We start from the raw sequence: 63,724 nt of genomic DNA on the forward strand, positions 1-63,724 counted from the left end.
AATATTTAATATCATACAAAAGTGATAGCAAAGCTTATTTTGAAAGAGAAACATAACAAAAGTATACTTTAAAATTGAATCAGATGTAATGCATCTTGATAATATCATCAAGATGTTTGAGTAATTTACTTTAAAAGATTATAAACATTTTTCTGTTAACCACACAATGTAAATAATGATACAAGAAAAATATGTATAAGTATTTGATTAAATATTTGTTTTCATGTTGACGCAATCAAATTCAAAGTTTCATTTGTTAATTAAATGTTCCACAATTTATAAATTTGTCTTTTTTAACTCAAACACCGTCGACAAAGATATAACGTTATGACGTCGATAAGGATATGATGATATAACGAATGTTACTGTGAAGAAATATTCATCACAAGAAAAATTCCACAGATAAAAACAACAATTTCGATGCATTATTGATAGATGTTACTTGAGAATGAAATTGTTTTTTTCAAGTTTCAATAAATTTAAATAGAAACAGTTGAAATATATTGGTTTGGATAAGAGAGGGAATAATGATGTGTTAATGCGATCGATAATAAACATTGTATGTAATGTTATATTGTATACTTCGAGGAAGAAACTAATTACTTGCTAATGCGGTCGACAAACAGTATTATATGCAATTTTGTATGTTCATACTTGGAATGCTTTATCGATAACGTACAGTACTTAGTAATCATATCTCGACACGTGTTCACGTATTTATGTATGCACATGCTCATAAATGCATGTAAAAACAAATGATTCTTCCGTGCCTCTTATACAGGGTGTCTGACAATTCAAGGTAACATGTTTGTGTGTGGATAGACTGTATAGGAACTGGAATAATCGGACTGTATAGGAAAGTCTTATACCACTTTATAAATTTTGCAATAGTTATTGAGGAATTAATTAATAATATTAACGAATAAGTGAGCGGAAAACGGTGGGAAGAGCTCTGTGAGCAAAATTTCATCGAAAGTGTCTCGGATCTGCTGACTATCTGATAACGATAAATTGCAATGCATGATACTGAACAATGGCGACGTGCTGTCTATATTATAATTAACATAAGTGTAACACATTAAAAGTATAACACTTGTATATACAATGTGTTGCAAAAATGTATTGCAAAAATCCCGGAACGATCAAATATCTTCAGAATAAGGCATTTGAGAAAAAAATATTATTTACAAAAGTTATAGGGTTTTAACAAATGCATTAAACGACGATATTCATTTGACCTTGAGTGCATATGTGAGAAGATCTGAAAGTTAACTTCAAAATTTTTAATAGAAATCTTAATTTTTCATGCGATATATTTGTAGCTGACATCGAAATCTTTTCATAATGTAACAATAAAGTTTCTTTTTGTTAAGTATATACACACCCGCATGCATACACACACACGCACACAAACTGGTTGTCATACTTTTTACATATTGATTAAAAAAAAAAGTATGCAATATTTCATAATATTATATACAGTCGGTTACAGGAGGCTTGCAGCATTTTTTTCTTATATATTTCGGAACACATAAAAAATACGATGAATTGAACCTATGATTCACGAACATGCGCGATAGATGATTAGACAGCTGTCGAGATATATGTATGTCAAAATTACATGTGTATATGTGTATATGATCGAATTTAACTTCTCTTCGATTTATAATAACAATTCTTGGAGAGAGAATGAATTCTTTATTTGAGTACGTGACGAAGCTTTCCTAAAATTTGTGATGAATATATTTAAATACTGTTATATCAAGAAAAAATATTCCGTGTTGAAGATATAATTTAAAAGAAGAAAAATAAATAGAGTAATCGCTTTTCATAGCAATAGAATGATATTTTACTCTGTATATATTCAATTATTTGAATAATCTCGGAAGGTTCGAATACCTAAGTAGTCGTAAATAACAGCATTAGTGCTAATTGATCAATGCTCGTCTGCTCAAAGCGCATTTGAAATACGAACGAATAAAAAACTGACTGCTTGCTTTTATTTTCATGCCGTTGTTTTATGCATCGCCACGTTTATCGATGAATGGCTGTTTTTTTAATTTTGCATTCATATACTCTTGTAACGAACCTTGTTCTTTACAATTGTAATATGCAACGTTCTTTTCTTCAAGACTGAATTTTTATCCATCTTAATCATTAATTTTAATCCGCGTGTCTCCTTAGATTGCTGTAAAAAGGGGGGGGGGGGGGGGGGAAAGAAGAAGAGAAAAGGGAAAAAATGTTTTATCAAGTCAGATAATTCATTTTCATAATTCAATAATTCATGATTACAAAATAATGTTCAGTCACCGAATCATCTATATTAACGGATTGATATTAACCGTCTATTCGATTGTGAACTACACGATCGACCTATGTTTTATTATATAACAATGCAAGTTTATTTCGGTGACGATAGTGCGATAAAAGTAACGCGAACAACTGTGCAAAAGTACTAATAGTATCAGCGATGAGAGATTCGCTATTATCAAATGACTGATCATCCATATTTCGAAAGCGTTTTAAGCAAACGTGCGTTGATCAAATCGTATTAATGCTGTGAATTTCGACTACTTGGATATTCGAGCTTTCCAAGATTATTCAAATAATTGAATATATATAGAGAGAAAACGTCATTCTATTGCTAAGAAAAGTGATTACTCAATTTACTTCTCTTCTTTTAAACAATTATCCTTAATAAAGAATATTTTTTTCTTGACAGTTTTAAAATACATTCATCATAAATTTTAGAAAAGGTTTATCATGTACTCAAAGGAAGAACTTATTCTCGTCTTAAGAATTGCTATTATAAACTTAATTGAATAAAAGCTAAATTCAATCAATTTGAATAAACAAAGCGAAGTTTATTTTAATTCAATTTTCTTGATTAAAGTACTAAACTTATTAGTATTCAGAATTTTGAATAAATTCGATGTTTGTGATGGATTTATATGATATATATGCGGGTATGTAAACTTATGAAATATTTAAAACATGTAACATTTATTTGATTGTAGTATATATTTTTCCATGTATATGGTTAATTTTAGACGTTACAAATTATTGACGTAAATTTTTCTAACGATGGCAAATAACGAACTAGTATATACTTGTAATTATTTACTCGTTATTATTCTCCGGTTGATAGGGTAATATCCATGATTATGGGTCCGTATACTTGTATAAATCCTGAAAGTAATAAAGGATAATCCTGATAGACACGGGTATTCAAATTCAAATGATTAAAATACCTTAATTATATTGACAGAACTGATCCGTACGCGTACGAAGAGACGCATAAATATATAATGGCGACATGTCTAGAAATATTTGAGTCCGATATCTATGCTGTCACATTCTAAAGTTTTATCTACGTTATTTTGTGACGATAAGCGATAATGTTTATCAGCATTTCTACGGCAATGCCGTAGACTTGTCGTTTATGTAAGCCATGAATATTCACGATGTCGATGGTGCTTAACACGTTCATTGCCAATCACGCGATATCGAATGATGCTAGTTCTCACCAAACGGCCGATCACGCGTTATCGCGAAATAGGTATTTAGAGTACATAAATCCTATGTACATAATAATAAAAGCATATAAATAACATATTAACTTATTTTGAGCACAATAAAAACTAAATAAAAAAATTAAAAAAATACGAAATTCCAATTTTCAGCTTGGCAATGAACGTGTTAAGTCTTATTGTAATTCTTCAGGTCATTTTGTATTGCAGATTGGTACGATTTACCAGAAGAAAAGGATAAATTAATATAAAATCGATCGATCGCTATGTCACTCTTCACGCATACAAGTACAGTCCAGTAAGCACTATAAAGAGCGTATGATAGATCTATTTAAATCGATTTTAGGCTATCGTGTAAACTTATTGTTTTCGACTAAAGTAGGTTCGAATTGTTCCAAGATTACGGATTAGAGATTGTGGAATTCGACGATTCAATTCATTCTGATCTCGGCTCGCTTTGTACCGATTAGTAAAGTTCCAATCTCCAATCAACAATCTTTTATCTCAGATATCTTTGAAAGAGGCTTAAGAACCGTTACTGGATTTTAAATACGATAGATTCCCTGTTAATCGGTCCTTGTCGGCCGGGATCTCAAGCCAGATAAAGGAATAGTCGATTGATTCAAAAACATATGCAAAATATCGTTCACAAGATCGTAGATTATACACACGGAGTGACAACTTTCTGAAGAGTACAGATAGAGAAAGAATACAGACGGTAAAGGTTAACTGAAATGAAAGAAATTATAAGATTGTTATAGTGTGTTGTACTCTCTAAATTTCTTGGAGTGAAATCTAACTCAAAATGAATGGAAAATTATGTGTTATATATTGTTCATCGAAGCGATAGTGAAAATACCGCCATTCGAAATCGTAAGAGTGAGTATTTCACTCAAGCTTAGAATAGATTCCGACTCGATACGAATGAATACTTCAACCGATTAGAGTGAACTTTTTTTCTGTGAGACGGTGGAATGCACCAAATTCATTCTTCAGTGAAAATATTTATTCGATTATAATTCGGGTTAAAAAATTCGTTTTATATGAAAAATCACTTGACTTTGATCGTCACTATATTTTGTGAGAAATTTTACTTCAAGAAATTTAAAATACTCGTTCGAGAATCTTTTGACCTCTTCAGGAATGAATTTATCAAAGTCAGAAAAAATTGATTAAATTTTAAAGCGACGTAAATTAATTAACGCATGTCGCCTTCTCACCCCGATATCTGTGTCTGGTTTTTATTTGCCTCTTGTTTTTGCTTATTGAAATTAAATTTTAAAGTGATATTTATTAAATTTTAAAATGATAAATGCACCCAATCATATGACGTGTTTTTTTCTCCTTGCTGTGGAATTTTGTTCTATCGTTGTTAAACATTTTTTCACGATATTATTCACACATCATATATCTTCCTCGACAATTTTCGAATTGAGCAAAATGTTTTTTTTTTTTGAAGTTAGGTCCATGATTCCGGAAATCTGATTCGCAGGAAAATCTCGGCGAAATTTTAAAGCGGGGACCGGCTATGTGGGAGTCTATTGTAATTGAATCCACGCGATTATTTTTGGCATACCTGAAAACCTTCGAACTCTTCGAGCTCACAAGCTTTCTGTGAGCTCTATAGCTTATAATGCCACTAATAGCTCAAGAAGCGATTCAAAACTTCTTCGTTCGGAAACACTACAAAAGCGCTCTACCAGAACGTTCTTCGAATTTCTGGTGGACCACCCTGTATATACGCAACGCGCAACAAAGTAGCACGCAGTACCGATGCACGTGCACGCGGCGTATGAAACTCATAGTTCCAGAAAAGGAAACAAGAATTGCAGCCCGACCCGTGAGCGCACGATAGACCGGCTGATTGTGCAAAGAGAATGTTACCATTTTATGCTAATTTTTGCCCTAATCATAATTCGATAGATCGGCTGATTGTGCAACGAGAATGGTACCATTTTATGCCAATTTTTTCCCTAATTATGAAAATAACCTAATATTAGGCCGACGTACCTTCACTCCGTGTCGAAATCGAAATGGTACTGCCGTTAAATGAGAATAATTGTTAAAAATTTGAGATAACGTAGATAGAAATCGATATTATTACATTCGTGTCGCCAGTTACTGTCTGTTCCATTGAATTCTATCAGATTTATCGATGGATCCTGCCATATCAGCTTTCCCAGTTCCATTTGATACTTATTTGGCCCCGTTGAATGTTTATTCTACTCAACGTCGGTTTGCTTGTACCTTTAGCGTGGTTTTCTCTTTTCCACCTCAACGATCTTGCATATTTCGAACATTATCTCGAAATAATTTAGAATATTTTGCAATTTAATTTACCAATCATTCAGCGAGTAAATTTAATTCTCCTATCTTGCGACGCCTTTATCGTGACTTTATTGGCCTCACGCATGACATTGATTTTTACATGAACACATCTTATTAACACTCCAAAGTGCTTAAAAGCAAAACTGGTAGGTGTTAATGTATCAGCGTATAGCAATGTGTATGTAATTTAATGTATACATAATGAATCAATATGCAAAAGAAAACTTTTTTCCTCGTACGAAGAATCGTTGTGATTTATGAAACAGAAAAAAATAGCGAAAGAGAAAGAAGGAGAAGAAGAGAGAGAAAGAGGGAAAGAGAGAAAAGGAAATGAGATTTTACGTCGCGGAAAACGATCGCCTCGAGCATACTTTCCGCTTTACGGATTTCATATTTCGTCGTATTCAACGGCCAGTATATTACTCTCACTTTCGAAGAAAGTAGTCGTAAGCAGAGGAAGACGGTGTATATGTTTGTGGATAGCGTGTGCGCACGTGTTGAACGAAAGGCGAAGTTTCAATAGACGTAAATGATGTTTTTCATCTTGATATCGTTTTTCCTCTTATTAACTTTTTAAATGAATAATGAGCGATAAAAACCACGTGATATTTAATGCTTTCTCTCTCTCTCTCTCTCTCTCTCTCTCTCTCTGCATATTTACTTATATGACTATATATATTTCCTTTTCTATATTTCTTTAAACTATAAATATTTGCGATAATTAACACTTTATTATTATTGTATATTGTTATGACATTTTACTATATAAATATTAATCATATATTTTAATGACAAGTAAATATACTATATACGTTATAAACTTTACGAAACAAAACATATTATATCAATTTATGTTATAAATTATAATAACAATAATAATTTGTATTATTATTGTGCTACAACATTTTACTGTTATTGTATTTATCTTTATTTTATTTTTTAGGAGATTGTCTTAAAACGTTTAATCAACCAGTAATTCAATAAATAAATTAATCAAGTTTTCTCCTCCTTCCCTTTATTTCTCTATATTTCTTTTTAAAGCAATTTATATGATTCCTAATTATTTATCAGAACAATTGCTCGTACACAGACAAGTCTTCTTGGATTAACAACAATCGCACGAGCGCAATTGAAGCACCTTCACATTATTTGCGCACTTTGCAAATGAGTCATTATCGCGTGCGCCAAACGTTACAGATACCACATGATGAAAACAAAGCGGCGATAAGGAGTTATCACGTCGCACACGATCTTTTCTGTCGCTAAAGAACGAGATTAGTTCAGACTATTCGGAATAATACGGAATAAAACGATTTTTCCCAATGTAGTATTTTCCCAATGATGTATTGCGTCAAAGTGCATCTCTTAATTCGTAAGTGCAATGCAGAATAGCAATGTCACGAGAACAATTCGAGAGAAAATTGAATTATTGAAAGGAAATAAAATCAGTTAAATTATTAGAAGAGGAATTAAATAATCGCGACATCAAAGGTAATATAATCATTAATATCATCTTGAATATCTTCGAAAAATAAAAATACTTTATTAACGACTAAATGAAGATGTGAAAAGTTCGCAGACGAGAGGTTTTATCGTAAAACGTCAAAAATTTAGCTTAACTGGAAGATTGGTTCACTTTTAATTCTTTCTCCTTCTTTTGTAAAGAGAAGATTTACAATTAAAATGACGATAAGTCAGCTGTTCAACTACAGACATTTGTCCGAAATTTATCTTCTCAGATAGCTTTCTCTGTTTCTCACTGTTAATTTTTTCAAAAATATATATTTATAAGAGATAAATTTGGGAAAACAAAAAAAATATATATATATATATATATATATATATATATATATAACTCTTCGTTATTTATTTAACTATGTAATGAATATAAGAGCAGTAAAACCCGAGGTTGAAATTTAAGCGCTATATTTAAGTTACTTAAATTATTTAAATTAAATAATTATATTTTCATGAGATGATAATAATGATTCTCATGTAAATGTGTGATATCTGTTGAAGCTAAAAGCAGACTTGAAACCTTGCTGTACTCGCTGAAAGATCAAACCGACCCTCTTTTCCCGATTTCTTTATTAATTCATCAATATTAATATTATATTCTTCTTCACTCACCATTAATTAGCAAATTCCAGCGTTGTGAAAAAATCGTGTAGATTCAATTATTGCGTTTAATCTTCTCAGAGACTTCGACACACGTGTATACGTTTAGTGATCTTTCATTTTAGTCAGTAAAATATAACGAACATTACTGTAAATAAACATTCACGGCGAAATTCCACAAGGAAATGAGAAATCTCATCTGGTCGACACATGTCATATATGCTTGTATCATTTTAATATTAAATAATTGTTTCCTGATTTTAATAATTTCATCTCTAAAAAGTTAAATTTCACCAATCGGTGCGAGGCAAACCGAGATAAAAATTTCTCTAATCCGCGATTCTCTGTTGCCAACACCTAGCCTGAAGATTTATAGCAGGATTTTCCAAGCCTCGCATTCGTCACACATACGGCTGGCAAAATAGTTTCCTCAATTGCAAATCGTCCGCAGAATAGAGCTCGAGTGAAACGTGTCCAGAACGCGTTCGTCAAACGTATCAGGCAGGGTAATATCTTGCAGCGACCTTTGAATATCTCTGTGAACATTGAACGTTGCACGCGACATCAATTTTTTGTATTATCGACAACGCTTACTTACACGTTTCGACTTTTCGCGCCGTCATCCGTGCTCGCATATCACTTCTTGACGGCATATCGTACCGCGGCAATTCTTGTTACATTCCCACCTGAAGATGAAGAACTGTGATAACGACTGTGGCAAGTTTATACGCTGGTTTTATGCAATGTCATATGCAAGCGTACCGCATTATCTCTGTTCTCGGAGTTGTTAATCAATAATTAGCATATTGCATGCGATCACTTAAAAAAAAAAAAAAAAAAAAAAANAGTAATTAGGATATATATGTTTATTACAATCCTGCTATTGCGACTTCAGCGCTCAGCTAAGATTATAAGGCATCGGAGCATATTGTTTAATAATCTTCCATAAATTGTGTTACGATATAATATTTTCTTCAGGCGACGTTATCATTTTTAACGAAGACCTTCGATTAATTTCCGCTTGAATAACAACTGTACGACATTCTTTGTAATTCAATTATTCAATTAGAAGAACTTAAATAAAAAGTTCCTCGTAAAATAATAATTTAATATAATTTAAAATATATCTGTATAATTGTAACTGTAATTGTTTAAAATTATAATTTACACAATGATATTATGATGAATTATATTATTACTTTATTAAGTAATGTTATAATTCATAATAAGTAATATTTATAGTTACATATGTAATATAATTATAATTATATATAATAAATATAATAAGAGTGATAGTTCATAATAAGTAATACATATATAGATAATATATGTACGAAAAGCGGGACCTTAATATATATATATATATATATATTGTTTAATAATCTCCCATAAATTGTGTTATGACATAATATTTTCTTCAGGCGACGTTATTATTTCTAACGAAGACCTTCGGTTATATATATATATATATATATTCAATGATAAATCACAAAGACAAATGATTATAATATTACTTTACACATTTTTATATATTTTATAAAATTAATTATTATATTATATGATAAATTATAACATTACTTTATATACATTCTATTATTATACAAAAATTGTCTCTCTCTCTCTCTCTCTTTCTCTATAAGATATTTATAATTAATTTCTCTTATGTTACATATCACTCATCGAATAGAAAAGTATACACAATTATGGTCTTTAATAGCTGCTGCGGGTTAATAACCGAAAGGAGCCGCAAGTGGGAGACCTGGAGGCGCGAGATCGAAGACGTCGGGGAAAGCGGACTCCTTTTAGACCATCATCCACGACGACGAGGCGACGCGACTTCGTCGTGCAGAAGCGAGAAAGTAAGAGTTCGCGCCGGCTGATTTCTTCTCCTCTCTCGCGTCACTTTCGTTCTCGGCGAGACGCAGCGGCGAGTGTCGCTCGCACGTGACGACGAATTCAACACGGCTCCATGCGTACACGCATTCACGATATCGTTTCGTTCACTTTCCGTGCATTTTTGCTCCGTTCTCTCTTTGCTTGCTGTCACCGCGAATTCCTCTCGTACTTTCGTTATTTGGTCTTTGTTCGCGGCCGATTCAGCCGCGTTATCGGGAAGAAAGAATAGCGCGTTTATCGTTACCGGCAGTCTTTATGCGCGAGAGATCATCTAATTAGAAAATTATCTACTTTTACTTACGTGTGAGCGTTCGAGATCTCCAGCAGTGAGGCGAGGCACGGACGATCGATCAATTGCGCGACATTTTGTCGTCGATTGACAGCGACGTACGACTGGAGTTATATAGCTTTAAAATTTATCTAATTGGAATCCTTAGTCCGATTTCTTCATAAAGTCATGGACTCTCGTTCGAAAATCTATGCAGATTCAGGTTCTGGAATGTAACGTTTTAATCATGCGATTTGGTCGTTTGAAGGTTGCTTTGCGAAAATCTACGCAGATTCAGGTTCTGGGATGTAATGTTTTAATCATGCGATTTGGTCGTTTGAAGTTTGCTTTGCGAAAAGAGCCCCGCTTCTTCGATCGCTTGTAGTTTGGAAACTATTGATGCCTCGATGTTTTCTCTCAGCAAAATTTAATTCTAAATTGCTTGGACAAACTTTCAATACAATTAAAGTCGCTAAGCGTGGAAGATGTGGGACACACATATACACTCTGTGTATATATAATATAATTTATACATAGAAAAAAGTTCTTGGAGACGGCGAATGACATATATTTTTAAATGAGGCATACTTTTTGTTGTTACATATGTATGATGCTAAGAATTTAACCATCGCTCTGTGATTCAAATCGACTTTTCAATTTATTTTTATTGTTTTTATATTTATATTGTTATTTCTAGTTTGAGCATACGAGCGTGTGTATATATTCGTACGTCACGCGGGGATTGAAGTTTAACTCAATACGAAGCATAACAATTCATTACGAAACTGAACTTTCGTAAAGTACGATATGTCGATCCACTTAGCAATCGAATGTTCTACTTATATAACTTATATCACTTTGGTTTATAGTACCTTATTTCGAGTATTAGCATTGCAAATGTCACAAATGTTGACATGAGCGGCACAACCATCTCTTCGGGATGAAACGTCTCTCGGAGAACTAAGGTGACAGGAGTAAAAAGAATGTAATGCCAAATTAACATGATTGCGTCATTTTAACGTTTCAATGTTATTCCAGTTATTTTGTTTATTTTACGCAGCTTTTATTTGGAAAAAGTGAAGAGTCTGGGAAAAGTATCAAAAAATATCTTAAAGGTCGACAAATCAATCGCGATGGATGTTCGCGATGTATCGTCGCGCAATATAATTTGTAATAAAACCATAATGTTATCCGGGTAAACCGACAAATTTCGAATTAAAGTATCTGTAATCTAAGATTCATTCTAGAATATCCATAACTTGCCATAAAACTACAATTCGATGACTAATTCAGAATTCTTTATAAACACGATTTTATAATTAAGATTTCTAATCACGCGAAATATTAAAAGCCAATGAAAGTCCCACCACAGGTAGATATTGCGAGTAAATAATTAACTGACTCAGGGAGAATAAAAATTTGTTCGACCGAGTGACGCACATATAGAGGAATTTATTAGACTACTTGAAGTACATTAATTAAGTAACCGACCTTGTAGCGTCGTGTCGACTTTGTATCCTGATTGTCTTCTAAGAGTTCCGCATTCGAAATTTTCAAAGGCACGGCGCAAATATAAATCTGAGTGAGCGGAATGTTACGTGGCGTGGACGTCTTACGTTCCTCTTCTCGCTATTCTTCCGTTGTCGCATTTATTTTGTATCTAGTTCTCTTTTTATTTCTCTCTAACATCATTGGGAATTTCTATTGTAACATTCGTAGGAAATCTGGAGGAAACCGATTACAAATGTAAGGTGTTATTGTGAAATTGTGAATAATAATTCAGTGGAAAACATGAAAAAAGCAATATGGACAACTTTTTGCCATAAATGCTATACAGATGACAATCTATAACGTATGTATTTTGCCCCGAAGGAATAAATAGCTAGGTATAAATGACGCCACACAGAAGTATTGGGAAACGTTGCTAATTTCAAACACGACCCTTCTCTTATATCACAAGTTCAAGAAGTCATCAATCTATTTACATCGAACTTTCTTCGGAGACTTTATTAGAAAGACGCTTTGGTAGTTTCGAAACAATAATGAACGTTTTAATACGCCGTTTTGGCATTATATTGCGAAGCGAAATTGTACTACGCTATGAAGCAAAAAACTATCGAAACTGCAGCCTACTTAACATCTTGTGTTTTCAATAAAGGGTTTACATCAATATTAAAACTGATGAAAATATGATAAACGTAGCGATCGGGCCAGTAGCAAAGAGTTTCGTTGTAGCCCGCGATAACTTACGCCTGCAAACAGCGGAACTCTGGCACAAGGAAGCATCCATCGAAGTGGACTTTACAATGATCGAACGATCGAATATTTTCGAGCGACTCGAAGAAATTCGAAGCAAGACGTGGGACAATGACGCCTTCTTTTATGTGGCATTGAACTCTCGCTCTCGGAACCTTTTTCGTCTGCGTCGCAAATTGCTCTCCGAGCGAAAGTGCCGCGATTTCTTATACGGCCTGTACGATCTTCGTATTTTAATATAGTCGCCTATGTACGGCTATAATGAGATACAAAAATCGCCGATGTTAAATGCAAATTACGTGGGAAAAAATCCGGTTGCGCGGTTAATTCCATTCATCGCGCGTCGATTGTGAAACTTTGATAAAACCGAAGGCTATTGACGCTTTTATGTCCTAAATTTTATAAAATCCCAGACGGAATTCTATATATAATAATTGATTCTCCGTCGAATTTCTGCAATTGTTGTCTGCTGTTACAAAAAGCTTTCGTTTCAAAAAGGAAGAAGCTACAGCTCGCATATTTTATAATATGGCGTTTATCTGATCTTCATTTCTTCACTAAGTTTTTATGTTGTCGACTATTTATTTTGTAGCTGAAATTCCATTGTCAGTTTGCAGATTTTTTCAATAATGCTCCTCTATTTATATTCAAGACTTAAAAATGAATATTTCAGATTAAGAGTTCTATTCAATTCAAGTTGTTTTGACGAATCTTTCTTTATAGTACACACTGTCGATAAACTTTATTATACGCTCGGTATCCAATAGGAACCTAGACGGCACAATGTCCAAAATCGAGACACAAGACGTTTTTTAGACGTCTTAAAAACATCTTAAAGACGTCTTATATCACGACATCTTAAACACGACTTCAAGACGTCTAAAAGATGTCTCACGTTCCGATTTTGGACATCTATGCTGTCTAGGAAGGTATATCCTGTGGGAATTATTGAAAAACCAACTCTTCCATTGGACACGGATGCGTTGCGAAAGTTGTTGAAAAAAAAGGAGAAAGAAAAAAGAAAAGGCGTTGCAGCCATTCCGCCATTAGCTGTGTGCATTAGCTAGTGTAATTGCGATTCTCCGAATGCTTTGCACGTGTCGCGTTCAAATTACAAAATATTATTATCATATGGTCGAGAGACCGTAATCTTCTTGATAACGAGAAAAGAAACGAGAAAAAATGAGAGTAGCCGCGATACAAGCGCGAGATCGATCGCGCACCATCGATTTCTCTGCGCTCGGCGTCATCCCTGTTGAAAATTTCCAGGTAAGGTTCTTTTAGGACGGTATGAGAATTCATCGAAATCTATATAGGAAATTCGAAATTCATGTAGGAAATTCCAAATTCATACAGGAATTCACATGGATTGTTATATACAAAGTTGTCCATATTGCTTTTTTCATGTTTTCCACTGAATTATTATTCACAATTTCACAATAACACCTTACATTTGTAATCGGTTTCCTCCAGATTTCCTACGAATGTTACAATAGAAATTCCCAATGATGTTAGAGAGAAATAAAAAGAGAACTAGATACAAAATAAATGCGACAACGGAAGAATAGCGAGAAGAGGAACGTAAGACGTCCACGCCACGTAACATTCCGCTCACTCAGATTTATATTTGCGCCGTGCCTTTGAAAATTTCGAATGCGGAACTCTTAGAAGACAATCAGGATACAAAGTCGACACGACGCTACAAGGTCGGTTACTTAATTAATGTACTTCAAGTAGTCTAATAAATTCCTCTATATGTGCGTCACTCGGTCGAACAAATTTTTGGAACCTGGATTTCCGACCCAAATCTCCAGGAGCAACTATGAGATTTCATATGCATTTTTTATGTCGATTCACACTTGACAATGTTGTACCATTCCCTAGACGAAAAAGTACACGATTTTCAGCCTTGTGCACAAGTAATATGGTTGAAAATCGTATGAGTGATTCTAATTATAACGATAGAGTTGTAATGGCTCTAATTATTACCATATATATATTTGCCTTCGGCCTTCTGATTAATACGAAAGAGATTGGAAGAGATCGATATAATAAATATATGTAGTTTATAGTTTATAATTGACAGTACCACTTCTTAGTCACTCTACATTTATCTTGGCCACTCATTGTATGTTAAGTGATTTTCTCGTGGAAATAAATAAATCAATAAATGTCTGAGAATAAACAGAACATTTATTTTGGACATTCTCACTGTATATTAATCGTTTTTTGACCTACACATGTGTAAGGCTGAAAATTGTATGATTTTCGATCTAGGGAATGGTACAGCATACATAACGCCGACTGTACATACCGTATTCCGTTACGTAAATCACCCGGTGGCGCGTCCCTCCTCACCTCTTTCTTTCGACTTCCGCCGAAAAGAAAGAAATCGGTTCTCCGTTCGCGGGAGCGCCGTTCACGTGCACGGTCATCGTTCGGTTTTCCTTACTCGCGAAAGTGCGCCGAGTGGAGCGTGGATCTTCGTTCGGATGATCGTTACGCGGCAGTAATTATCGCGCGCGTAAGTGACGCAAGTGTTGGCAAAAATCGCCGGGACGCTTCGGACCGTTTTTCCGCGCGATGTAGTATTTATCGGCACAACAAGTCATTACCGAGAACTAGTTAATCCGAGAGACTCTATTAGCGGTCTGGGACGTCCGCGACAATGACGAGCGCGTGTATTTGCGCATGGAAACCGTATAATGATCTCAACGTATTTTATTGCAGGTTATTAGGAATTTTCCATCGTATCGATAATATGTTGTATCACTGTTGTGCGAAAGGCGTCATAATGTTATATCAGTAGACGCGTCTCGTTAATTTACATACTCCAAGAGCAACTATGGGATTTTTATGGATTTCATATATAGATTCTCATCCGGCTTTTTCTCAACAGAGATCCAATTGGGAATGTATGGTCTCATATAAAGCACAAACCAAGAGGGAAATCTATCTTTACTCTTACGCAATTGTCAAGCTATAATTTACAACGGAGGCGACCGGACCCATTATTAAGTAATTGTGCAATATCTTTTTGTATCTACTTTAACATACTACAGTCCTCTTTTTTAGGTTGTGCATTCCCGACATGTTACCGTATACTTTCTTGTAAAACAGAGACAGTAATTAATGGAAATCAGCGTGTACAATCAACGCGCGTTAATTTATTATTTATCAGGTCTGTTCTTGTTAGCTGCACCAGAACCTTTTTTCCTCCAACGCTCAGTTATACATTTGTTTCACTCTGAACAGAAAAAGTAGATTTATTAATTATTGAAAGAAGCATGAACGACATATTAAATTAATAATTTAACATTGCTTTTAGTTACATGTTTCTCATGACTGTTGATTAATCGAGCAGCAGGGACATATTTAACCCTTAGCTGACACACGGGGTTAAAAGTACCCCAGAGTGTTTTTGAACGCAAATTTTTCATAGCTGCGCGCCAAATTTGGTTCTGTGGCGTCACCTAGTATTAGTCGAGGCTTGACCCAATATTGATAAATAAAACAATTATACACATTTTTTCTCGCTGGGATCCAAAATACCCCCTATAGCACGTATGTTATTATTTTGACGTGTGTCAGCTAAGGGTTAAAACAGAAGTGTCATTTCCACGTCTTCGCGTTTTGCAAGCGTAGTATGAAGAATGTTATCCGTCCACGTGCAGTACGCAATCAGCAGAAATGTTAATGAATTATTTATAATAATTTTATATATTAATATCTAACCTTAATATTCGTGCCTTTCATCTGTCAATTGCACGTTACAAGTGATAAATGTCTCCTTTACTGCGTACGAAATGTCTACCAAAATGTCACTTCGAACATATTCCCTTTCTCTCAATTAATCAACAGCCGTGACAAACGTATAGTTAGAGATAAATATGGCTGTTAGAGAATTTTTATCGACTATCGATCTGTTGGAAAGTAAGATATCCGTGATTAAATGTAGGATTAGAGAACATTAACGTACTCATTGTGCCACGTGTTAAGGCTATTACGTTTTCTTCATCTTCTTGTTACTGGTTATTTACGTTAGCAAAATGCTAAAGGCTATATATTACATATATATTATGCCGATATAAAGGAAGATAATTCCGCGTATTTATAAATCGATAGTCATTATAATGACTTCGATTGAAATAATGTGCTCGATTCGCAGCTCGATAGCGGATATGCTTAATGGCAAAAGATTGGTAAACACGATGTATCTTACATAATACGTATAGAGATATATATTTACAACAGATATACATATATATATATATATATATTTATATATTTACATGATCTTTGTACACATAGCGGCTTAAGAATAACGCTCGTGTCGATTTTGGTCCTTCAGGCTACCTCTCGATAAGGATAAAAAATGTTCGACCGGAGAAATCGGGAAAGACAAACCGACACAATGGCGCCTCGCATCTTACAATGGGCCGGATCGTAACTACGTGATATATCAACAGCGGTATTCAGCGAATCGAGTCGGCCGATGCGAACAATTCGTGGAATCGCCGAGCTGTTAACGTTTAACAGCTTTCCTTCCCGTAGTTTCCCTCGATATCTAGTTTTTACGATCCGACCGGCGCACGATAAATTTCGGACGCTCTACTCGGCAGAATAGAGCATACGCTATACCGGGTAGCGCGCGCGAAGAAGCAAATCTCTAATTTATCTTCAGCCATTAAGTAATGTGACAAGAATTGGAAGAGATCAATATAAGCAATGTTCATAATTTATAATTTACAATATCATTCCTTGGTTATACTTATCTCAAACATTCATTGTATTAAAGAATTTTGTATGTTAAAGGTATAAATAAATAAATAAATAAGTGTGATAAATAGAATATATTTTGAATATTTAATGTATATTAATGTTTTTTGATGAAAGTAGGTATATAGAATATAGAAGACAAATAAATAAATTAAGGATATATAAAAATTTAATCTTGAATTTAGGATTAAGGATATAAAAGAGTTTAACGTTGAAAAATAAATAAGAAGTTTATTAGAAAAATAAATAAGATTAATAAATAAAAAGTTATGATTTTTTCCCCAGAGATAAGTGAAGCATGATAATTTTTATCTTGTAGAAAAAAAAAATAACGATAAAAATACTGCATGATTTTTGATAACTTGTTTCAATATTATTATCAATATTATCTTAATTCGGTTCTTAACACTTTGCTGGCGGAAAAGTTTAACTTAAGGTTACACGCTCAGGGCGAGATATATTTGTAACATGTATAACATTGAGAGCGGGGACCTTCTTTGGGAAAAAGATTATGAAATATTATTACGTCTGTTTCTAAATCAAAAAATAATAAACGATACGATACATTTAATTAAAAAAAATTCTTATCTATATATTAAAATGTTTGTTACATAAACTGAAATACAACTCATAAAGAAATAAAATCTTAGAATAGAAAAATTGATACAACAAATTTATATAATTTAGTAAAATAAAGTTTATTTTCTTTGAATTACACGTGGGTTTCAATCAATCTTTGCGAACCTGATAGCCCACACGTCAGATAGTAAGATATAACAATATAGTGACAAGTTTCATCATATCCTAAGCATGTTTGACAAAAATTAACAAATATACAACTTCAGGTGCTGTAAAAATATTTAGAAAGTATTACTTAATTTTTACTTGTCAAGCTTTATATATAGAAAAATTGATTTCCCTTGTTTTTTTTATTATTCTAGTTTTTATTTAAGAAACATGTACTACTACATCAACCGCTCTCAGCTTTTGCTTTTGAGAAGACGTGGTACTACGTCATCCGACAGTAAAGTGTTAATTTGTAACAGTAAAAATATTAATTTAAACATTTGATTCTCTCTTTCTTTTCATACTTTTCATACTATTAAAATACGTTATTTCAAGCGGCGAATGTAACATATTGAGACACGATTGCTTCATCATACGCCACTCAGTACGCGCACGTTCCGTATACTCGCTTGAAATTGTTCCGCAGTTTCCTTTCCGAACTCTCACTTTTAGGCCCGTTAAGTGAGGCAGATCAGATCAGGTACGTGAAAAAAGGCCACCTCGTAAAATTTGTACGCGCGTCATTTCGGCGATATAAAAATATTGCTATCGAACAGAAACTCGACTAGCTAGCGCTCGTAAAAATTATATTTCTCGATTCGAGAAATCTTTTAAGCGTCAAAAGATGTCCATTCCAGGATACGAGAATGTAAAACGAAAACGAGAAGCAATGTTTCTCGGAATATTCACGCGCATCGTCGAGTTCTACAGTTAAAAAGGAGATCATGATATATATATATATATTCAGAGCGAGAACATGACGTCTCGTAATTTGCACTTTTCAATTTTTCACTTGACGTTGAAACGACAGTTTTTGCTACAGACATCGGCGCCTTGACTCCTGCTTCTCCACACTGTATAGAAATCACTCATTAGAAGAGCTACATAAGAACTAGAGATAGAGGATAAGAAGCTACATAAAAACAATCCGAAGTTCAAGAGGCGAACGTACGGATGGACTGTTACGCAAACAAGTAGAGGCTTTATTTAGTAAATCTTTGGAAGGTATTGAGTCTATACATAATTTCGTAGTGAAATTCTGACAGATGTCGTTCGCAGTTGTTTTTCAGCTCGCACATGTATCACTTATGAAATGTCGTACCTTTTGTAAAAACTGAAATTTATGCCGACGTTTAAGAAAAAATGTATTCTTCGAGATCCGTGTCGTGCGCGAATTTTAATTATATTTTGAATATGGAAGGAAATAATGATAACGAAATTGTAACTCTCGTAGAATTGATCTTAAACATTTAAAATATATCTTGACGTTTTCGATTTTTTTTCCCAAAAACTTCATGCCCTCTCCTTAAAATTTATACAGTACATATTTATTTGTTCGCATATTATATACCTCGTACACAGCTTCTCTGTTGGTCTCTTCAACACAGCCAGGGTCTCGGATCTTCGACGAAGTTACCGGCTTACTCGTCAGTAAGTCGGCGAAATAGGATGCCCGATATGGAACGGATGATGACGGTTACTATAGTCGTCGTTGTCGTGTATTAATCTCGACGGCAGTCCTCGCTCAGATATTCTGTTGAGAGTATTCAGAATATACAAATTAGATAAACTTACTTAAAGCTTATAAAAGAATCTAAGTTAAGTTAGATTTATAACCAATTTTCCAATTCACACGATTACAATATCTCTGTCCGTTACTGGCATTTAAAAATGAGGTGACAAATCAAAACTGAGGTTACGTTATTCCATAAAAATAAAAAAAAAAAACAAATGATCATATTTAACATTTATACAAATTAATTATGATTTTCCATCTCGTAACTGCAATTTGTTTTTTTAACCGTCAACTAATTTATTCCAGTTATTAGAAGTGAGCATTACATTACTAACTGCCCAGCAAGCAAGAAACGTTAAATCAATCTTGTGAAACATTGATTTTATGTGGATTTCATAAACATTTTCACATAATATTTTATCAATGTTTTTGAATCGTCACCTGATTACATTATATTCTTAAATATTAAAATCATAATGTAGAAACATTATTTTTAACGTTTCGACCGAAATATTGTTAACAATGACGTTGTATGCAAGATTAAGAACTACATATTTAAAAACGTTATATATTATAAAATATCATTGTGATAGCATTGTGTTAATGATTTCTTCTTTACCGGATAGCAACGATGTTAGGCATAAATTTATTACATCGCGGCTGGACAACCATGAGATTCAGTTCCTAGTGGGGTTTCTGCCAATAAAGATTTAGGCAGACATACCCCTTCAAGGTTGTTTCTCCAACGGAGGACTTGAAGGGCGCGTTGCCTTGCGGATACGAGGGCAAGGCCTCCAGGATGCGAGGCGGAGGCTTCTTCACGGTGCCGACGAAGGAGTTGTAGGTCCGGTTGGGCAGCTGCTCGTCGACCCAGCCACCCCGTATGGCGGACCGTCGTTGGTTCGGGCTGTAACTACCGCTGCTGATCTCGCCGAGCACTGGCGCGCTGCTTTGCAGGTTCAAAGCATTTAGTTGCAAGTAGCCGCCTGCAATGGGCGCCGCGTCCTCCGAACCGCCGGACCTGCTCAGCCGGCTACCTAGTTCTGATAATACAATATCGTCGCATTAACGGGAGATTGCGCAAGGTTCGCGAGGTTCTTTCAAAAGGTCACTCGGGCATAACGCGGAAGTTCGGACGCTGACCGCTTTTAGCGTTCAACCTTGGACAAGTTGACTAGAAAGAACCGTTTACCGTGAGATCTGGTTTCTGTGCGTCTCTGCTAACTCAGTTACTGCGAAGTTAATTGCCCATGACTGCTTTCTCGGACAGCGCATAATCAACGGGTAAAACATTCGGACGTGATACTGCCAATGTAAGAAAGCCCCGTTATGTCGAATTAAGTAAAAGTTCCGGGGTAATTAAGGTAAGAGTATACGTGTCCGAATGCTTTTGCCGGTTTAGCTGTTAAGAGAATGTTGATGATGAATGTCGAGAAGCGATTCTTAATATGTTATGTTACGTAAACTCTGACGCATTAGCGCTAATTTTCTTGTATTTCGCATACCTCAGTCATAAAACAGTCGTAAAACCGTTTGTTTCGATGAACATAACGTATCCGATAAAAAAATGTATCTCTTGAGAATGATTTCAAACATTAATTTCCTCATTTGACGCGTAATATATTCTGGAAAGCTTGTAGGCAAAAGTGTTGCAACCGTCGTCTCACTGATTATACGAGGGTTGCTACTTATATTTCTGGCCTAATAATGAAAAAACAAATATTTATGATCGAAATTGGTTTTATTGTTTTTCAAAATATTCTCCATGATGATCAATACACTTTTGCATGCGTTTGAACCAATTTTCGAAGCACTTTTTCCACTCCGATTTAGGTAACTGCAAAACATGCGTTTTGAATGCATCAACCGCTTCTTCGGGTGTCGAAAATCGTTGACCACGTAATTTATTTTTGATGTGCAGGAACAAAGAAAAGTCATTGGGTGCCAAATCAGGGCTGTACGACGGATGACCCATCAATTCGATGTTTTGGCCGGTCAAAAATTCCTTTGTTTGACCCGATGTGTGAGAGCTCGCATTGTCACGATGAAGAATGATTCGCCTCTTCTTCTGCTTTTCTCGAATTTCTCCGATGACTTCTGGCGAACAAATGGTCGTGTACCATTCAGAATTGACCGTCCTACGGTGCTCTAACGCCACTGTCGCCACGTGATCGGTAATGCCGAAGAAACAGACAAACATTTGCTTCGATGTGCTTCTTCCACAAACAACTTTTGTTGGATTTGACTCGTCTTGGAAGACCCATACAGTCGATTGCTGTTTTGTTTCGGGCTTATATGCATAGGTCCATGATTCGTCACCTGTGTGGATGTTATACACAGCCTTTGATGCACCTTGAACGTATTTTTTCAACATTTCCTTGCACCAATCAATACGAGTCTCCTTTTGAGCGTTTGTAAGATTATGCGGGATCCAACGCGAACAAATTTTTTTTACGGACAAATGTTCATGCAATATCTTATTGATGCTTGTCATACTAATGCCCAAAGATGTCTCAATCTCATGGTATGTCACATGACGATTTGCTTTATCAGTTCACGCACAGCATCGATATTTTCTGGCACAACAACCGATTTTGGACGACCTTCACGTCCTGGAGCGAACGTCGGCCACGATTGAATTCGTTACACCAGTTTTTTACAGTGCTGTAGGATGGTATGATTTCTCGCTGTATAAAGAATTAAGTTCATCGATGCACTCTTGTCTTGATAATCCACGTCGAAAGTTATGAAAAATAATCGCACGAAAATGTTCACGAGTTAATTCCATTTTTTGCCCGACATGAATTTTTCCATTCACTGTAAACAACACAACCGTAAACAACACAACCGCGCTCAAATGACAATGTGTTCTTATGTTCTTACGTTCAACAATGTCAAGTTTCCAACATGACAACGTCAGATGGCGCCTGGCAACACTTACTGCTACCAAGGCCGGAAATATAAATAGCTACCTACGTACATCTCGCACAAATAGAATTGCGATATGAATGTGAATGCGATGAATGTGTACTACCCTGTTTCATCATGTCTAATATATATTTAATGGAAAATCTAACTATAATATATATAAAAAAATTTTTCCACAAACTTTCGTATCTTTCTGAGACCTTCAAATTGACTTGAGAAAGTATGAAAATGTTCTTTGATATATTCCCGATTGGAGCATCGATACATTCGATATGTATGTATAAAATGCAAAATCTCTGTATCGGACGAATATTTACGCTGGCAGTGAAACATGTCAATTTTGAAATTTATTCCCGCCATGTATTGAGCAATACTTCAATTCTGTAATATGTACATCATGTATACTTCACCCTGTAGTATATACAGGGTGTTGCATCAATATATTGAGCAGTATGCCAGGTTGCCGCTGCAAAGGCACACATGAGAGAGCACACGTGCAACCGGCCCGAGTTCGCGCATACATATCTGCAAATCATTAAACATTTTCCGTTTTATCCTGTTTTATAATATGTAAGATTACAGGTAGGATTCCGAAGTGTTGGCACAGCTATTAGTAATTTAAACATAATTCGTTACCGTTCACTGTTAACTATTAACTTTGAAAAATAACTTCTTATAGTTATAAAAAAAAAAAAAATAAAAAAGATAGAGGAAAAAGAGAGAGAAATAACCAAGTTACCAAATCGTAGATAAGAAAAATAATTCGTAACAGTAAAGATGTTACGAGCAACGCGTTCTTCCCCGACCCTGGAATTGTGCAGCGAATTTCGACGTGTATTAAATCGCGGAAAGTTTAACATCTCGAAATGTGAAATGCATCGACGAAGATCGCGGGATATCCCGGGAACTCGGACTCACCGAAATTCTTATTCTTCACCTCTCTGGCATGCGCCAGAAGTGTATCCACCCTCTTCCTGCGGAAGTAGATGTCCGCGATGTCGAACTTCTTCCTGCCGCCGCTCTTACCGCCGTCCTCGTCGTTTTCCTCGGCAATCTCGTCGTCATTGCTGCTGTTGCCGTTGTTACTGTTGTTGTTCAGGTCCGCCTTGGTCGGTGTGATCCCGCCTGGATGAAGAGTGTCCCTCTGCGACGACACGGGGGCCGGCGGCAGGGGGATGTGCGGCGATACATCCGGCAAGCGCCATCGGCCGAGTTCGTCGCACCACGTCGCCGCCGCTCTCACTGCGGCGATATCGCGGAACGGACAACCCGGACGGAGCTGGGGCACCATCAGGTCACACAGCTGCGACGTGAGCAGTTCCCTGCGCAGCAGGTCGCGACGTTCGGCGTCCCACGACGCCTGAAGATCCACCGCTTCCGACTCCAGCTGTTTCACCCTCTTCGCCATCCTTTTCAGCGCGTCCTCTGTAGACCTGCTCGCAAGTGTATTTCGTCAGACGTGTTTCGCAAGATGTTACTTTCGAAAATCAGATTATACAGAGCACGAACCTCAGTTGGCCGTAGACCTGGAAGACACTACTGTTGGCGTCGTTAGCCTCGAGCGCTCCTACGAGAGCCTCCAGCCTCTTTCTCCTCTTCTCCCTGCGTTTCTTCACCTCCGTATTGCCGACCGCCTCGCCGCCGATCGTCAGCTTCTCCAGCTTCTTCAGAACATCTTGCATCGCCGCCTCCCTCTTCTTCCTGCGCTTCTCCGCTCGTTCCTGGCCCAACTCGTTCAGGACCTCGCTCTCCTTGGCGCCAACGATCTCACCGGCATCGTTTAATTCCCATTCGTGGCGAGACTTCAGAGCCTCCAGCTCTTCCTTCAGCTTCTGCGCCGACAGGTTCGAGTTCTCGCACTCTTTCCTCAGCCTCTCCACCTCTTCGAGGTATTGCTTCTCCCTCAAACTGTCCGCCTCCTCATCCGCTTCCCGTTGGAAGTCCTGTCCCACGATCGATTGGTCGCTCGAGTTCAGCATCTCTCGCAGACGCTGAAGTTCCAACTGGTATTGCCGCAACAGCGCATCCTTCGGGTCCTCATTCACCACCGGCTTGTTTTTGATGCAACGCGCACGGGCCGCGTAGCGCAGGGTGCTCAGAGTCTCTTCAGCGTCGACGTCGCTCGGGCTCACGCACGCGATCATCAGAGTTCGCGCGTTGCCGCCCAGACTGTCGCGCAGCAGCCTCGTCAGCTTGCTATCCCTGAAGAATAAAAATCATTACTTGCACAATTGATTACATCTTACACAAAAATCTTTTAATAAATTTATCTACTTTTCTAAGGATTCTAATGGAAATTCTGTAATGACGCGCTTTCTTTGCTAATTTTATAACTAAATAATAATCTATCATCTTTTGCAATTTTTCTTTTTAATAACAACTAGAATTTCGACTATTAAACGTTCACAGTGGGCTACCTAACGTTAAAAATCGTTAAAAAATCGAAAACGATCAAAGTTAAGCAGGATGCCGCGAGAAACTTTACAGATAGGGGGCCAACTTCATATTTGGAATTCTCATTTTTCACAATAAAAATTACAATTTTAATTATCAGCAGACGGAAGGATATTCGTACCTGTATGGGACATGGCGTCCGTTGCCGGCAGCCAAGGCGCTAATGACATTTCCTAACGCGGACAAGCTGAGATTGATGCTGGCTGCTTCCTTCAACCGATCGCCGGTTGCACCGGTTCTGGCCTGTCTTTCCGAACCGGCGAGGTCGACCAAGTGCAGCCGACCCCTTTTGATGGCGTTGCCGTGCCTGTCGTCGTCGTTGATAGCGATAGCCTCCAGCGACAACGTCAGCACCGCGTGACTACGCGAGCTCGCCGCGTTCATCTTCGTTGCGGCCGCGGCTCTCCTCTGGTCACCTTGATGCACCAGCGCGGTGCACTCGGCGGCATCCTTCACCGTGACCTCGCGTAGGCCACCTGCAACGTAGGTGCCTCGCGTCGGATCTTCCTTCAGTGTCAGACTCTCACCGGTGTCGTCTTGCAGCAGGTCGCGCAGCCGCTCGTTGTAGATCTCGAGGTAGCTCAGCAATGCTAAGTACCTGAAAATAGAAATCGGGAAGTTTATTGCGAGCTCTACTCTCAAAGTATGTTTATGACGCTGACTTGAATTTTCTTAATTAAGAACACCGGTGCAAATGATTTGCAATTCAGCTACGAATTGCTTGATATTACCTCGGGAAGTTTCCAATACTGATTTTAATGTCTTTTTATGTTATTAAAATATATAACTGTTTTTCTCTGTACATTGTGCACAGATGCATTAAATTCTTATGATTTCAATGACGATATGTTAATAATAATATGTTTGATATATTTGATACAGCAATTTTACAGCAATTGCAAATAAATTCCAGTTTCAGGATAGTTCTCTGTGAATTCTCTACTTTTCTATTTTCCTACTCTCATATTTCTGTTCTCTTTCTAGTAATTTTCTTTATATAAAATTATCAAAACTAAATTTTCCAAAAGTAAATTCTAATACTAAAATTTCCATCATGATTCTATAAATTCTATAATCTCTAATAATCATTTTCTATTATTTTATACGATTAAAATAGCGTCAGTTGCTGCGCATTTTACTAATACAAGAAGATGAGAACGTGATACCTCGTTTCGGAACTGGCGGTCGAAGTTGCCTCGAACAGATGCTCCAGCGCCCGTTCGATGAAGCTCCGCATCGTGAACGATTTCCCACAGCCGGTCTGCCCGTAAGCGAACACGGTGCCATTGTAACCCTCCAAAACAGCCTCGACGATCACCGAGCCGACGTTTTCGTACACCGATTCTGTGGTAGCGGACGTGCCAAAGGCGGCGTCGAATTGGTATACCTTCCCGCTTCCGGCGGCGGCGGAACTTTCCAATGTGCAGGATTTCGTCAGTGGATCGATCGTCACTACATTCTGCGACAAATATGACGCACGGAGTGGGTAAGAAAAAAAAAAATAAGCGCGTACAGGTGACGGGAATAGATGGAGAACAGTGCAATCAATATTTTTATCTGTCGCATTAAAGTTAATTCTATAAGCTGTAGAGAGCATTTCTATTTTTATCACTATCATTGTCTGACATGAAAGTGAATTGCGATCGTGAAAACGATTATTCGTTGGAATTCTTTGAAAGAATTTTAATTAGAAATATGGCTCTTACATTTTTGTTATTTTTATCCATTCTATTAGCACTAATTATATTGTTAGTTATATAAAATGGAGAGATAAATCCTATTTTTATAACTACTATAGTAGATTTTTTTATAACAACATGAATTATGATCGGCAAAATGATTTGTTGTAGTTAGAATTTTTATTTCTTTTATGGAATTTTAATTAAAGACGTGACTTGCACGTTTTCGATATTTTCATTTTAACGCTAATTTGCTCGCGTATTGTGTCAGTTAAAGAAGGAATCCAATTTGTCTTTATAACTATAATTGACATCAGAGATTGAAATTTCTGATGTTTATAGAAATTAAATTTGCTCATAAACATATGTGCATGTGATTGTACATTAGAATTGCTACTTTCATGGAATAATTGTAATTAGAGAACCGGTTCTCACATTTCGACACTTTCGACTCGTCGAATCGGAATATGCGACTGCCGTTGAAGTTTCACGGCAAATGCAACAGACACGGGAAAAACAAATGCGAATAGACGATTAAAATCGCGATGGCGAACGGTGTAATCAATACTTCTCATCTTCGCGCTCCAAGAATGACCTGAATACGATAATCTTATCACGGTGTAAGATCGATGCGAAAATTGTTGTACTTCATGCGGTAAAAAATGTGCTCGAAAACGGAAGGATATTGGAAACTACGTGGGTGACTCACTAATGAGACGAGTTCCGCGGAAAGACGAGTTCCACGAATATAAAATTCAGCCGTGTGGGAATGCATAATGCAGTCCGCCTACGAAACTCAAACGGGACGAAATTATATCCCGGCTTATGATCAATTATATGATTACAAAATTGCGATAAAGGGTTCGTTAAACAGTCACTCTCGTGCACGGAAGTCGAAGTTGTTATGTGCATCTAATTGCATCTAAATAGCTTATAGCTAAAGAGAGAGAGAGAGAGAGAGAGAGAGAGAGAAGCGTCTTTGACTTGACTCCTCGCATATGGACTGTCCCACGGTTGTAAAGGAATGAACAATTTAAACATTTAATCTGACCTAGTTTCAAATCATCCTTATTTTCATATCGGAATCTTTTACTACGTATTCCTTTCTCCCCACCTTCGTTAGATTTCACTTTAACACGTAATTGCGCTCCTTTCTCTCTCAATATTATCATATTAAATGACTTCAATTAAAATTTAACAGAGAAATTGAAGTAATTTAACAGTTGTGTTAAATTTTCAGAATTAATCGTTTTAAATTTAACAGTTCATCGCTATTGTTATTGGCATATACTCGAAATCAGTCGTTGAGATAACACTGGAAATAGAAATTGAAATAATTTAAATTAAATTGAATGAAAAATTGGAACGCGATAAAGTTTAAATTTAAATGATAATTTTATAACAAAGTTGTTAAAAGCGAGAGAAAGAAAGAATACATTCAATTTCTACGAGAAATTATTTCAACAACCTAACTTGAATCATCAGCGACAACGAGGATGAGTCATTTGAGATAAATTCCGCTGAGTGGAATCTAAAAATTAAGACAGCGACGGTTGAGAAGGCGCGACGGCGCTCGTTGAAACGTTCATCGGGGAAAAAGTGCAGTCGCGGATCGCAGTTCCATCGACCCCCCGTCGAATCTCGATTCGCGTGGTGCATTTAGCGCGTTAAATGCGCTCGTGCAATTCTCGTGGCGTGGGACAGCATTGATCCACCGTTAAACGAACGCCGATCGGACGAGTACGGTCGGCGTGTTTAGCGCTAAATGTGGAACACGATATAGCATTCTCGGCCGCTGATAAGAGCGTTAGATATCCGACCTGGGCGCGCATTGACACACTGCCTTTCTTCTCGTCGGGCTGCGCCGCATCGCCTCGTCGATGGCAACCTCGTCGTAGGCAAACGTCGTAGGTGGATCGCGGCGATGCATCGGATTGACATTACGTACATGGCGAGGCATAAACTATTTAACGATCCGCGAGGACACCGTCGCACGGCTAACCACTGTCTACCTTTTTACGTTCGCGGCGGTACCTGCGACGTCGCCTGGACGAGTCTCGACTGCCTTTGCTTCAAAGAGTACGTTCGAAATTCGAAAGGTCGTAGAACGAAGCGAGTTCGATGAGAATTCAATGAAACACACGCATTATGGTATCGTTGAAATATTATCTCGCTGTCCGGGCGATTAGAAAAGAAGACGTTAACGTGAAACGATGACTACAAGAAAATGCAAGAAGAACCAACGGACGTCGCGTCGGGAGTGGTTTCGCTTTCTCGACGCGGGAAAAACGAAATTGGAAATTTCAAGCGGATGAACGGCGAAGAATCGCGAAAGTACGCTCTCGTTGCGGGCGCGCCGATGCACGTAACATAGATGAAAGTGCTCGGCGCGTCGCCTACAACATTTACGCGCGTTTATCGATGGCGCGGCGAATATGTGCCAAATCGATACCGGCCAAGTCACTCTTTACCATCTTTCCTGTAAATGACGACACACGTGCTGCACGTACACGTTATCGTCCACCCGCCCGCCCACGCTTGACTGCTTGTGTGCAAATGTGTGTTTGCACATGCCTATTACTCCTATACTTTTCCCCCGTTTTTAATGGCACGACGGCTCACGCGAGCGGCTCTTCGCGTGGATCCTTCAACTTTTGAAGAGATATCCAGCAGTTTTTGCAGCCGAATGGTGAATATTATCTCTAGTTGGCATTTTTGGCTCTGTATTAAATTCTCGAATTCTACAACGCGGTAGGAGATAAAATAGCGAAATAAGTCCCTCTATTTAATAGGTTCCAATTTACATTCCGACGATATAATTTATCCCTACTTTGATCCTGATAATGTCTTAAGTTTTCGCTGTTTTAGCGCCAAAATAGGTTGTCCGAGGTAATATTAAATCTGTAGAATTATTAGCTCGAGAGAGAAGTTAAGTGTCAATATCGGCCAAGTAGGCTTTCATTAGTTTATAAGTCACTTAAGTAGCCGCAAAGCATCCTTAAAAGTATCAAAGTAGCATCCAAATTTCGACTCGGAATCGAACGACACTTCTCACGAGCGGTATAATTGGAGATATAATTAACAGCGATGCATGGAGCTTGTTTCGCAGAATTTTTGTTTTTGACTCGTTTTTTAACTTAACGGATCCTAAGAGAAAAAAGGAGATGGAGTCGTGCGACTTCCAGTAAGGCACTCTGAGTTTAATTGGATCTAGATTGAAGACCGACACGTGGAAAGCGCGAAGAGACACGCCGCCGACGCAAAAAGTGCAACGAGAAGTGCAACATCCGCCGCGCGTGGACAAGCGCGCGTGTTTTGATGTGGTCGCTAGGCTACAACGCGCTCGATATGACAATGACGTTTTTCGCGCCGAAGACCGCAGACCGGAGATAAACCGAGCGAAAGAAAAATAATTGATGAATCCATCTTATACAACGTCCATATGTATGTTGCGGAGAGTCGAGTGCACACGCAGGTGCGAGGGAATTAATCCGATACCTTCGCTTTATTGCGCGTTACAAGACACTGAGAAGAGAAGAATTGTTTAACCCACTGAAAATATATAAGAAGTCCAGACAGCAAAAGACGTGCTATGTCTCGATTTTGGATATTGCGTTGTCCGAATAATTACTTTCGGCGTCAACGAAATTTTGTCCTTGATCTGATAAAAATTATAGTAAGAATATTCACATATTCAGGTAACAGAAACTTCCAAAAAACGTATTCAGGAAGTCTTAAGGTGTGTAAAAGACTTTTTCGAATGTCCTTCAGGTGTCTTTTAAGAGTTTCTCAGAAGTCGCCTGAGCATGTACATATTTTTACTGTGATTTTTATTAAGATAACAAAAAATATTGTTAATGTTGTTGTTTTGTTTATTATATAGAATATAGAAGAACAAAAAAATATTGTTTAGTAAAAATATCGTTACTGCTACCTGGATAAGATTATTATCATTATCATTAGATCCATGTAGCACAAAGATCCCTAAGGAACTTCCTACGTGAGAACGTCCTAAAGACGTTCGCAGGATGTCCTTCGGATAAAGTTTGCTGTGTATTGAAGCACTTACAAAAAAATGCCTACTATAATTATATCACTTGCCGTTATAGCGACAAATATCAAATATCTTTCCTATAGTATAGAGTTTCTACATTCTCTTTATCGCTGATATGTAAATTATTAAAAGTTTTTATCGCGCCTTTTTGTTCAGAAATAAAGACACGTGGAGGCGATCATGTTAATTTATTACTCACTCGGCATCCTTGCTGCAGCTCTTTGTTGGACATAGGCCGACATCTCACCGCTACTTTTACGGACTCGGACATCTGAAAACGAGACAGAATATCAGCGCGTGTACAACGTGTGAGTGTGATTGTATCACGAATCTGTCGGGGATCTTATAAAGAGGAGGAGAAAGAGGAGGGAAATTTTAAAGCGCGATGAGAATAGGTGCTGCATGAACTGCAAAATATACGACTGTTACTAACTTGTACTATTATATCGCTCGATAGTGTCGCATACACACACCACGAAAGCGAAAGTAAACGTCGTGCGCGCGCGCGTGTGTATGTGTGTGTGTGTACGCAACATGACCGACAGATGAACGATAATTATTGAATTGCGATTATCGCGGTAATTCCACGTGTAACGAGGCAACGGTTCTAAAAATAGTACGATATAAATGTAATTTGGTTATGTAACTTTATGTAGTGTAACTTGCACAATACGAAGAAACTGATAACGGGTGGCATATCGTTTAAGTGCAATTAAAGCCGCGTAATTAGTCGTGTAATTAAAAATTTAAGAAGCACGCGAGAGAATGACGAGATAGAGCCGATTTTAGTCGCCGGTTGAACAAACACGTATTTGGAGTGACTCGTTTCCAGGAATAAGAGCGCGCTTCATTGATTTTTCTCCGCGATTCCCATCAAATTTGCATTATCGTGCTCCAATCGTATCCGTGAAATCAAGCACATCGGTACTCCGTGCGCTTTTCTTTTCTCTATCACAATACGTCCGTTCGCTTTGGCATCTTTTCCGGCGAATTCTCGTCAAGAAGTTACGGGAGAAAATCGTCACGATTATACAGAACGTCGACGAGACGTTTTTTATTCGATTCAAAAGTCTTTTTCCAAACACCGAACGAGCGTTAATATAAGAAAACAATCTCGATGAAGCGAACTGAAACGTTCACGAAACGTTGGATACAAATTCACAAAAAAATGCGACTTTAAACGATACAAATAATTTTTCTACGAAGTTTTATCCCCAAGTTTCAAAAATATTTATTTTTTGCCGATGAAATATTTATAATTACTTATATATATATATATATATATATATATATATATATATATANTGGGGATGCGGCATAAAAACGGGCAACCGGTCTTCGGTAGCCGAATAATGAATGATAACAGATGACATAAATAATCGTAAACTGACATTACTTGTCTTATCAATAAAACGTGGCATTTATCGTCGTCGAATGCCTACTAGTTGGCAGGCCACCTCTCTAGCCGCGGCTCCGAAACACCCTCTCTTGTTAGACAGCGGTTTCTGCTACGTCAATCGACCTTCGGCCGGCTGACCGTGAACCTGAGATCCCTACCTCGTCAACGCACACCTTCCGACGCGTTCTTATCGTAGCGTACGCGCGGCAACAGTGCTGTAAGATCCACCGCTCGAACGTCCATTGATGTTCGCATCGTAGCGAGACGGGACGGGAAGGGTGAACTACGGTTTCACGCGTCACCTTGTATGTGACGAAGACGAGATAACGATCAGCAAGTGGTGGCGGTTAACACAATAATTCCCGAAAATGTGCGAGCTGCCGTTTCTCGCCATTGATTCTCGCACGATACGATACCCGGTGGAATTTATCGTCATCTTATCTATCCATCGGATTGCTAAACTATCTATTTTATCGGCTAGTTAGGATCCCGAGCAATCTTCTCGGCGATCTCGCGAGGCGTCTGCCGACGTCGCTTACGCGAAACTGAAATTTATGTACATAGTCGGTCACAGAAAGGTTGTAATATTTATTATAGGAAAAGATCCTTTTTCAGTGATTCTCAATAGATCGATGTTTCAATTAGATGTTGGATGAATAAGGCTGAAAATCAGATCATTTCCCGTCCAAGAGATGGTATAGAATAGGTGACGCCAACTGTACAACAGCATTTTTCTCTGTGTACGACTGAAGTTCATCGAGGTAAAAGCGTTGTCGCCTTACTTTGTCGACTGTGTGTACATTTATGTGACAAGACGCGCGATCAAATCGAAACAATGAAACGTGAACGACCGGGCGCAAAATATGCCGCAGCGATTTCCTTTCTTCCTCCGAGAAACTTCCGACCCCTTTTGTTCGCGATATTGTTCTACACGTTGCCGCCACCGCATTTCTCCACTTTGAGCGGCGATTACGCGCACGTGCGTGCTGAGAAAGCCGACTGTCTTACTTCACCGCCACGTAATGCGGCTGATACAAAGTCGCACAAAGGCGAATTCGCGATCGCGAAGGGTAGATACGCGCTGACCGCTTGACCGAGTGAGGCCTAAAGTTTGACCCAGTCGCGTGTAATGGCTATAACAACGCGCTATAACCGCCATCCGTTCGTCAAGTCGTTGGAAACAACAGAAAGAATAAGATTATGTGGAAAGAAAGAAGGAATTAAAAAAGCTCAACACGCTCCGTGCGCCGGATCAATTTTACGTGACTCGTCATTCACGCCGCGCGTTGGGCCGGTGGTCACTGGTGATCCATGTTGACGTGAGTTATGAAACATATTTTATTTGTTAACCCACTTGCAGCAGAAGCGGGGATACCTACTTATTTCGTCCGCAAAAATCACGTGTCTTTATCTGGTTTATTATTTTTTCAGTTTTTTTTCTTTTCAGTTTTATTTTATCTGTTTTATTTGATAAAGTCTAACAGAAAGAAAGGAACGAAAAACCGAGGGGAGAAGGGTCCTCCTAAAAGAAAAAAAAATCGATGTTATGACTTTTCTTTTAGGAGGACATATTTGTCAATATGTGATGTTGGCATATTTTTCAAATCTCCTAATGATGCAAATGAGTCGAATAATATAAAAAATGTAACAGAATATATAAAATATAAGTAACATAAAATAAACTAAGTAAATAATTTCGAGAGTATTTCACAATTACGTTTCATTTTTGAGAGAAAATGTCGAACGACCCGAACAAAAAGTTCAGCGTGGGTTACCGGTGATTCACGTAGCATGGCGCGCGTTAATCGCGATTGCAACCGTTTAAAATTGATCGAGAAAGAGAGAAGTGCGATTCTGAATGTTGATACTGTGACCTTGCGATTGAAGAGTTCGATTTCGTAACGTTTGTCGCTCGGGAATGCGCGTTTCAATGTGAAAATGCCACTACATCAATATACCGGAGCATCGATGTTCTTCGCCGAGAAATCGATCGCAAACCGAGGGCTTCGTCCGTTGAACAGAAACTCCGCTTTGTCGGCGACGTCGCAATACACTCCGTTAATTTACCAACTCCGTTGTTTTTACATCTCGACATAAAGTAAATTTGTGGCTTATAAAAGTGTCGCGATGTTGCAGTGAAAAGAGACGCGACGATGACAAATGATCGTGAGAATTTTGAAGAAATTCGAGGTCGCGTTAAAGTGGGTATCTTGTTAAAAACTTTCAGACAGGTTCTTATGGAAATCCAACGGAACTTATGTGAATCCATATAGGATATTAAAAATCTTATATTCCCATGCATGAAGATCTACATAGAAATCCACATGGTGTATAAAAATTCATATAGAAATTCACGTAGATTGTTATCTAGGACATGGCTTTTCGACACCAATCTTCAAAGGCGATCATAGAATCTCATATAGATTTCCATCTGATTTTTCCGTCATTAATGATATTTCGCGAGAGAGACTGAGAAAAAAATTAAGAAAAAATTATAAACCGGTCAGTTTGACTGATTTAACAGTTTTAGTGTTAACACATATTTTATATACGAGAAATAGATGCCATCTAACGAATGATCATATAGTGATATATTCATACAACAAATATTATACAACAGAAGTAATGCAAACGCTACACGTGTTATATTTAAGTTATATAGCTGTTATTCTCTGCATCATAATTTGTAAATAATAAAGCAATTTAACCGTTTTTAAATGCAGTTACCATGCATACAAACACTCGATTATGTTTCCTCCGCATTCCAGCAAATTACACAAACTAACAGTAACGTAACATCAATATTATAATTTCTCATTCAACAGTGTAAATGCAATATAATGCGCGTGTTACGTAACAGTTACATTGATGTTATATTACTGCCAGTTGCTGTTTGCTGGATAAATAAGGTATAACAGCCGTTATACTACGCGTTATTTCCACGTTATACAGCAGCTATGTTCTATGTTTGCTGGGGAGATTTTTCTCGGCCTGCTTGGCGATACGAAAAATACGTGCGTCCTGCGATCGCCGTGTGAACGATTCACGAGGTCGGCGTCGGCTACGCGAACGCGTCGATTACTCCCGGTAGGCGCGTATCTACGCGTCTTTCCTCCCCTTGCGACGGATTCACGATGTCGACGTGGGGAGTCCGCGACGTTCTCAAACTTCGCCTTTGCACTTACAACGGAGCAGCGCGCGTCGGGTCCTCGCAAGCGCAGTTTTATATCCAGGAGAACATGACCGCGGAGTACCGCGCGACTTTTTGGCGGGAATCAGGTATCAAGGGATGAAACGCGCACGTCACGGCAAACGCGTCGGGACTGACGACGCGGCGTCGCGACGCCGCGCGTCGTGACTCATAGTTCGAATCGTCCCGACGACGCTACCACGCGCGCGCGCGCGTTTGTACGGACAATGTTGTCCGAACGATTGTATCGATATTGATTCCTGAACTTTACCTGTGAACGCCGACTAGTTCGTTCGCGACTCGGTGATCCAAATATCGTCGTTACCGTTGCACAATATGCACAATTCGCAATGATAATTCTCCCCTGACAAAGTAATTAATAGAAATCGTTCTCTGTGAGGGCTGCTTGGCCTGCACAGTCGCCATCTAACGGACCAACCGAGAAGCACGATTCTATGGCTACGACACCGACGAGGTAAATCCGGATCAATAAGTGTAGTAAATCCTTAGCTTATTGCCTGTGAACACTATAAATTGCAGCATAATTTCTTCGGAAAAATCGTTCCCAGCACTATCAGATGTCGCGGTTACTGAGATTTAAGATGTCGTATTTGAAAACTTCATATTGGATATAAACTGACTTCTTTCTGTAAAGTTTACATCGTATTGATTACGGAAAATTACAAATACTCTCGCACATAGTGAAAATATGCGCGGAAATTAAGTTAAAGTATTGCTCGATGTATGAAAGCGATAACCTGTAAGTGCAATATAACATGTGTTGTACACAACAGTTGCATCGTTGAGTGAGAAATTATAACATTGCTGTAATGTTATTGTTAGTTGGTGTTCACTGGGGCCGACAGAACATCGAAGTAATTGTAAATTATAAAACTAATATTTTCTTATATATACGCTGATGCTCTGATAATTAATTATATTAACTGATTAAGAAAGATGCCGATAATGTAGTCAATTTCATTCTTTTTAAAATTCACCCGAGGGCTGACGTCATAATATCTCTAGTCGGTGCCTACGGTTACAAGCGTTGTCATTGGTCGGCAAGTGATCGTCTGTTTCGCTACAAGTTCACGGATAATGACCGTTAGGGTGATCTCGTTGCTCAGTTTCCCTTGCAGATTCCCTGAGATCAATTTAATTTTCACTACTTCTCTCTTCAGATTCTTCTGGAGCTTACCGAGTGTCCGGTATCTTTGCGAAAAGAGGAAATCACGCGTGTTGTCTTGTTCGACCTAGTTACATTACACCTGTTACACATGTCTGCTCTCGATTATGATCTTTTGGTTTCTACTACTTTCCGATAAGTTTCACTTGTACATTTGTTTACTTGTATATTTGCGTACTTGTGTATTTATTTCATTTGTATTCAACTGAAAGGCTTAACATGGTCCGAATAGGAAATATAGATCCGGTGGAGATTTCGAATATCAGGCGAACACTTTCGCGCACTTTTTGCACGACCCGAGTTTAACGCTGCTATGAGCCGCGAAACGACAAATCACGACAAATCGAGAGAGAGAGAGAGAAAGAAAGAGGTAAGATGGAGATCGTAAGAAGGTATGAGAAATATTACACTGCATGAACAGCCGGGTTTTCTGCGTCTTCTTGGATTTTCCACGTTCGATACACGCATCTCGCGATAAATATACGTCCGGATATCGAAAAGGAAGAAGGGGGAAGATTGATATATAAGTTACGGCTCGAAAAAACGACGCGTTTCCCATAACCTCATTATTTCGACGATAGTTATGCACGTGAAGTCGAGGTAATCGATATTCATTATATTTGCGACGGCAAAAATATAATCGATATAAATTATCAGAGCATCAGCGTATATATAAGAAAATATTCTGTTGCGTATATATAAGAAAATATTCTGTTGCGTATATCGAGTAGTAAAAACAGATAAAATAACAATTCGGTTAAATCATGAAAGAATTGAAGAATACAAGAGAGATGTGAGATGAAAAATCGTGCGAGATATGTTAGAGCAATCGATGAATTTATTGACGCAGATTCGGATTTCAGCTGGAAAGAGAAAAAGAGAGAAAGACGGAATATCAAGCGAGCACGATACGATCGGAAACGTCGGCCGGTATAAGATATGAGATCGCAGAAGAGTCGAAAAGATACTTTTAGCGACGAAAGTTAAAATTGTCATATTAACACCGCGCAAAATACATCATCGTTCTCACATTGAACAGTTCTCTCTCTCGCTCTCCGGACGCGCCACGCAGTATCGTGAAGTTGCCGCTAGATGGCCGTACGAAATGACGATCGGGAATCGCAGCGGCAAGCCTCGCGGCAGTTCGTGCCGCGATCGTGCAACAGGTGTTGCACCGAACGTATTTTTCGCGCGTGTGTTTTCGACGGATGTGTACCGATAAATACTGATAACAAGTGCACGTGTGTGTGTCGCGTGTGTTGGACGTGCTCAGAAAGAATCGTGACGAGACAAAACGGAGGCAGACGCGTGGGCGCCGCGCTGAGGATTTTCCTTCCGGATCTCCCTCCGTGCCCCCCCCCGTGGTGAACTGCGCGGCAAACAGGTGAGTAAATTTATCGACACTCCTCCCGGGCATTTTTGCCGTCGCAAAGCGGAAATTCGGGAGATCCGAAATGATTTTAAGATCCGACACCTCTCAGTCGTCTGTCTGTCGTTGGGCTTTACGAAATCTCACCGTCGAAACCCGAATCGAACGGTGTGCCGTATCACAACTTGCTGTTGAGTTTGAGTAAGATTCAAACGAACTCGAGCGTGATGTCCCGCTGGGAATCTGTGTCGCGCGCACGCGTGATTCTCTGCACTTGGAATCGGTGTCATGTGTCATGTGGTTCGTTGCAGTTGTAAACTCGGGAATAGCATATTAATGTGTGCAGCATATCAATAGTAGACTTTATATTTTGTTTTATTGTTGTTATATTGTTTATTGGTGGTATATTCCTTTTTAATAAGTATTAAAACGAGAATTGATGGATTTCCGATTTTTTTGGAACCAAAATATTTGACACTTAATAATGATGTAGAAAAATACATATTTTTAATGAAATTATACACTTTCACTATACTTTGTAAAATTTGTAACTATATTACAAAATTTTACAATTACACATTATACACATTTACATCATACAACACATTATAATTATCATATACTATAATTGATAAAGAATAAGTAAATTATTAAATTTAGGATTTTGAATTATCAAAAAATATACTAAATTATTAAAGAAATGAAATAAACTTGAATTAAAACGAAAAATAATTTAACAATTTTATAATCGACTTGCAATATCTTTTTAATTTCTGAATCTAGAAATTAGATATTAATAAATTTGTGCACCTGCGTAAAATAAATGGCGAACTTATATGATTGCATTGCATAAATACTGTCGAAGTCTCGCTAGTTGAATTGATACGGTGCCCTATCTGGTAAATAAGGAAATCAGAGTTCGTTCTCCGGCTGAGGCAGTATTTTTCGTAACACTAATAATAGTTTATATAATTTCAAAGAATTCATTTGAAGGTGTATGTGTATTCAGGTGAAGGTGTATATTTAAAATTAATATTAATTGCGGATTTAAGGATTGTATTTGACGTGGAGAAAATTGACCAGTACTATATATCGGTATCGTGCGTATGTAGAAAGTCCGGAAAAATGATCCGGTACGTACATAACATTGCCGAGCAATTTTATCCTCCTATTTTGAATTATATTATTTCGTATTAATCCGAGCGGACTCTTACTAGCAACGTTATTTGGGCTGTTTTGCAATTTATGAATCTTCTTACCGGTGTCTCGCGGGTTTCTCGATGACACATCGATTGACAAGCAAACGCAACGTAGACATAATTAAGCGCACTTATTGTCAACAACACGTGCCGCGCACACTAATGACGCGGCGTAACGCGGCAGCTGTAACTTTCGCGTTTCCCGACAGTGCACACGCGCATCTCGATTTCTCTCTTGTTCTCTTTCGCACTCTCTCGGATATTTGTTTACCTCCCCAATTAATTATCATTTTCTCACCGGCCGAATGGCGCAACATTTCAATTTGACGTTCGCCACATTTTATTCCGAGGAATCACATTATTATTCCTCGTCAAAGGCGAGAATATGCGTTTGATGTCGCGTGAAATGATCTCACGAGTTTCACGCCCTGTACAAAATTGGCGCGAGCGTGAGATCGGGCAGAATTACAGTTTTCGAAATGATGGCCAACTGAAACGCCTCCGAACAGACGTCGTTCTGATGCTTTCATCTGCCGGGATACACGTAGTTTCTCGGGATGGAGTGACTCAACTCGTCTCGACTCGCGACTTCCTCGAAAGTGATTTCGTGACGTTCAACGGACGAACTCACTTGGCTATGGGAAAGTTAAAATAAGAGAAAAGATAAAAGGGAAAAAGAGCACGTAGATAGGTGTTGAAGACCATTAACGCGGGACGTGCGATGTAGCAAACAGCCGTGGAAAAAATGGTAGCGTTTCGCAGTTAGTCAATAACAGGATCGTTAGGACGGACGCGTCGTATCAGTGTCGCAAAAGTGAACGGCCGAGCCCGGACGGCTCGTAGCATTCGTAAAAGAACCCGTTTCTTCTACGCGTGGGTGCTGCAAAAGTGCCGAACCTACGCGCGAGTCGCATTTGGCGTACGTTTAACTGATTGAGCATGATTCAAACAGTGGTGCCGGGGAGAGCGATTTTGCTGGCGAGATTACGACACGCACACTTGTATAAGTAGTATATATATATATATATATATATATATCGAATAAATTTCATTTCAATAAAATTTTCATTCCATACCTAGTAATCGTATCTTTTATTTAATTAATTGACTCAAATTAATTTTCTGAATTAATTTACTCAGAAGAACTTTTTTGAATTTATTTAAATTAATTTATTCTAATTAATTTTTTTGAATTATAATATACTCTTATTGAATTTCTTTATATAATTTAACGAAATTAATTTTCCTGGATTGATTTAATCAAATAAATTTCTTTGAATTAATTCGCTTAAATCAATTTTCTTAAATTGACTTATCGGGAGGCAGCGATGACGCGGAAAATGAGAGAGTTGATATAGGTGCTTACATTAGTAATATATCACATATTGTATGCTGATACGCCGACAACCACGAATGAATATTCAGAGTCGTTATTTATCATTCATGAATACATTTCCTCTAACAATGGTATATCTTTTTTTTATTTTTATAATAAATGGACTCTCTGCCGCGAGAATTCCGAGATTTTCACGCTCAGACACCACTGCGTGTCCGCGTAGGAAAACGTAGGCATCATCCTACGTGTAGAAAGAAAACGGATGGACGAGCAAGCTTCTCATATATCCTTGACATTCTGCGACCTCATTGTATACAGGGTGTTCATAGAATTATTAATTGGAGTGAGAATTTTATCGAGATGTAAAACCTAAAAATCGGAACAATCACTACGTGAAGATCAGAACTTTGGGGATAACTCTTACGTATCAATTGGACAAACACTACGTTCTTTGAACTTTTTCGGCCCTCCCTTTATTATTACAGTCACTACTTCTATTTGTTTTAAATGTTCAGGATAATTTTTTCCATATCTTAATTCCGCAAATACAAGACGAGAATGAACATCCGTGATGGCATAATTTTACCCGAGGTATGACAATGAATTTCGAAGTGTGAAGAAAAACACTGGTAAATGCATACACCTGGATAAGATAAACCTTATCCAACCAACTTACCTGAGTCGTTGACACTCGAGCAGTCGCGCTACAAATATTTCGTTGTTATCAGCCACGTAACTCGAGATAAACCGAAGACGTCACAAAGGCGTTATTGTTGTTTCAAATTGAAATCACAGTCGTTGCTTGTGCAACATTAGTGTCATATTTTCTATAATTATATATTTCGAATCAGATGACTGATAAACATTTTCAAGTGTCCGCGAGGAACAACAAATATTTTATTATACAATTTATGACGATATATATTATGATTTCATAGCAATTTAAATTTGCCAGTGGAAAATTTTCATTATGTAAAAATTAATCACTATTTGGCTGATCAACCCATAGTAGTGAAAGATGGTTTGTTAAGCCCGAGACACCCTGTAGAACGGTTAGTTACGCTCTGGTAATGATCGATCGCGGCGTATATCATAAATATTATATAATCGCTTATTACACGATAGTGGTATTTATACGATTTTACAGAAGGTGCTATCCGAAGTGATAATTGGAAATTTTCGCATTTTCGACCGTTCAATTTCCATTTAATTGGTTTAAATTCGTAATAATCGGGGAAAATATCAGAAATGTTAAATTATTAAATTATTTTTTCTTTCCAAGAAAGAGATTATAATTTCTGTATAATATATAACATCTTTTAATTACTGCGAAATATTTACAACATTAATAAAAAACCGACGACATCGCATATAATATTTTAAGTACTTATAATAATTTTCTCACTTATATTTTGTTTCTTACCTTTCATTTTTTACCTTTGGATTTTTACGGCTCGCTTATTTTACGCGGATTACCTTTCCCGAAATAATTGAACTTGTGTAACCGCATCGTGCTTTCCATCGATGATGAAGAAGAAGCACTCGACATTGCCTCGGTAATCCTTGCGAAAGCAAAGCTAACGGCCGCAGACTTTTCCTTCCGGCCAATTCCGCTCCACTTAATTTGCGCCAAGCATCTGTATCAATTCGCGGTTATTAAAACGTTGCCTCACGCAAGAACGGTTTCGGTAACGAAGCGCGTAAAAATGCACATACTCCGGGCAGCGAGCTGTGTAATATAACGTATAGGTATCGTAAACCGATAAAGCGGCGCGGTAATAAAAGCAAACGGCGATGTGTTATATACGGCGGCTTTAAACACCCTTCCTGAAAGATCACCTTGATACGCGAAAAGTACTAAAAAGGTACGAGAGAATATCTTCCGCGAAAATTGCAGAACCTTCCGTGATGTTATTCCGATCCGAAATATACTAGATTTTTGCGTAGAAAATTCCCTAAAAATATCATCGCAAAATTATAACTATATTATAGAGAACTTGCAAAAGTTCGTCGGATCGCTGATGGTTTTACTGGTTCATAAGAGTAGTCATTTGATAAATACGGAATCAGACAAATTAAAAATTATGAATAATGATAACAGAAAATTATGAATAATGACGGCGGATACTTGGATTGAATATATTGTTTCACTACTATTAACAAAAAATATGACTAAATATCCGACGAATTTTTGCAAGCCTTAATCATAAAACTCTAATCGTAAAACGCGGAGGAAAGTATCTAGTATTTGATATTATAATTGCTGTAATTTCTATGAGTTTCTAGCGATTTTTCTCTTGGTACACGATAATCTAAAATACGGTCTCTCAGTAAATCGTACAACCGCGGTGTGAAGTTGATTGCTGTATTATAAATACAACAGTGCGTGCGCGCGTATACGTGTGTGTGTGTCGCAATTTTATTTCGTCCGTCTGCGGTACAACGTGCGATCGTAAAATGGAGCCCACGTCGAGGTGCAAGTATTTTCCGCATTTCCCGCTTTAAAATTCCGGACAACCTCTTCTCTCGCCGATCCATTATCCGCTCGCTCGTTCTCAGTCTCGTTCTCGTCCGTTTGCGAAACAACCGCGACGGGCAGAAGGGAAACGCACTCGAGTGCACTGCCACGTATCGCGGTTATCGCCGCACAGCGTACGTCCTCGCCGATAAGGCACATCGCGTGTCGTTTCACGAATTATCTGCCGTCCGTTTCCGGTAATTGTACGCGGAAAAAATCTCGCGGACCGACTTTGTTTCTCGCTGACGGCGGACGAGTGCAACGCACTGCCGCGCGACGATGATCGTTAATATAATGAAATCACATTTCGCGCTTTCATCTAGCTCGTTTCAGTGGGAAGGAATTTAGAATGTATATATTTATCTCGTTTGACCGTATATATTTATCTTGCTCTCTCTCTCTCTCTCTCTCTTTCTCTCATTCTCTTTTTCTCTCTTTCTCTCGTGTCGTGCGAAACTTATTTGATTCACAAGCGACTCTTTCCTGCCTGTCCGCCGGACGATCTCTCTTCTTTCGCTGCGTCAACGAGCGTACGCCTATGGTGGTCCATGCGCCTAAAATCGATTCAGGGAGACACAGACAGGGCATGGACCTTCCAACTCTATGGTGCATTCACAATAACTCCCTTTCTTTCCCTTCTCGCTGTCGCGTATCTCTCTTTTGCTTGAACGTTAGACAAAAAGAATCAAAATATTTTAAGGGGCGTACAGTTTGAAAAGAAAAGACTAATAGACGTCGGCTCGAGGAATTGATGAAATTTTCCACGATAGAAACGATTTTCGATCTTCGTCTCATTATCTTGTTACCGAGTTAATCGGACACTTTTCTGCAATTTACCTATAATTGGCGACGGAATTCGGACAATTTCGTTCGAACTATCGAGATTACACGTTCGCTTGACTCTTGGACGCATTTATTGCGGAAAAATTGTCGCCTGCTATCAACGAACTCCGGAAGCTCCATTAGACTATATTTGCATGGAGAGAAATTCACAGTAAAAATTGCTGCAGAATTTCGTAACCGAGGAACATCTTGGCATTCTACCTTATTTACTATAATTCCATTTTATACATGCTATCTATATTTTATACGGGAAAACGTTTGGTTGATGAGAGTATCGATTTTGAGTTTTTCGTAAAAATTCTTAGGAACTTATCGAACATACTGATATAAATTCTTTCCGTGGGATAAACATTCAAATAAATTCACAAGTAAATTTACTTTCATATGCTCCCTATAATATCACATATCAATTATAGTCTGTAAATTTTTATCGACAGATATTTCTTCATGAAGCGATAACCGCCGGCAGAATGAAGCGAGTAAAAGCGCGTTAATCAACTGCACATAAATATAACGACGATATAATCAACGGCTAGTATACGTCGTAAAGCGCGGACTAGTCCGTAAATGGAACGTTCCGCTTCGAGCGCTCTGTCGAAATTTCCGTAAGGGAAACGGTGGCGGCGGCGACGGGGACGATAACCGCCCTCTTAATTTTACGATCGCTCGTAATGGACGCGCCGGCAAATTATTATGGGGAAAATTTGGCGCGCGGGGACGCGAGTAAACGGGCGGGCGACCATCGCTGGAGTTTTCAGAATGACTCCGAGATCCGTCGAGAGGGAAGTGCGTATTGCGTCTTTATGGGAGTTAGGTTTATTAGGTGCCGTTTTCGGGGCCGCGCGCGCGTTCTCGCGACTGCCTCTGTCGGTGGGAGTGTGCGTGTCTGTATGTGTGCGCGTACTTCCTTGCAAATTGCACAGTTGCACATAGTTACGGGGGAATACAGGGTGTCCCAGAATCGTCTCTGCGGTTCCTTGTGAGTCCCGGTGAAAATAAAGAATGAAAGGTGAACGATTAATGGCTGATATTGGCCTTAATTGGTGTTACAATAATTGCGACTGATAAAGGACTACTGTATTTTATGGTGCGAATTTGGAGATGAAATTCGCTTTTCTTCATATGTTACCGTCTCGGTTACGTGTTTCTACGCACCATCAGTGCCACAATTACGCAGAGTATTTTGAACCACCGGGTGTACAGTCGAATTGCAACGAATTTCGGCATTATCGCGACAGTTTTCGTTCACAACTCCAGCCATTTTTTTCTTCTGATATCTCCTTTGCATTTTGAAATGCCTAAAAATAATGTTCCAACCGTTTTGAAACTTACCGTACACCTAAAAGATGTGAGCATTATTTTAGAATTCTGCGTCCATCATTCGCATGGATCGTTTAAAGCGGCATTAACGGTGTTTCCGCAGCAATAATCCCCCGAGGGTGGGAGTCGTCCACTATGGGGTTGAATGTGCGTGCACATTCGCCGGCGAAGGGATGCCGCGAGACGCGGGAGGGGCGCACGGGGTTCTCTCGTTCGCCGCGAGCTATAACTTAGAGAGAGAGAGAGAGAGAGAGAGAGAGAGAGAGAGAGAGGAACGTCCGTTAGCATCGGAATCCGAGCGATGCTAATTTCACATGGAATTCCGCCGACCTCCCCTTTCCCGGTCATCGTCTCGTCTCGAGGGCGGTGTACCGCGAATTATATTAACCGCGACTTCGGCAAGTCCTCCTCCCGCTCGTCGGGAATCGATTCGATCTCCGAGAGATTCTCTCCTCGGCGAACTCCGGCCATTCGTTTCAATTCGAGAAGAGAGAAGACACTCCAAGAACTGAAGATTTTGTAATTTCGCGAGTCCCAGCCGGTACGTAAAGTATCGAGTTTGTAATTTGTATGTACGATACGCGCGCGGTGCGGCGCGACCGATCCGCATTTGACTTTGTAATTTTCGCACTGTGTGCAGAGAGTCGCGAAACTTCGGGGTTCGCAGAGAGACCGCTGATCGCGCGGCTCTCGCAAATATTTGCATCTAATGCTTTGTCCGGTTTCTCTTCCTCCGCCTTCGACCTCGATTAGAATAATTGTCGTACTTCCGAGTCGCCGCTTCTCGGCTCTCGCCGGTTTGCGCGTCTAGCGGGAGCTTAAGGGATCATTTCGATGTGTACCGCGGGTTGGGAGTGTACACAGCGAATAACAGCAAGTGTTTGCGCATCTTTATGGGCGTATTTATTTAGTAATGCAAGTCATCTTTCGACTTTTCTGTCGCGAAAATCTTTCCTTCCTGTACTCGGTGTGACGTATTACGCTGTGCTATGAATATTTTTCCAACGATTCGATCGATCTCGATTTTATAGTTTATCCTAAGTATCAAAGATTTGCTTCCTTGTCTGCGACAACTGTATCCGATTGGCGATCAAATAGTTTTCACTTTTCCTGCTATGAACTGGAGTTAATATTGCGATATCGCGGGATTTATGTACTGCATTATGATAAAAAATAAGACTTGGTTATAGAATTACATAGGTCATCGCGTTCGACATTGGCATGAATGACGTAAAGAAAATACCTTCAGTTACTATTCGCCGAAGTTCGACGTGTTGTATTTACATCTGTGTGAAATTATCTTTGGACAAGAATTAATGTGATTAGAATGCGTTAGCGTTCGACTTCCCATTAACCTTCGTTACAACGTGGTTAATCTATTTGAAAACATGTAATTTGGATAATGCCGGTTAGTCGGTGCTGGAGTGTTTCCGGTTAAGAGTTATGTTCTTTTTGTGAAGAATTTGAGGGAGATTTTTGAAATATGATGTCACTGCATATTTTTCGATATAATTGTCGGATTTTCAATGTGAACGATCAAATAGTAGAGAAAAAGGTGGTATTATGGTGCTTGTAGATATATTTTTTATATGTCTGCTATAGAACAAATTCTAGTAATTATTTATGGAATTATGTTTAGTAGCCCGTCGTTACGTAATGACGCTAATATGCCATTACACAATAGCCGACATTTGTTATAACTCATTTTTAATTTGGAGCATTTCGAAATGTTTTCAAGGAACATTTTAGCATTTAATTATACATATCTCTTAATTCTTTATAAAAATTTAGGTATATTATCATATTATATTTGGGCGTATTGTATATATCACATGAATATATGGATACTACAATGCTTTATTCGTTATTTAACATTTTATGTTTCTGTACAGTGTGTTACATTACGTATAATTACGACGGGTTGCCTGCCCAAAGGCGTGCGCGTCCAGATGCTAATTCCGGACTTGTCGATATAGTCACTCGCATACCTTTCCAACAGCTGAAATTTTAGTATTTCTAATTATTATGATTTCATCTTTTAGTTAGAAATATGACTCCAATCAGAAATCTCAGTGATATATTGTGTACACGCAATCAGTAGTATTTATCTTAACTATTATAATTGCATGTATTATTTTTTTTATATTTATCCTTTTTAATATCCTTACTTTTATCCTTACTTGCTGAATTATGCATTATACGTGAGAGGAAGATCTTTTTTATCGATGTAAACATACAACATAAAGCTGATAAAGTTAGTTTTGCTTTAAACACGTTCTCGCTTTCTCGATAACCATAAGAAATGTATACTTAGAAACAAATACGGTGCAATCTTGGTCGACAATTTTTGATAACTGTTGATGTATTGAATGTTGAATTGAATCGCTTTATATTTGGATATTGGGAATCTCTTCCTTGTTCGCGACAATGGACACCGACTGGCGATCTTCCAGTTATTAACTGACGTTAATATCGTGATATCGACGGTACTTATACACTGTTATGTTTTCTTATTATAAATCTAAAATACATAATCATAAGACTGATTACTGGAATATGAAGGTTATCGCGCGTGACATTGCTATAAATGTCGATGTAATAAAGAGAGAATTATGTCCGTCGTTATTCGTCAAAGCTGCACGTGTTATGTTATCATTTGCGCGAAATCATCTTTGGACAGAAATGGAGTTAACGTAATCAGAATGCGATAGTATTCGATTTCTTATTAATCGTTGATATTTTCGTTTTTATGTTTTAGCTTGAACAAAACATTTCATGGAACGTGTAAAATAAATAATTCGCGGAAGTTTTTCGGTCATCTCATTGCTTGTTATTCGTGTTATGTATTAATACATACATAATAACGCCTCCCAGTTCTCCTCCCTGATTAGTTTAACTACATCGCATTCTATTTCACTTTTTTCTTATCTGTTTCCCTAAATATATCTGCTCTTTCTTTTTCATACTTCTTACTGTATACTACGTGAGCAATACTTTTCTCTTCTGCTCCACACTCACATCTCAATGTATTAATTATTCCTTTTCTTTCCAACGATTCATTTAAATTATGATAGTTCGCTCTGTGCCTCTTAATCATTATATTGAATCATCTTCTATCATTTCTTCTTCTAAATCATAGTTTAGTACTCGCCTTGTTATGTAAGAAACTTACAACGTAATTCTCAGTGACTCACAAGAAACTATAACAATGTATTTAACTATATTTGAGGTTATAAGAAGGATTACAAGAAAGGGCTATTCAAGTTGGTAATCTTAACGATCTATACATGGAAACTCAAACTTTTTTCACACACTATCCTTGACGCTCTACAACTATTTTGTTTTTATTTAACTAAAGCTTTGTATGAATTTGAGAGATTAATGGTCTATATGTTATGGTTAAAAGTTCCGAACAAATAAGAATATCGCTTCTTATTTCTATATTTTATTGATACTTTATTCATTATTATTATTTCTGTTTTTCATTTCGATGTGGCCACACATGAAGAATTTCAAGCTCACTTCGCACTCATCGGTCATGTTTTTAACTGAAATACAAAAATCTAAATATATAACATATAATTACAGTCAGTCGCGTCCAATTCAACTGATCATGAGCAAATTATGCATAACAACTAAATATAGTCAATGAATGATTGGAGCTTTTTTAAGATATTCTTTATATATTGATCAATATCTACCATAATCGGCGCATTTGTCCAACACTTGGTAGTCTCGGACGAGTTTGTCAGATGCAAATTCTTTGGAATCTGGGCGAATCATCTCTTTTAACTTGTTTATGTTTACATGCGCACCCGTCATCTGGAATTGGTGCATGGACATGAAGATGTAGACGTATACATAGTGAACATATATATATATAAATACATGAAATATAAATCACGCAGCACGTAATTATTGATATTAAATGATATTTCATGAATTTCATAAAATCTTAAATAAAATAATAATTTTAATATTAATATTGATTTTAATATTTAATATTAATATTTTAATCTTAATAATTTCCAAATTCAACTTAAATTCCATCAAACAAAAATCAATACGTATTTCATCCATGTCAACTAAAAAGAAAGAAGCTAGTCGTCCTATATGAATAGCTTATTTTATGTGTGATATGTATATAAGTACGTATTCATACATACATACGTACATACATACATACATACATACATACATACATACATACACACACATATATATATACACAAAATTACAAGAAATATTTTTTGTTTTCCAAATCGCAAAATCATGCAGACCTTATTCATTATTGTGGATTTTTACCATTTCTTTCTTCTGACATATGCAAGCGACAAGGCAGCCGATTTTTAATAATTTGTCGTCGAAATCTATGGTACGTAAATCGTCTGTCAAAACTTGGTCAAAGTGCATCATATCCTCTAGAAGATATCGTTTCGATTACATTAACAATAAAATATCATCCGAATTGCTCAAATTAATAAGACTCATGCACAAATGAGAGCTTACCGATTGTTACGCTTGACTTGTTGACGCATATCTGGGTTTCCTCCTTCGTCATGTTTATAACACTAGCTAAAAATTCCACAAAATCTTCGTCAAAATCTTCGTTCATTGTCTGCAATAGGCAAGTAGAATCAAAAGATTTTTGTAGGATATTCGAGGGGACGGTTAAATAATGAATTTTGATGAATTTTAACAAGTTTTCCTATGCAATGAACAGAATCGACGGACGGTTGGGTTAAAATCGAAATGAGAAATTTTTTCGACGAAGTTTTCTGGTAGATCATTTATCTCTCTGCTAATAATGAGTGTCGTTTTCGTCTAGTTATTAACAATAATTGCACTAAAAAGTAAGAAAATGGTTAATTAAGAACCGCTCGCAATTGTTAAATGCAATGTTACACTACCCACAAGATAAAGTTTCCGGCGAGCTTTCGTCAAGCACGCATTCAAGCGCATATACGGTAAACCGCGTGGAAAAATATTCTAAACCTTACATAAGTGATCGAGTAGCTTGTTGGAAGTTGATTATAGCTAGATGAAAACGCGATTGTAGAAACAGACAGATTCCTGTGAGAGGTGTTTCTACTCAATTGCTTTGTTTTGTCTTAACTGAATTTTAATGCAGCTGAATGTTTTCAGTCGCGGTAACAAAGATATCATTTCTTGCCATCAAGATTTTATCCGATCCCTGTTCGGTTGCACAGAGTTTTTTTCCGTCTTATAACTGAGGTTTTCAATTGGCATCACGTTTGTAACATTTGAAATTGAGCCAGCTTTCGCGATTATCGTTAGGACGAATGTTGATATGCTAGAGATTAACATTGCTTTATATGTAAAAGAATCGTACTTTTATTTGCACTCTGCTTACACTTACACCAACCTGAATTACACAGATACTTACGACGACACTTGCGACGAGCGTGAAGAAAAACAAAAGCGTTAACTTCATATTTCGATTTGGGAATCGCTTTTTGGCCTGCGATAATTGACTCCGATTGGTGATCAAACAATTCGCGCTTTCCCGCTATGAACTGACGCCTATATCGCGATATACCGTATTTATATACTGTGCTACGTATATACGATAATATAATATTTAATTAGAGGAGTACGGAGGTTATCGCGCGACATCAGCATAAATGCAACGAAAGGAGAATCCCGTCAATTGACAATTCGCTCGAATTTATCGCGGAATAAGAATCGAATAAATGTAATTAGATTGCGTTAACGTTCGATTTCCTATTAATCATTGATATTTTTGTTTCTATATTTTAGTTCGGACAAAATGTTCCATGGAACGTGTGAGACAAATCATTCGTGGAAGTCTTTCAATCATCTCATTGCTTGTTATTCGTGTTATATATACCGTGTTTCCCTTTTTATGAATGTTGTGTAGGAATATTAATTACCGGCAATTTGTTCGCTAGAAATTAAGAAATCTCTTAATAATTGGAGAAGTGAAATTCTTATTATTTCTGCGCTATTTCGAGTAACTAAGGAATAACTATATCAGCCAAACTTTACGAATGAAAACGACTAGCATTTCTAGCAATTGTCAATTTATCTTCCGTGCATATAATGTATCCTTTTTTCGTTTTATTTTTTTCTTTTTAATTTTGTAACTGATAACAGACTAATCTATTTGATATATTTGTAAATTAAGAATGTGTCATCTCACAGATTTGAAATTCGTTTTAATTTATGTATATTTGGATAAAATTATTCCTCGTAACAATTCTTTCTTTCTCTATTTGGTTTTTCTGTTAGAATGTCGCATTATGTAAAAGATTGAAAATTTGAAAATATAAGAGCAATATAATTTAACCTTTTGTTATACTTTTGCCTTCTTCTACGCAACGGTTGCGAATATTGTTCACATGAACATTGATTAAGTTTCATAAATTTATTAGAAACTTGAAAAATTACTTTTATCATATGTTTTTGTTAAATTTAAGATTCCAACGAGCCTACAAATATGTTTTTCTTTTAGGCAGAGAAACTTATAAAAACATATAGGTCGCAGAGACTTACAAAAAATGTTGTCAATATGCTGAAATATATTAACTGGTCATTTAGGTTGGTAACCTTAAATATTTATAGACGGAATTTCAAACTTTTTTACACACTATCCCAGATTCGTCACTTACTTTGTCTTTATTTAATCAAAACTTTGCGTGGATTTGGAAGATTTATCATATGTGTTTTAGAGTAAAGGAATACATGCAAATAATATATATGTATAATATCGTTTTTAATTTCTTATATTTTATTCATTATCATTTTCATTATCATTTTTATTATCATTTTCCATGTATTTTTGCGTTTCATGCAAGCAGCAGAATACAAATTTGAGGGTCACTTCGCACTCGTTAGTCTTGCCTCTAACTGAAATGCATAAATAAAAGTGTATAGTAAATAATTATAGTCAGTTGCGTTCAATTAACTGGACATGAGGGCGTATTGCGCAACAACATAATACGGTCAACTGATGATTTGAGTTTTTTGCGACATTATGTGTTTATTAATCAATATCTACCTCGATCGGCGCACAAATCTAGTATTTGGAAGCCTTTGGCGCGTTTGTCAGGTGTTCCTCTTTTAGCCTTGGCGTTCATTATTTCTTTAACTTTTTCTATATTCACATGCGCACCTGTCATCTGGAATTAGTGCATGATCGTGACGATGTAGACGTATAATGAGAACAAAAATATAAGTATATGAAATATAAATTATATATCACTTAATTATTAGTAAGCGGTGTTAATTTTAGTACGTGAATCAAACCATAATCAGTAATTTCCAAATTAAATTTAAATTCTGAATTATTTGAATAAAATACGAGTCAAAATCTGTTTCGTCCATGTTGATTGAAGAGAGAAACTAATTCTCCCACTTGAATATCTTGCGTATCTTGCGCATGTGTGTATGTGTGTGGAACCTGCACTTTTGACAAATTATTCATTGTGATTGATTTTTACCATTCCTTTTTTTTTGGCTATACAGGCGAAGAGGCAGCCGGCTTTTAAGGCCTTGTCGTCGAAATCTATGGTATTTAAATCGTCTACCACAATTTGGTCAAAGTGCATTAGGTCCTCTAGAAGATATAGGTTTGATTAGATTGATAATGAAGTACCATCATTGAATTGTTTAAATTAATAAGATTCAGGTGCTAATGGCAGCTCACCGACTGTTACGCTTGTTTTATTGACGCATATCATTACTTCCTCTTTCGTCATGTCTGCACCATTCGCTAATCTTTCCACAAAATTTTCGTCGACGCTCATTGCCTGTAATAAGTAAGTAGAATCAAAATCTTTGTAGGATAGTCAAGATATTGGCTCAACAAAAAATTTTGACGAAAGTGTTTTAATAACGCGGAGAAAACAAATTTTGCTGGAACAGCAAATTTTTGTCGATATAATGATAGCAAAAAGAAATTTGTTTAGACAGCAAAAAATTTGCTAAAAGTATTAATTATCCACATATCAGCAAATGGCAATTAATACTCTTAGCAAATCTTTTTGCTGTCTAAACAAACTTTTTTTGCTGTCATTATATTGATAAACATTTGCTGTTTCAGAAAAATTTGTTTTCTCCGTGAAGTTTTCACCTAAGAATCGCGAAGAATGGTTGAAGCAGAATCGAAATAAGAAATTTTTTCGAGGAAGAGTGGCGGTAAACTTCTAATCTTGTTTTTTGCTAATAGTTATAATTATTGTTGTTTTTGTTATTATTAGTACTAATTACGCGAAAGAAGAAGATAGCTAATAAGAGTCAATCGAACACGGGGGAGAATAATTTTGTTGTTGTAGCGAAAGCATCGTTGTTACTGCATATTTGTTACGACAGCTATAAAATTTAGTTGGCTAACCAAATAACCAATAACCAAATTAGCGAATTATCAATAGTTAGAACGAAAATAGTTTTCCTGCCAGGATAAAAAATATCGTTCACTATTCTGGTGCTTAAACTATTCTGGTGCAAAACGTAAATCTGTTAAAATATCGCTTCTGCTTGAACAAGTTCCCGATTGTCAATTTCAACAACAAATTTCTCGATTAACTAACAACTGCGAGAAACGATTAGTTAGAAATGGATACAGCTAGTCTAACATTTTTAATAATTGTCGATGTACTGAGTTCTAAATTCACAGTACGTAATGTATAATTTTTATATGACTGACGTTTTCGATTAGCGTCGTGTTTTTAACATTTGAAATTGAGACTACTTTCACGATTATTGTTGCAACGAACGTTCGGTCTGTGCTCGAAAGTAATACTGCGATATATGTGGAAGAAGCGTAATTTCGTCTGCGCTCTGTTTGCACTCACATATTATATAAGTACTTACGGCAACGACGAGCATGGAGAAAATTAAGAACGTTTGCTTCATGTTTCGATTCGGGAATATCGTTTCCTGCTCCACAACAATGGACTGCGATTGACGAATAATAATTCGTATTCTTCCAGCTATGAACTGACGCTGATATCGCGATATACGGTATTTATACACTGAGCTACGATCAAAGATAAAACTTACTTATAGTAGTATTGGAGGTTATCGCGCGTGACATCAGAAGGAGAATTCCATCGGTCACTCGTCGAATTCTCGGCTTGTCATTACATATACACGAAATCACCGCAGAACAAGAATAAAATTGACGTTTAAATAGAATTGCGTTAGAGCTCAATTTCTTATTAATCATCGACCCTCTCGCGTGTTCACACTTTTACTTGAATAAAGTGTTCTTCGGGACGTGACAGGAATTAGTAAGTTATTCTCGGAAGTTTATCAGTTTCTCATTTGTCTTGTTATTGTTATGCACATGTATATTTTCTCTTTTATTAATGTTTCGTTGTATGAATATAGGGATATCACTTATCTCAAGTCTGTTTGTTAGAAATGACGTAATTACTCAATAGTTGGGCAAATAAAAATTCTGCGGATGTACACGAAGCATATACGAGGTGTTCTAAAATTTGTAATTTTAATGTGGAGATGTGCGAGATGTTTTCTGAATAATTTATAGTTAATTTTCCTCAGCGAAAATATAGAGATAATGTAGATATCAATAATTTCCGAGATATTGCAAGAGATATATGTTCCGAAATTATATTATATCGGCTGTGACGTATATCTTTTTTTTTATTTTAACTGGTTCTTACTGCGTTAAAATTTCGAGGGAGATATAGAAAAGAAGCGGATGTTATGAAACACCGAAATTAGAAGTGATTTCGCGCATAGTAACATTAACCTTTCTTACAAAAATATTTCAAATATCGGAAAAAGTCATTTTTTGCCTAAAATCCTAAAACCTCAATTATTTTGGAAACCTGCTAGTGAAATTTAGCTTGCGGCATTGTTTTTTAGAATCCAATAGTTTTTAAGAAACATCTTGTCTGATTCAAGGTAATTAAAAGAAATATTTTTCTGTAAATTAGTGTTATTGACACGCGCGCAGCTTTATGCTTTCGTCTGAACAAACTTGGTTTCCATGCAAAATGAGTCATTCGCGAAAGTCTGTCTAATATCTTGTTTCTTCTTGTTCGTGTTATGTGTGTTTTTTTTTCTTATTAATATTTTACTGTATAGATGTTTGATAGAAATATCAGTTATCATTAATCTGTTTTAGAAAGAGAAAAATCTTTCAATGATTAGGAAGAAATGATAATACTACGAATATTTTTACACTTTTATTTTGAATAATTAAATACAATATATGGATAACTTTATTAACACAAAATTAGTATTTCCAACAATACTCGGTCTTCTCGTGTCTCATTGTGTACCCTTTTTTTTTCGTTTCTTCGGTTTTCTTTTAACGTTGTAATCATGATTTGTGGTAACTCATGATTTATTCGTACATTTAGAATTCAACTCAGCTGTGCTGAGTCGAATTAACCAGCTGTGCAAAATTAAATGAACTTCTTTGAGAGACATACGAGCAGCGAAAGAGATTTATCACACAGATCTGGATTTGTTTTAACTGAAACAAATTTGTATAGAATTATTCCTCGTGACACTTTGCGCGTCTTTCATATTTGCATACGCAATATCTCAGATAACACAAAATTCCGAAAGACGTTGTAAAGACGTTTGAAAAACGCTTTAAATTCTTTAGATGTCTTTCGAACATTTATCCGAGATCTTACAAACTAGTTTTCAATTATTTTGTTCTCTCTCTCTCTCTCTCTCTCTCTTTATTCCTGTTAGAATGTCGCGATAGATAAATAATATTTTAAATATAACATTAATAGAGTAATTAATTTTTTGTTACACTTGCCTTCTTCGACGCAACGGTTAACAGCTGCGTGTATTGCGCCTCGGACGTCGTGATTTAAATTAGCATGCGCTTCTTTAGCGTACAATTTATCCTTCTGAATCTCTCCGTTAACAATCTGAAATGATTCGTAAGAAAAAAATATATTAATTGGAAAATAATATTCCTATATTTTAAATATGCTGTTTTAGAAATGTGCGATATTTTGTTGTTTCGGACGTTCGTGATTTTCAAGTATATGCAAAAAAATTATGGTTTAGCATCACAGAAGTAGGATAATACATTGAAAATATTGAAAATATATTAAAAATATTGGATAGAGAAAGGTCAAAAACAAAATAGTGCCTATACGAGGTATCGTAAATTTCTTATATAAATAACTTCGATTTTACCTAAATGTTTTCTCAGCAATTTACAGTTAACTTTCTTCAGAAAAATTTCCGAGATATCAATAATTTCAGAAATACAAAAATTGGAGTTCTTCGCGAATAAAATTTCAGGAGACCAAATGGATAACAAAATTATTTTCTTTAATCTGTTTTTGAAGTGAACCTTAACAAGATATTAATTTAGAATTAGCTTAGCTGCAGAGATATGTTATGTTGAACGTTGAATGATAACGTAACGTCCAATAATTGCTCACCAACTCTCGCTTCTCTAGTATGCACGCTGAGAAACAACCGTTTTTCGTCGCCCTTTCAGGGTTTTGAACGTAGGTGCCATTCTTTATCTCATCATATGTAATTAATTCGTCTACAAGAAAGTCATTATTATTATTGGTTTGTGCTGTATCCTATCAAAAAAACAACAGAACGTCTTACATGATAAATTTAACGATGCGATTATCGTCGCACTCGCGATTTTATGAAATTAGCTTATGTATATATTTTTTCTTTTCATTTTATTTTAATCGATTCACTTTGTGCTGACATTTCGCGAGAGGTATAGGAAAAAGGCAGAAATTACAGAATACCGAAATTAGAAGTGATTTTGCGTACCTTCCTTTAAATTCGTGCTCTCATAACATTGTTGTACTTCTTCTGGTGATAGCTTAGAGCCATGCAAAGCCAAATTGGCTACAGTATTGGCACTAGTGATCATCTGAAATATAAATTACGCGTTATGAAGCCTCTTACTAAAATTCAAATGTTTGTTTTGTTTAAATAAACACAATGTTTTGTTACAAATTGTTTGTTTAAAATAAACTATCTCATAGAAGAAACAACAATGTACATAACCGTTAATTTTTAATGTAGATACTGATTTATTAGTCAGGAAGTGGATACAAACTATCAAAAGGACAGTTTCTACAAAACGAATGGAATTTTAACTTAACTTGAGTTATTGACTTATCAAATAATTATTTTGATATTAAAATCTCGAAAAAGATGCTATATTAATTTTATTTTAGTGAGGGATTATATAAATTTTAGTGAGGGATTATATAAATTGTTAAATAACGAACAAAACACTCGAGTGTACATATCTTTATATGATAATGTGCTCAAGTTAAAAAAAGAATAAGGAAGTAATTAAATGCTAAAATGTACCTTGAAAACGTTCTGAAATATTCTAAAGTAAAAATGTGTTATAATAAATACCGGCTATCGTGTGTTGACATATTAACTCCTGGAAGAGTTACTAAATGAATGATTCCATAAATAATCATTATAATTCGCCATCTAATAGCGGGGATCTTAGGAAGGGCCATTATACCTATAAAGGCTGTATCACCTTCTTCTTTAATGAATTAAAAATGAAAAGCGCGAAAATACTTTATCACGCGTTTGAGTGATGAGAGACAAAAGACAGGCAATAGGCATATGGAAGACAAACAATATTTGTGGGAACCTTCAATTTCACATGACTACTTACGACTGTCGCCAGCAGGCAGACGGAGAGTACGAGTAGCTTCATGATTTCGCGATCTTTATTATCACCGATAAACGAAATATTACAAACAGTTTGGGCGCGACGGCGCGAACTGACGGAGCTGATCACCGGCTGGTATTTATATCATGTGGCCTTATCTAATATAGCGATCGCTGACGGGGAAGCCCACGCTCCATAGGAATAGCCAATCGTACACGGAATACTAATATGACACACGGAAAAGTCGTACGCGTTCTATTGCATACGGGCGGTCGATGCACAGCATTCGAGGAAAGTGCCGCGCGTCCCTGGGGAATTCACGCCAATCGTGATTTGCGTCGTGCGACCTTCGGTCGAAAACGTCGCAAGCTATAAAGTCATTTTTACAAGACACAGAAACGGAGAAACCGGTCATTGCACCGATGCATCGCTGATCCATCGGCCCGCGGCGTCCTTCGCCGATTTGCCAAGCAGCTGCGCGTCTTGTCGCGAGTTTCGGCATTCCGCTCGGAATGTAATCGCACAGACCGGCATGGCAGCCTTAAAATCGAATGGTGCGATAATACTCAGGACTTTTCATTATTCGCATCGTGTTGACTTGTATGTGATTGTTCAATGAGACGATACCCTAGTAGGAATTTCATGCATTTTTGAGTGGTCATTAACAGAACAATTTATTAGCTTCTGTCTAGTAACTCAAGAGTAAAATAATTTCGGATCCTAAACGTGGATATAACGATTTTCCTGCAGTTACTGCGCAAAAGATGCGCAAAATTTAAACCCATTTACTGAGCGAAAACAGAACGATAAATGAACGAAAAAAATAAATAAATAAATGAACGAAAAAAGAAAAATAAATGAACAAAAAACTATTTGATTGGTTAATAAACAATCCTGCTGACCATTTAGGGCAGCTTTATCCGAAAAGTACCTCTGTATAAAATTCTATCAAATTATTGTCCATTTCTTAAGATTGTTACAGTTAATGAGAATACATTAATAGTAGAACGCGGAAGCAGTGTCGTGATAGGTTAACATTTATAAAAATCAATTATCTCGGGATTTCCCACTTTGTTAAAACTCAAGTCAACTCTGCGCTGACGTGCGAACGATATTTTTTCATCGACGTTGTTTTATTTCTAAATGTTATGGGAAGAGTCAGAAAAACGTTATCTTGCGATAAAGTCTATGATTTATTGTGACTTCGGTTAAACACTAACAACGAGGTATATTGTATATAGCGAGTGGGAGCTGTAGCGCACCCTGACTCGTTCTCAGATTAAACGAGTTATCGAACATTTTAATTACTGTATCTGTATGCTTGTACGTTCATTGCGTGTCTAAAGGAACGACATCTTAAACCCCGATGACGGAAATTTGCCTGTTACTCCGATTTTGCGATTTGCAAATGGATACATGCGACGTCGCGCGTGCGAAATCGCACTTCTTTTTACTTCTTCTTTTCTTCTTTCTTTTCAGAAGCAGCTACTAAGCAGATTGTTATACCCATCGCCCTATCCTCCCGATCTATACCTCTCTCCTCGTTCACTGGAATCAGTCAAAGATGGAGATGATTAGTGATCGAATTAAGCTAGGTGTTTCAAGATCGTCAGATTGCTTCGTGAAATAATTACTAACTCTCGAGTAAATAATCGGCCGACAAAATGTTAACTTATTTGAGCAAAGGGTCCCGTGGGCTCCACGAAGCCACTTCTCTTGTATGTTAAATAAAATTCATATTTTGTTACATTTGAAATCTAATAAATTCATTTATTTTAATATTATTTTCGCGAAAACAGGCCGCGAAAGCCAAGGTGTTTTAAATCTTTTCAAGAAATGAGCTTTTGCAACTTTGCTTGTTATAAACAGCTTGCCCGAATAAGAATTAAAATGACCACTATCAGTGTGACAGTGATAATTTTTCTTCTTTGTCTATAAAATTTATTGTAAATATATTAACTTCATTTTACTCAATTATATAGAAAAGCATAGGGTAGATTATGGGGAAAGTTCCACAAATAAGCCGTAGCAGCGGAAGAATTATATTAATGATAACATTGAATTTTCAAAAAAAGATGAAAGAAAAAATTGTTAGGTAAAAGGAAACAGTAAAGATTAGAATTCGCTTTGAATCCACTCACGTGAGTTCAAACATTCCCTCATCATTTCCTTGTTAATAGGCTCTTTGTCGTTTTCTATGATTTCCATTATCTTGTCCACGACCAATTCCGAACCATTCATCTGAAATTAATATGAAACGAGAAATATGACGGAGTTGATGCTTAATGTGTCAACTCCGCTAAATGGTTAGCGTTTAGAAAATCGTAATCACCTAATCACATTACGTGTTTAGGGGATGCCAAAGATGATAATAAACTTGATAAGTGTCAATAACGTAGAGACGATCCTAAAAAGTTGTTGCATAAATACTGATATAATCGCGTTACTTTTTCCATATTTTTTGTACATTTAGATCTTATATAAATGTAAGCGCGATATAAATGTGAATATGATGAATGTTATTCTGTTTTACCACATATCCAATAGAAAATCAAATTAAGATATAAAAATTTGTCTGCAAACTTTTTGTGTCTTTTTAGGCCTTTAAAATTCATTGAAAAATACAAAAATGTTTCCTCAAATTTTCCTGATTGGAGCATTGCTATGATAAGTAAAAGCTGTAAGAATTTCTGTAAATATTTATTATTTTGTAAAAGCTGTAAGGTTTCTGTAAATATTTATTATAATTATAATATAAATATTTACGCTAACTGACATCTAAAGATGTTACTTTGAAATTTTTTATCATTTTCATCACGTTCTGAAAAATGGTTCTACTCATTTCCGTACATACTTTTATTGTGTAATAAAAGCATTAATAATTCTGCGTAATTAATAAGACGTAAACTTTTTAAAAAGAAATCAGTATCTGGTCGATAAAATTTTCAAGTATGGCATCCCCTTAAGTCTATTATGCAGATTAGTCTATGATTTTTTAATCGTATGGTTTTTATCGAAATTGTTATGGTTTTGTATATAATAATTTCGTGAAAATTGCGAGAAAGCGCGGTTGTTACCATTCCTTTTTTCTCCATCATGCAAGCCAGGAAAAGATTGTGTTTCTGGAAAGCTTTTTTAGTTTCATCGTCGATGTTATCTTCTTGTATCTTATCGAGTTGCTTCTTTGCAAGTTGCATCTCCGCTATCATGGAAGATGTCTTTAATTATTGCCATATCCAAAGACACGTATTATATTATTACTTGCATTTTCAATTGAAATTCGTATTTGCAACGCTTTCTATTTTCACAAGTGACTTACTCTCTGTCGTTCCCGATTCGTCTAGGCACGCCTTTATGGTTTCTTCGTCAGACTCAAAGGCTTCAGCCCATTCTTTTATACCTTCCTCTTGGGCAATTGCCTGAAATAATGAAGTTATACGACATTACATAAATCATCGTGAATATATTGTCAAAAAATTGTATCTGAAATTAATATTAGAATTATAAGTATTCAATGTTTTCCAGCACTTTTAATCTTATTAATTTTCGTTGTAACTCTGGATTATATAAACAATATTTTCTTAATGGGCTATTTGTGTGAGTAAAATATCTTTTACTTACTACATTATTAATTAAAAAATAATAATTTTGCCTACAGATATTTAAGTATGTTTGGATTTGAAATATTTGATTAGTTGTACTACTGATATACTATTAACATTTATATATTTTCCATATACACAGACATACACATGCAATATATAGAAACCAATAATGTATAAAACACATTATCATATTTGAGGTTTTGCGATATGTAAAAATGAATTTGATTTCTGCTGACTTGGTGCTGAATTTTTGATAGACTTCTTTCCATTGTTTTGTGAATATTTTAGTTTACATAATTAGAGAGAAAAACAGCATGATAATTTCATGATATTATCACGATGACTTTTTTTCTCTGATTAAGTGGATTGAAATGTTCAGATAACATTGCATATAAATTTATAAGAAAAGTGGCGTGTCCGAATCCGGAAGCCAAATTCAGCAAGAAATTAATGAGATATATTACAAAATTAATTGTAGATATTAATAATTTAATAATTAATACGGGATATATTAATGACGAACTTTTTACGAACGTATTTTTTTTTAATAAACTCACGACATAGGCAAAGACGAGGACGAGGAACGCGATTCTCTTCATGCTGTCCGATTAGTGTTTTGCAGGAACGAGTGACTTTCTGCAAAATCAGAAACCAATTCGCGCACACACTGAACCTGAGTTTTTCTATGGCGCATATTTATACTCCGGGCTCCACACTCTACCATTCAGTCATTGCGATCTTACGTCACGATACAATCGGCAATTCCTGTATCGCATTTACGGATTTGCGGAAGCGCACCGGACATAATTGGCTGGCATATCAGATTTGCATAAGTTTCGATGGCGTCGCCGATATCGCGTTCATTGTATCGTCATCGTCATTTCGTATTGTTTTGTGCTTGTGTGTGTTAGATTGCATAAATAGACTGCGGCTCGGTGTATTGGTGCTGTATCGCAATTGTGTGCGCGGGCGGAGAGATGTTACAGAGTGTTACTAAAATAGCGAGCGTGTTTAAAACATATCCAGCGAGAGAACGCTATTCTTGTGGGCGGTTTCCAGAATCGATATAACGTATGCGTAATTGTGGATCTAAATAAATTTTGTTATGGAATATCGAGATAGAAATATGAGGTGGTATCATGCGAGACGCGGGGAGAGTCTTCGTAAAAGAAAAGCAACCCTTATTATTTTAAATTATTTTGGATTATTCGAGGAATCTAGAAGTGAACAATTTTGTAGTATTTTGCATGTAGAGTTTAGAAAACCTAATTAAATATTTGACGTATAAAATTTAACGTTTTGAACTTACAGATGGTATATGCAAATTAAAAAAATGTAGAGCACAATATAATTTTAACTGTAAAACCGGTGAGTGTATATAACTTTTTCCTGTACTGAAAAATGAATTTGGTTGATTTTATTTGATAATAGACAACCAAATTTCTGGCTATAAGAATCAAATTTGGTTCATGAAAACTAGAAATTTTATTTCTTTCAATTGAAACGCGTTTGATTATCCATTGTTAGATACACTGCGAAAAAGTGCTTAAAAATTTATTTCACAGAAATAAATTTCATTTTTATAAAATTAAATTTTACACATCTCTTCCACAAATACGTTTCGAAGTTTTCTTCTCAGTGCAGATCGAACCGAAGTTATTTTTCAGTGTGCGAAACTTATCGTTGTGTAACCAATTGTCTTTTTTTTCTAAATCGCACTCGTAGTGTATATATCGATTATCCCCTTCATTATGTTAAATAATACAGTAAAGCCGATTTCAAGCACAATCGTCTCGCGTACAAACAGACGACGGCGCTCCACGTGCTGAATACGATGTCGCTTACAATGATATTTCTGGATAAAATTAATTACGTCGTCAAATACGTCGATACGATCTCACCGTCGCGTGGAAATTGAGCGATTCGCGACGCTCAATTATCATATAATTTTCCAATAGGTCCGGTAAATTGCCATTAGACAAAAGTGCAGCCGCGGGATTCACCGAGGCAATCCGGTAGCGGAGATGCGAAATAATAACGAATTGTAAAATAATAACGAATGACGATGACGATGAGCGATGTGAATAACAACGGCAAATTACGATGACGATAAGTGATAAAAATAATGATAGCAATTACGGCGACCGTCCAAGGTTGCGGGCTCGTGCTGTTCGTGTGTCATGTTATGGCGCGTAATAGACACACAAAGCGCCGCCAGCTGCCGCACGATCGGCCGATTTTGCTTCTACGCTTAAACGGGCGAACGGCTTCTACGAAAGCGAGATCCGGCCTTGTTATCTGCTTCGGAATTGGTCGTTACCAACGATAAAATGTAAGCGTAGCTGCAGATCGGCACACCGACACGCATTCATCCGGCTTGCATTTTCCCGCAGTGTGAAGACATGTTGCGGTCTAACCGCCGTTGTCTCTCGTTTCCTCGCGCTCAGCATTTAGCATCATTCGTTCTCGCGTGTTCCATACACTTTTTTTCCACTCCCCCCCCCCCCCC

The 63,724-nt window shown here is 36.9% G+C and overlaps 5 protein-coding genes across 6 annotated transcripts; all 5 read right to left on the reverse strand.

Annotated features, from left to right (window-relative positions):
• Window positions 1-18,065: 18,065 nt before the first annotated feature.
• LOC106740656 (osmotic avoidance abnormal protein 3-like) lies at window positions 18,066-35,299 on the reverse strand. The gene is made up of 9 exons (XM_014611918.1): window positions 35,177-35,299; window positions 30,792-30,863; window positions 26,026-26,318; window positions 24,981-25,457; window positions 23,915-24,607; window positions 23,324-23,838; window positions 20,202-20,520; window positions 19,313-19,495; window positions 18,066-18,815 (listed from the first exon to the last, which is right to left on the reverse strand). The coding sequence occupies exons 2-8, from the start codon at window positions 30,861-30,863 to the stop codon at window positions 19,390-19,392; spliced, it is 2,475 nt and encodes an 824-aa protein (XP_014467404.1). The 5' UTR covers window positions 35,177-35,299; the 3' UTR covers window positions 18,066-18,815; window positions 19,313-19,389.
• A 12,972-nt stretch (window positions 35,300-48,271) lies between these two features.
• LOC106740608 (pheromone-binding protein Gp-9-like) lies at window positions 48,272-50,492 on the reverse strand. Its single transcript, XM_014611813.1, has 5 exons — window positions 50,360-50,492; window positions 49,462-49,570; window positions 49,258-49,373; window positions 48,654-48,774; window positions 48,272-48,500 (listed from the first exon to the last, which is right to left on the reverse strand). The coding sequence occupies exons 1-5, from the start codon at window positions 50,405-50,407 to the stop codon at window positions 48,409-48,411; spliced, it is 486 nt and encodes a 161-aa protein (XP_014467299.1). The 5' UTR covers window positions 50,408-50,492; the 3' UTR covers window positions 48,272-48,408.
• A 1,195-nt stretch (window positions 50,493-51,687) lies between these two features.
• LOC106740609 (pheromone-binding protein Gp-9-like) lies at window positions 51,688-53,968 on the reverse strand. Of its 2 annotated transcripts, none has more exons than XM_014611815.1 (5): window positions 53,809-53,968; window positions 52,643-52,745; window positions 52,437-52,549; window positions 51,995-52,115; window positions 51,688-51,843 (listed from the first exon to the last, which is right to left on the reverse strand). In XM_014611815.1, exons 1-5 carry the CDS (start codon window positions 53,848-53,850, stop codon window positions 51,725-51,727), a joined length of 498 nt encoding a protein of 165 aa, XP_014467301.1. In that variant the 5' UTR covers window positions 53,851-53,968; the 3' UTR covers window positions 51,688-51,724. The 2 variants fall into 2 exon arrangements, with proteins under 2 accessions (XP_014467301.1, XP_014467300.1); XM_014611814.1 differs by having other exon boundaries at window positions 51,691-51,843; window positions 52,437-52,552; window positions 53,809-53,964.
• A 1,274-nt stretch (window positions 53,969-55,242) lies between these two features.
• LOC106740607 (pheromone-binding protein Gp-9-like) lies at window positions 55,243-57,736 on the reverse strand. Its single transcript, XM_014611812.1, has 5 exons — window positions 57,614-57,736; window positions 56,737-56,839; window positions 56,382-56,491; window positions 55,742-55,856; window positions 55,243-55,444 (listed from the first exon to the last, which is right to left on the reverse strand). Exons 1-5 carry the CDS (start codon window positions 57,653-57,655, stop codon window positions 55,374-55,376), a joined length of 441 nt encoding a protein of 146 aa, XP_014467298.1. The 5' UTR covers window positions 57,656-57,736; the 3' UTR covers window positions 55,243-55,373.
• Window positions 57,737-58,790: 1,054 nt separating this feature from the next.
• LOC106740612 lies at window positions 58,791-61,892 on the reverse strand. The gene is made up of 5 exons (XM_014611818.1): window positions 61,773-61,892; window positions 60,930-61,029; window positions 60,688-60,812; window positions 59,752-59,851; window positions 58,791-59,158 (listed from the first exon to the last, which is right to left on the reverse strand). Exons 1-5 carry the CDS (start codon window positions 61,812-61,814, stop codon window positions 59,061-59,063), a joined length of 465 nt encoding a protein of 154 aa, XP_014467304.1. The 5' UTR covers window positions 61,815-61,892; the 3' UTR covers window positions 58,791-59,060.
• Window positions 61,893-63,724: the final 1,832 nt, after the last annotated feature.

This window comes from Dinoponera quadriceps, unplaced genomic scaffold (assembly GCF_001313825.1).
Source record: "Dinoponera quadriceps isolate SergipeBrazil2010 unplaced genomic scaffold, ASM131382v1 scaffold278, whole genome shotgun sequence".
Lineage (NCBI taxonomy): Eukaryota > Metazoa > Arthropoda > Insecta > Hymenoptera > Formicidae > Dinoponera > Dinoponera quadriceps.

What these genes read in the sequence shown, in the direction of transcription:
- LOC106740656 (XM_014611918.1), bottom strand. Translation starts at nt 30,863, where the DNA reads ATGTCCGAGTCCGTAAAAGTAGCGGTGAGATGTCGGCCTATGTCCAAC. An exon ending in AGCTGCAGCAAGGATGCCGA is followed by an intron (nt 26,319 to 30,791) that starts GTGAGTAATAAA and finishes TATTTGTCGCAG; the next exon opens with AATGTAGTGACGATCGATCC. An exon ending in GGAGAAACAACCTTGAAGGG is followed by an intron (nt 19,496 to 20,201) that starts GTATGTCTGCCT and finishes TACTCTCAACAG; the next exon opens with AATATCTGAGCGAGGACTGC.
- LOC106740608 (XM_014611813.1), bottom strand. Translation starts at nt 50,407, where the DNA reads ATGAAGTTAACGCTTTTGTTTTTCTTCACGCTCGTCGCAAGTGTCGTC. An exon ending in CAAGTCAAGCGTAACAATCG is followed by an intron (nt 49,374 to 49,461) that starts GTAAGCTCTCAT and finishes GATATCTTCTAG; the next exon opens with AGGATATGATGCACTTTGAC. An exon ending in GGACAAATGCGCCGATTATG is followed by an intron (nt 48,501 to 48,653) that starts GTAGATATTGAT and finishes TTTGTATTTCAG; the next exon opens with TTAAAAACATGACCGATGAG.
- LOC106740609 (XM_014611814.1), bottom strand. Translation starts at nt 53,850, where the DNA reads ATGAAGCAAACGTTCTTAATTTTCTCCATGCTCGTCGTTGCC. An exon ending in TCTCCATGCTCGTCGTTGCC is followed by an intron (nt 52,746 to 53,808) that starts GTAAGTACTTAT and finishes TACTTATTACAG; the next exon opens with GCAATGAGCGTCGACGAAAA. An exon ending in TAGCCAAAAAAAAAGGAATG is followed by an intron (nt 52,116 to 52,436) that starts GTAAAAATCAAT and finishes CACTAATTCCAG; the next exon opens with ATGACAGGTGCGCATGTGAA.
- LOC106740607 (XM_014611812.1), bottom strand. Translation starts at nt 57,655, where the DNA reads ATGAAGCTACTCGTACTCTCCGTCTGCCTGCTGGCGACAGTC. An exon ending in GAGCACGAATTTAAAGGAAG is followed by an intron (nt 56,492 to 56,736) that starts GTACGCAAAATC and finishes ACTTTCTTGTAG; the next exon opens with ACGAATTAATTACATATGAT. An exon ending in TACTAGAGAAGCGAGAGTTG is followed by an intron (nt 55,857 to 56,381) that starts GTGAGCAATTAT and finishes GAATCATTTCAG; the next exon opens with ATTGTTAACGGAGAGATTCA.
- LOC106740612 (XM_014611818.1), bottom strand. Translation starts at nt 61,814, where the DNA reads ATGAAGAGAATCGCGTTCCTCGTCCTCGTCTTTGCCTATGTC. An exon ending in TGATGGAGAAAAAAGGAATG is followed by an intron (nt 59,852 to 60,687) that starts GTAACAACCGCG and finishes TATTAATTTCAG; the next exon opens with ATGAATGGTTCGGAATTGGT. An exon ending in GAGGGAATGTTTGAACTCAC is followed by an intron (nt 59,159 to 59,751) that starts GTGAGTGGATTC and finishes GACTGATTCCAG; the next exon opens with TGAACGAGGAGAGAGGTATA.